General features: G+C 50.8%; 2 protein-coding genes and 1 long non-coding RNA gene across 5 annotated transcripts; 1 reads left to right on the top strand and 2 right to left on the bottom strand.

Annotated features, from left to right (window-relative positions):
- Window positions 1-4,910: 4,910 nt before the first annotated feature.
- On the bottom strand, window positions 4,911-18,080 carry Foxn1 (forkhead box N1). Of its 3 annotated transcripts, none has more exons than XM_021177920.2 (8): window positions 17,958-18,080; window positions 17,128-17,589; window positions 14,861-14,974; window positions 13,009-13,139; window positions 12,088-12,184; window positions 7,603-7,810; window positions 6,954-7,445; window positions 4,911-5,230 (listed from the first exon to the last, which is right to left on the bottom strand). In XM_021177920.2, exons 1-8 carry the CDS (start codon window positions 18,078-18,080, stop codon window positions 4,911-4,913), a joined length of 1,947 nt encoding a protein of 648 aa, XP_021033579.1. The 3 variants fall into 3 exon arrangements, with proteins under 3 accessions (XP_021033579.1, XP_021033581.1, XP_021033580.1); XM_021177922.2 differs by having other exon boundaries at window positions 14,861-14,971; XM_021177921.2 differs by having other exon boundaries at window positions 17,128-17,586.
- A 23,487-nt stretch (window positions 18,081-41,567) lies between these two features.
- LOC115032523 (uncharacterized) lies at window positions 41,568-46,967 on the top strand. The gene is made up of 4 exons (XR_003838179.2): window positions 41,568-42,981; window positions 43,172-43,250; window positions 45,837-46,647; window positions 46,884-46,967. It is a non-coding gene; the product is annotated as an uncharacterized LOC115032523 (long non-coding RNA).
- Slc13a2 (solute carrier family 13 member 2) lies at window positions 43,445-69,165 on the bottom strand. The gene is made up of 12 exons (XM_021177767.2): window positions 69,020-69,165; window positions 53,749-53,877; window positions 51,463-51,599; window positions 51,170-51,369; window positions 50,151-50,322; window positions 49,909-50,031; window positions 46,924-47,142; window positions 46,656-46,744; window positions 46,263-46,384; window positions 45,210-45,371; window positions 44,469-44,606; window positions 43,445-44,052 (listed from the first exon to the last, which is right to left on the bottom strand). The coding sequence occupies exons 1-12, from the start codon at window positions 69,119-69,121 to the stop codon at window positions 43,885-43,887; spliced, it is 1,761 nt and encodes a 586-aa protein (XP_021033426.1). The 5' UTR covers window positions 69,122-69,165; the 3' UTR covers window positions 43,445-43,884.
- Between the last annotated feature and the right edge of the window lie 682 nt (window positions 69,166-69,847).

Genomic DNA, 69,847 nt, shown 5'->3' with positions numbered 1-69,847 from the left:
TGACAGTAGGCAAGGATCAAACTTGTCCCAAGGAACTGGCCGAATCATTAGGAAGTGGTCTAGCAATGACATGGCCCCTTTCCAGCCCCTGACTGTACTCAGGGGTCTCTTTTCTCTCCATCCCTTTTCCCTCTCTTATCTAGTGTTGAGGGATTGAAAGCATGGAAGTAAAGGGGTGGAGAAGGGGAGAAGAAAGAAGAACCCACAGAGTAGCAAAGATCAGCAACAGGGAAGGGGATAGATACCGAAGCCACTGTCCCTTGTCCCCTAACTGAGGTCTCTAAATGAAAGTGAGACCCTGGGTATCTTGGTCCTGGCTAGATTTATGTCAGCCTGACACAAGCTAGAACCATGTGAAAAGAGGGAAGCTCAATTGAGAAAATGCCTCCGTAAGATCCAGCTGTAGGCATTTTCTTAATTAGTGATGGGTTGGGGAAGGGCCCAGCCCATTGTGAGTAGTGCAATACCTGAACTGGTGGTCCTGGGTTCTATGAGGAAGAAAACTGAGCAAGCCATGGGGAATAAGCCTGTAAGCAGCATTCCTCCATGGCCTCTGCATCAGCTCCTGTCTCCAGGTTCCTGCCCTGTTTGAGTTCCTGTTCGGTGTGGAAGTGTAAGACTCAGATAAAAAAGAAAAGAAAAGGAAGAGAGGAAGGAAGGAAGAAAGGGGGAGGGAGGGCAGTTAGGCAGGCCTTGGCTGCTTTTTCCTGTAGTCTTCATACTGTAGACTCTCACATTGGTTTGGGCTGCCAGTGATGGGACCTGCTGCGTTTGTCTCGTGGCCCCACCCCCTGGAAAGAGGAAGGAAGTGAGGTGTTTAGAGCTCTCCTCTGTTCTAAGAGACAGCATCTCATTATGGCAGCCAGGCTGGCTTTGAAATCCTAGCTCAAGTCACCATCCTCCTTCAGCCTCTGAGTGTCGGGGTGAGCCTGCAGTAGCTCATCTGGCATGGCTTCTTTGGTAAAGTCTAAGCTTACAATTTGTCATCAGCTTTGCTAAGTTTCAAGTAAAAATCAAAACGATGAAATTTTGTGTCTGTATGAGTGTGAATGCGGTGTGCTGTGTGTAGTTGCTTATGTGTGAATGGATGTGCCTACACACACACACACACACACACACACACACACACACACACACACACACATGCCAGAGGGCCCTGCTTTTTGTCTTACTCCTTTGAGACTGATCAGAGCCATTGGGCAGTAAGCCCACGATCCTCTGTCTCTGTCCCTCATCTCCCATTGCTAGACGGTCAGGCACGTGTGGCTTTTTGTGTGGGTGCTGGGATCTGAAGTCATCTCCAATGCTCTTCCCCACTGGCTCATCTTTCCAGCCCTTGATGATGTATATTTTTTTCTTCCAAACTTATGGGCCTTTGAATTATTTTCTTGAACTGGCTATGTAGAAACTTGACCTCATGGGGCTGGAGAGATGGCTCAGTGGTTCACTGACTATTCTTCCAGAGGTCCTGAGTTCAATTCCCAGCAACCACATGGTGGATCACAACCATCTGTAATGGGATCCAATGCCCTCTTCTGGAATGTCTGAAGACAGCTACAGTGTACTCACAGACATACATACATAAAATAAATACATCTTAAAAAAAAAAAAAGAAAAGAAAAGAAACTTGACCTCATGCTCCCAGTTCTCCTGCATCCACACTCCAAGAGCCTAGATTACATATGTGCACTTCTATGACCTGGTAGTTTGAGAATTTTTGTGGAATCCCTAAACAAAAGGGCTAATTCCTCCCCAAAAGTAGAGGATTTACAAATGCTCTGGCCAGTCCCATCTTAACCAGGGTCTGGCCAGCAGGGGGCAGCATAGGAGCAAGAGTGTGGGCTTTGTTTTCAAAATGGAGTTGGGTCCAGTTTTAAAATCTGATGTGCAATCTAGGGACAAAGGACCGGAACAATTACACCCAAAATCCGATCTGTTTGCCACCCACTGTCCTTGCTCAGGCAGCCAGCTCACACATGACGTGCCCATAGGGACAGATTTGATGGAAGGCCTCCTGGAGATACCTTGTTGTCTCCTAGTTTAAGGTATATTGGGGTAGGGGGAGGCTTGTCTGCGCCTCTAGGTCCCAAGTGTCAAGAACAAAGGAGGTGGGTCCAAGAACAGTTTTAGGAATCACTTGTCCTGTGCCTGAGGGCCTGAGTGTCAAGATGTATGCCAGCCCTGGCCAAAGCTGGCACCACACACTCTGGGATTTGCCAGACAACTGTATCCCTCTCCCAGTGAGGCAAACAGTTTGTTTTCTTGGGTGTGCCAGCTGGCCATGCCTCTCCCATGTCCTACCCTACCCCACCCCAGCTCCTTCCTAGAGCCTTAGGAGGGAGGAAGGCACTAATGTGGGGTGAGCTTTTGCTCTGGGATTCTTTGTAGAGCCCTGTAGGTGTTGGCTGGGCTCCAGGCCTGACCCCTAGACTAACTTAAGTCAAAGACCCACATGTGACTGATCTAGACTCATGTGTGTGCTTCTGGAGGGGGAGCTATAGAGCTGCTCCTTCCTGGGACAGTCACCTCTACCTATGGGGTGGGCTGGAAGGACGCCTGACCTTCCTGAGCTCATCTTCCACCAGCAGCAGCACAGGCAGCACCAGGTTATGCCCCATCTTGTCACCCACGGAACCCATAGCCCCAAATAGACTTAGCATCTCTCCCAGGTAGTGACAGGAAGATACACCCTGGAAAGGGAAGTGACCCTTTCTTTAAAAGAAAGAAAGAAAGAGAGAGAGAGAGAGAGAAAGGAAGGAAGGAAGGAAGGAAGGAAGGAAGGAAGGAAGAAAGAAAGAAAGAAAGAAAGAAAGAAAGAAAGAAAGAAAGAAAGAAAGAGAGAAAGAGAGAAAGAGAGAAAGAAATGTATGCCTACATGAGAGTGCAGAGCCCTTAGAGGCCAGAGGGCAGAAGCATCAAATCCCCTGGACCTGGAATTACAGAGGTTATAAGGTGCTGGGAATGGAACTCAGGACCTCTGGAAGAGCAGCGAGTGCTCTTAATCACTGAGTCATCTCTCCAGCCACAACAGTGACCCTGTCTTGTGCGATTTGGGTCAGTCATGGCAGCATCGGACAGGTGTCAGAAGAAGAGGCATTGAAAGAAGTCAGCTCCTTTCTCTGGACAGCCAAGCCCAGATCCCCATTTTTCAAGTTCCTCTGAGAAGAGGCCTTGCCTGGCTGCTCACTCTGCTTGGTCTAGAGCAGTGGTTCTCAACCTTCCTAATGCTGTGACTACCCCGCCTCTAGCTCCTCGTGCTGTGGTGACCCCAACTGTAAAATTACTTCATTGCTATTTCATAATGGTAATTTTACTACTGTTATGAACCGAAATATAAATATCATCTGCTATGGAGTCTATGATATATGACTCCTGTGAAAGGGCCATTTGATTTGGCCCAAAGGGGCTTCAACCCACAAGTTGAGGACCACTGGTCTAGATGCCTTACTAAGGTAGGAGAGATGCTCAGACAGTTAAGAGTGCTTGCTGCTCTGTTAGAGATCCTAAGTTTGGTTCCCAGCATCCACCCAGAGGCTCACAACTGCTTGTAACTCCAGCTCCAGGGAATCTGATGCCTTTGGGGGGGGGGCAGCACACATATGCACAAACATACACAGCACATGTTTTCCAATGCACACACACCTGCTCCATATATATGATCTATCTACATCTACATCTACATCTATATCTTTAGAGTCCTTGTAGACACCCTGCTTGGGGACTGAAGGTCCCAAAAAAACGAAGGCTCAGTAGTTGCAACCATCAGGAGCTTACTTTATTGTTCCAGGATAGGGGACAATGGTAGATGACTGAGGGATCCGCCCACTCTCATGTGAGCTTGGGGACAACCTATGGAGGTTCTGGTTGGCCCTGGGAAGGCTGGGGATCCCACTTGGTGGGCCATGGTGGGCATCTGAGTCACAGCTCAGCTCCACGGACATTCTGCCGGCTCCCTGGGAGCCCCAAGTCTGCTATGCAGGTGTGTGTGTGTGTATCACACACACCATCCTGTAGCGGGTTGTAAACCCTAGTTACCCAGGATGCTTGAGACAGTTGACAGCATCCAATAGGCTGGGGCTTGAACTATATGAGCCTCTCTTTGAGAAAGAGTGAGACTTGGCAACCTGAGGGGGGCCTTTCCTGTGGCTGAGACTAAGAGAGGGGGGATTCAAGTTTCTGAGGACAAGGTTTTTTTTTTTTTTTTTTTTTTTTTTTCCAAACACGTTGTGTTGGATTTGGGCTCAGTTTGGTCCCAGGGTAGATGCTGCCCCTTCTGTGTGTCACCTTGGAGGTGGCCAGCCAGAGTATATACTGAAGAGGGATAGATAAATTCTATGAAGTAGTTGTCTCCGTAAGGGGTTCACAGGTCATATGGGAGGAGCCCCTGTAGGCTTTAAGGGTGTAAGATGGGAGAATAAATAGAGATTTCTGGGAGAGAACATGACTGGAGAGGGCCAAGGGTCTGTAGAGCACATGGGGATTGGGATGAGGTTTGGAAGGGTGAGCTTTGACCTGTCACACTGGCCCTGAGCTTTGCTAACTAAAGCTTTTAGCTCTCAGCTGTCCCAGAAATCAAATCGGACTCTGTGACCTAAGGCTTCCTCTGAGTGTAAGGCACATGATGAGCAGGTGTGTAGAGCTTGAGTTCACGCTCGAGAGCTGAAGTTCGAGTGAGCTGGCGCTAGGGAGCGCGCTGTAGCTTCTTTTTCGACACTTTCCTTGCTGGGGGCCCCGTGTGAGATGCGGGCCCACCAGGTAGCATCCTGGATGGATGCCCCCAACTTCTGGCTAACAAATAAGTTGGCTGAGTGGCATAGGAGACAGGTAGTGTTTTCCTTCTTTGACCTTTAAGGTGAGCCCAATATGGGGCAGCCAGCTAGGCAAAGGCTGCAGCTGATGTTGGGCATAGCTCAAGCCAGAGCCAATGGCTTTGAGCCGGGACTGAGGTACACGGCAGGGCCGGCAGCTGCTGAGGAGGGCGTGGACTCCAGTTCCACAAAGGCGGAGTAGAGAGTGCTGAGGTGCATGTCTCCCAGAGCACCGGAGCCGCCGCTGCCTGGAGGTGCCAGTTCACCTGCCTCATTGCCTGTTTCTGCCAGACAAGGGCCTGGGGGGAAGCAATGGGCTGCTGGTGGGGGTGGCAACATGGAGGATGACGTCGGCGACGAGGTCACCAATACGAGGGGGTCCAGGGCCAAGCTGTCATCCTTCAGCTGCTCCCACAGATTTCCTAGACGGGGAGAGGGAAGAAGCCTCATCATTGGCAGCCATAGAGAGCTAAACCCAGTCTGACTCCCACCCAAGTTCCTCAGAAGCCTCAGAGAACAGGAGTCTGGTGATGCGGACTGGAAGCCTATCCTGGCATCCACTCTGGGACCTCAAGTAATCACTGATTTTTTTTTTTTTTTTTTTTTTCTGGGCCTCAGAGTCTAGCTCCGAGCTCCGAGGTGGCACAGTGTAAAAGTCATAGATGCAGGCGACCGCTATGAAAGGGTCATCAGACTTTCCATCGGGGTCGCAACCCACAGGTTGAGAACCACTGCCATAGTTGCAGGTAACCTCTGGGCCTCTCCGAGAAGAAAGGGGTACTAGATTAAGGTTAAGGATTTGCCCGTCTGAAGGTTGTTGCAAAGCTCTACTTGGGGGCGGCCTAGAGGCCCCCTGAAACTCTTCACTCAGGCTTCTGCTTTGGTTCCCAAAGGTTGATTTGCTGCCTACAGTCCTCCCACAGTGCACCACCGAACCTGATGAGGTACACAGGTCTGGCTCCCTAGGCCCTCCTCCCCGCCCCCTCACAGGACCCAAGGTACAGGGATAGAACCAGAAAGGACACTGGACTCTGAGGAACAAACAGTGCTGTCACTGAGTTCCTCCTAGGGTCATGTGACCTGCTGCGTGGCAGGCCAGTGACTGGAGTCACTGCCTGGAACATCATCACCGCAGGGTGGAGAAAGAGACCTGACAAGGCCACCTCTTGGCCACCAAAGAGACCTCTTGGCCACCTGGGTTCAACTCCTTCTTTCTGGCCCAGTGACCTTGAGTGGATGTATCTCTGTATAGTATTGTTTGCTAGGTCCAGATGGGAAGAACATATGTAAAGCTGTTTGCAAGATGCCTGCTACTCAGTAGGAGCTTGAGTGGGTATTCATTAAGGGTTTTGTGATGCTGGGGTATTGACCCTAACTAAGGATTGGTGCATGCTAGGCAAACGCTTTACCCCCTACCCACATCTCCAGCCTTCTGATAGAATTTATAGTATCCCACGTCCATATAGCCTCCTCTGCAGCCGCCTGTTCTCTGCAGCCGCAGCAGGTCTGGAATGAAGATCTATGTGAAGTTTATTTCTAACACTCTAAGGTATAGATCAACAGCCTCCTTCAAAAAGGCTCGCTCGGCACACTACAGTTCAAACGGGAAGGGGCGGGGCTTAGAAGGGTAGAGGGTGGGGCTTGGCTGCCTGTTGGATGGAGCGGGCAAGATGGAGGAGAGTGTAAAGATTCACCTCTCTGGGCTTGTACCCTCAAATCTCTCTAGGGCATGCTTAGCTCTGAGGTCTTCCATTCCATAGAAAGTCTATCTCCTGCAGTGAAAGCTAAGTTCTGATAAAACGCAAATGATTTTGGAACGTTTAGCCTCCCAGTCCCTCACAGTCAAGTACACCATGGAACTTCCGGCTTTCCCCAGCTTTGTCAGATGAGCGGTTTGATGATGAAGCCATCTGGGACATGATCAGAGTACCAGGAGGGGGGAGATGGGGAAAAGAGCCTTTTAGCTCATGATCTGGAGGGCAGGGAGCAAATGCGAATTTAACATTCCTAGTCGTCCGCCTCAGGTGACCAGAAACTCAGGAGCCAGCAGGTGGCAGCCTAGAGACATGAAGAGGCTAGGCCACTTGGCCAAGAGCACCTCTCTAGTCCTGTTCCACCCTTCCCAGCTCCCAGCTCCCAGCTCACCCTGGAAGTCGAAGTCAGTGAGAGAAGGGTTGATAGCATCCAGGTCAGTCCCAAGGTCTCCATCTGGCAGTAGAGTATCGTGCATGGTCCTGGCTGAGGAAGGCTCAGCCATCAGCTTGGCACCATGGCTGGGTGGTGTGTGGGCAGGTAGAGGTGAGTCCTGGGGGGTGCCTGGCTGGGCCTGCAGCTCAAGATGCCCATCTGGCGGTGGGAACAATGGCTGCTGGTGTCCAGAAGGGGCCAGGCTGGGAGAAAGGTGTGGGTAGGTCTGCCCATAGCAGGAGGGAGCATGGCCACCCAGTAGGTCCTGCAGGGGGTTCTTGCCAGGCATGGGGCCTGGAGCTGGATGCATTGGGTGCAGAGGCTGGGAAAGACCAGCTGATGGTGCCATGGGCCGGATGGGACCTGGGCCTGCCAGCCCAGGGGGTGGACAGCCCAGCAGCGGAGAGCCCAGTTTCTCTCTTTTGTCTCCAATGAGGCTGTCCAGCTCTTCTGCAAAGGCCCAAAAGAAAACGTCATGAGGCCTCCCTCCTTTGTAGCCTCCCAGCCTGGACCCCCCTCCCTGTACCCCTCTCTCCCCAGGCTCTGCTCTTCTTCATTCTGGTACCCAGGTCCCTTGGCCTTTCTCACACAGGCCTGAGAGCCTCACCTGGTTTGGCCATGCTTTTGCGCACAGCAATGGGGTCTTTCCTCTTCCACTTCTGCAGTTCTTCCTGCATCTTGTCGATTTTGGAAGGATTGAGGGCCCACAGACAGCCCTTTCGAGAGGAACTTCCGGATTTATTCTCCACCTTCTCAAAGCACTTGTTGAGGGACAGGTTATGGCGAACAGAATTCTTCCAGCCATCAGGAGCAGTCTGCCAGAGAAGAACAAGAATCCAGGTTAGGTTCAGGCAGCAAGAAATGGCTCTAGGTCTAGGGGTTCTAGAACATTCCTTCGCCAATTCTATACATAGGGTCTCTACACACTCTGGTTTGATGTATTCAGCTCCAAAAGCATTCGTAGAACCCTTTAATGCGCAGAATCCTTGATCCTAAGTTAGTTTTTTGTTTGTTTGTTTGTTTTGTTTTGTTTTGTTTTGTTTTTTGAAACAGGGTTTCTCTGTGTAGCCTTGGCTGTCCTGGAACTCACTCTGTAGACCAGGCTGGCCTCGAACTCAGAAATCCGCCTGCCTCTGCCTCCCAAATGCTGGGATTAAAGGCGTGTGCCACCACCGCCCGGCCCAAGTTAGTTTTTTTAGCTAAAATCTAAAAGCTGCTGTTACTCTACCTAGCTCTTAGTCTAGACCCTTCAGAGGATATGACCCTTTGTATATTTATTATGTACCTTATGTGTACACGTGGGTGCCTGTATGTCTAAGCACCACATGCATACCGGAGTCTGTCAAAGAGAGCACTGAATCTCCTGGAACTGGAGTTACAGATTGTTTGTAAACCACCATGTGGGGCTGGGAACAGAATTCAAGTCCTCTGCAAGAGCAGCCAGTGTTCTTAACCACCACCTCAAGGCTTTTATTGGTGTTTGTTTTTGTTTGCTTGTTTGTTTGTTTGTTGTTTTGGGGGTTCTTTTTTGAGACAAGGTTTCTTTGTGTAGTCCTGGCTGTCCTGGAACTCACTTTGTGGACCAGACTGACCTCAAATTCAGGGATCCCCCTGCCCTCTGCCTCCTGAGTGCTGGGATTAAAGGTGTGCACCACCCCCCAGCTCTCTCCGATATTTGTTAACCACCACTCCTTTTAGAGATGGGACCTCACTTGTAGTCCAGGCTCACAGTAAGATGCTCAGAGTCTCTTGGGTGCTGAGATTGCAGCAGGCATAAGTCACAATGTCCAACTTGTGATCTTTCTTTAAGGGACAACTGGTAAATGCCATTGAGGCCCCTGGTCTATGTCCCCACTGAAGCAGGATATGCTCACTGGGCCTTCTGGCCTGTGCATCCCCTTGTAGAAAGGGGAAGCTCGCCATTTTAAAGTCTTTGCGGACAGCTTTAAAGGGAGAACAGCATAATGCCCTTCCTCTGGGTCCACCTCATCCCTCCAGAGCAAGCTGGGCAGAAAAGGGTTGGTGAACAGGTGGGAGTTAGCACACCTGCTGCCTCTATGTTTGATGGCAGATGTGGTGTTGGTAGAGGCTGGGGTAGTCGTATGTGACTGAATATTCACCAGATCCTTCGACATCTCTCGGTGGGAGTGGCGTCTCCTACCATAGGCCTCTGAACTCCTGAGTGAGGATGGCTATGTGTGAGAAAGTATCTCAGAGTACGTGTGTACCCATGATTGAGTGTGTGGGTGTGAGTTCGCATGAGTGTGCCCTGGAGGTGTGCCCTGGTGGGGAGGCCAGCCCTCAGGCAGGGGGTGCTCGTGCCAACAGAATAAACACCCATTAGGAGGCCCGGTCATGCCACCAGTGCAGTAATTGTGCCCAAGGAGGGTTGTAAAAACCATTAAGCTGACTCAGTTGGGTGAGAGGCGGTGGCAGGGATGGTGGTGGAGGGGCATGGGCCTCCTGTCCCCCACGTCTGGCTCAGTTGACCACCCTGAGCCCGACGAGGGCTGGCGGTGGGTAGAGCTACCTCTCCAGTTGATGATACTTCCTGAATGAAGCCCTTACACCCTGGCTCCTCTCTCTTTCAAGCCCCTCTTTCTGGTTAATGAGAGATGGCCACGCCCTCCTCCCTAGCTCCCTTGCCCCAGGGTGCAGCCAAGCTGACTCACGCCCAGCAGAACCGGGCCCTGGGTCCTGATGCCAGTCTCAGTAGAGTTGCTGGCAGCAGCTGCCAGAGCCTTTCTTGGGGACAGCTAACCCATCATGGGACTGGACCTGATGACCCCAAGGTCCATCAGGGGTTACCAGCGAGCATCTTGAGCTGCTGGACCTTCTTAAACTCCCACAGCTGTCTCTACTAAGAACCAAAGCTTCATCACCCCAGAGCAGACTTAATGGGTACTGGGAACTTTTATGGTCCCATTAAATGTGTGACTTCGGATGCCAGGGCAGCCCCCACCGCAGCCACTTCCTGTTTGGAAGAGGGGTGGTCAGCATTAACAATTATGCACGGTGGCTGGACACTTCCTTGGCCCCTGACTCATGGGACTATGGGACGCCCACAGCAGCTGCCTTGGGTGTGAGTACTGACCACTTCAGAGTCCACTCTGTCTTTGCCCTGAAAAATGACCTCCAAATAAGGACTGAGAGGTTTAGAGCCTTGGAACTCTCTCTTTGGGGAGGTTCGGAGAGAACCTGTTGGCTTAGAAGGAATCTAGGTACCAACTCGTCCAAACTGACATGTTACAGAGGGGGAAACTGAGGGCCAGAGAAGAAAACAGCTGGCCTTGAATCACATGAGGATAACCGGGTATGGACTTCAGCCCTGTTCCTTAGCTGAGGGCCCTGCCCAGGTCATTCCCGTGGGGGCCTGCCTTGCCAATGGGGCTGGTCAGATCCTCACACAGTATCTCTGAAGTCAAATGTAAACTCTGGCATGCAGGGGTGATGCAACCGGCTAAGAAAAACAACCGAACCGAAAAAGCTGTCAGACCTCTTCACTCTTCAGCCCCATAAAACAGGGATTACACGGCTCCCGGGAAAAATAATTAAGCCAGGAAGATGAGATGCAGGGAGGGGCTGGGGGTAAGGCCAGGAGTGGGCAGGGAAGAAGGCCCAGAGGAGAGGGAGGGGCCTCGCCTCCCTTTCTCTGTTCAGTTTTTGGAGGACTTTGCTGCCACCTTAGGAGGAGGGGAGCGCCTATCTCTACCTGGAGATTCTGGGATTCAGGAACACTATGGTGTTTCTCCCTCCCAGAACCTCAAGTCTGTGGACATTTCCACTCCAGCCAAAGCCATGCTGAAAGATGTTTTTGCCCACTCCCTGTCTGCTGGGAGCACAGCAGGTGCAAAGCTGTCTGCACATTAGCAACCTGTCCCCGGGCCAGACTATGGTACAGATAGTTGGGGGCAGGAATCCCCCCTGCCCACAGAGCTGGCTCTGGATCACCTGCGCCTCAGCTCCTGTCTTGCCTGGTTAGTAGGTGAGACAGTGTTGACAAGGGTGTAAGTCCTGGGGACTGGATTCCCCAACAAAAGATCTTGTCTCTCCTGCACCTACCTCAGGAGAAGGTGTCTGTGCAAGAGGGTCTCAGGGGACATGTATCAAGGGATAAGGCTGTGTTTTTCTTGACCCAACAATTGATCCATCTGCTGTGTGATCTTAGAAGGATAAACCGCCCTCTGACAAATTTGCTCACCTGGATAGAAGGGTATCTGTCATGTCCCCAGGAGGTTGGACTTCAGCAGGCTCACCCAGAGACAGACATGACTCCTCAGGGTTAGATCAAGGGTCAGGGATGATCGATTCTTACCCCCAACCCCTGTGTAGAAATCTTGTAGGGACATTTGAAAATCTACTGGGTGGGACCTCCACTTCATGCAACTGTAACTGTTACATATTGATGAATCTCATGCCTCAGTTTCCCCAGGGTCCCTCTCAGTCTTCCTGTCCCAGGGGCTACTGGGAAGAAACTGCTGGGAGTTGCCTGAAGTCTCTTCTGTGGAGACTAGGAACTAATTAATGTTGCTCATGGGTTTGGGGGAGAACCCGCTGAATCCTTGGGACACCCCAAGACTGTGAGCCCCACTTTTAGGTCCAAGTGAAGCTCACCATGCCACCTCTAGAGGCAGATGTTAATCTCACTCTGGAAGGCAATCAATCGTCCGTCACCTTAGTGATCAGCCCTGACTTGGAATCCCTCCAGCCCCATAGATAGCACCCTGACTGAGGCCGGAAAAGACTTCCATCACTTGTTCTCCTCTCTAATTTGGGGATAAGTAGCTGAGCTCCGAAGCCTGTCAGGACTCCCCCCAACCCCTTCTCCAGCTCCTCCCAATTGCTGTGTATCCCAGAGCAAGCAGCTAGAGCTCTCTATTCACAGTCCCCGCCCCCCTTTTGCTATGGAGGATGGAGCCTTGGGCCTGGTAGATGTGAGGTGATTCTCTCTCTTTAAGTCATGTGCAGTCCTGAAAATCCAGCCCCCTTGGGAGCTTTGCATTTCACCACGGACACAGAGAGAAAGCATCTTAGGGCCAAACCCCTACTGCTTTCATGCTGGGCTGGGGGCAAGGGTGGGTTTTAGACTCACCTTGAAATAAGGGAAGTGCTCCGTCATGAAATTGTAGATTTCACTGACTGGAAGGCTTCCGGTCTTACTGTTCTTAAGGGCCATGAAGATGAGGATGCTGCAAAAGAGAGATCCTGAGAGCCCAGCCCTCCTGACCAGGCCTCCATCTTCAGCTCTCCTGGGCCGACACGTTCTGTGAGGCTGAGACTGAAATCTACGAGCATTTTGTGGAATCTGGAAAACCAGATTGCCGTCTGGCTTAGCCCCTAGATGTGTGAGCTTGTCTGAACCTCTCTTTTGAGTCCGTTTCCTTAGTTTTGAAATGACAAAAATACAGTAGCTGGCATCCTCAGAGCCGTGGGGATGGAGGCTTTGCATCCATCATTGCACAGAAATGACCCTGACCACTCAGCCCGCAGCTCCCCGTGCTTCTGTGAGACAGTAGGAAGGGAACAAGGCTTCCTGCTGGGTGCCACACACTGTTCTGCCCACATTCTCTTACATAAAACTTCAAATAGCCTGGCTTGTCTCCCCATTTGCCTTCCAGACAACCAGTTTCTCAGTTAGTAAGTAGCAGGGCTGTTAGAGGGTTTTGCTTTAATGTTGGAAGAGGGGAGAGGCAATGAGCAGCTCTCTTAATCTCCCACCTAAACTCTATGACCAGGGCCCCAGCATGGGACCTCACAGGCCCACCTGCCCAAGTCAGCAGCATCTACTGAGTCCAACCTGAGTTAAGACTCCTCAGGGTCTGACAAAAGGTCAAAGGTTATGTAGTTACTATCTACCCACCCACGGGCATCGTTTCTCCAGCATCCTTGGAAGTTACTGGGCGTGATTTCTATCCCCTGCAATAACCCTTACATGATGAGGATCACCGTACCTTAGCTTTCCCAGGGCCCCTCCTTGCTCCTAGTTCTGCCCCAGTTGTGCTAGGATATGTACCTGTAAGAGTAGATGGGCTTTGGGAAGAGTGGCTGGTGACCGTCAGCGTTGGCCTGGGGTGCAATCCTCTGATAGGGATAGTGAGGTGAGCCCAGGTAGGGCACAGGGTAGCTGCCTCCACCCGGGGAGTACTGTAGGGGCCAAAAGGGACAGAGTGGTCACCACGATGCCTTCCCAAGTGGGGAACCCCTCCTCATGCAGACACGTCCAGAGAGGAAGCTGAAGCCAGATTCTCCTTCCATTGGCCATGGACCCGACACCATTCCCAATGCTATGGAGCAATGGAACGAACATTTTGGGCTTGGCTAGCCATCTACACTCTAGAACTCAGACTCTCAAAAGGTCTCGAAGCTGTCTTCCTCCAGCTCTTGCCTCTCAGGCTTTGAGGTACCCTGGTCGCCATGGTGATAGGATGGGGAAAAAGCCCACCGTTCTGCACTTGCCAGGCAGGCACCCCAAGCCCCCTCTCCTGTGCCTCTTTTGGAGCAATGGGCCGGAAGTGGGATGTCCAGCCTGGGTGTGTTCTAGGCACGGCCACCTTTATGAGTTTCAGTGGCTCTTTGAAAGAGCAGGTCATGATGGTGGGCAGGTGGGGGTAGGAGGTAGTTTTACACGGCAGAGGGAGTGGCTGCGGTGCCAGGAATGGTGTTTTATGGGGGCTGGGGGTTGGAGACTCTGACTCCCCCAGCTGCTCCAGGCTGAAGTGTTCTTTCCAGGTCACCGAAAGACACTTAGTGCCTGAGTCACCCTCTCTCTGGGCTCCATAAAGCCCTGGGCGCGGCCATCTTGTTCAAGGACGTTGACTGCAGAGGGCTTCAAAGCAGGGCTGGGCAGAGCAAGGGCACTTAGCGTCCGATCACCTTTATGCTGTGGTGACTTGGTCCCTGATGTGGCAGACTGCCTTAGGGACACATGCTGCCCTGAATCAGGCCAGAAACCTCAGAAAAGTTTAGGCCTTTGCAGCCCTTTCTAAAAAACAAGGATACAAGGATGCCTCCTCATGTGATATGTCTCTTTGTCCCTCTCTCTCACTTGTACCCACTACAGGCAACCTGACACATACACCACCCCCCCGCCCCCCCCCCCCCCCAGCCTGCCTCCTGGCTTGGCCAGGATCAGGGCCAATGCCAGAGCGGGAGTAGAACCTGCTCCACAGGCAGGGCCTGTCTGAGTGCCAGGCTGCAGGTGGATGGAGCTGGGCGCTGGGCAGCCACTTGCTCTGTCTTGCCCGGTGACTCCAAGGGAGCTGCCTGGCTGCTCTGGGGCTCTCTTCTGTCTCTTTTCAAAAATCCTCCATCCCTTGCCAGTGTGGGGCAATGATTGAGAATCTCATCCATCCTGGAGAGGCTAAACTGGGCAGTGAAGTGGGGAAGGGCAAGGATGGTAAAGACTAGGGAGGACCCCAGCCTCGTGCTTGTGTCCACCACTCTCTGCCTAAGGGAAGTGTAAGGGACAAGGTCACACAGCAAGGTGTGACCTAGATGGGAGCCTTTGTTTCCTTCCCTGCTCAGCCAGTGTGTCATACCACACACCCCTCTTTGCTCCTGTCTGTCTAGGATGCTTCTCGCTTCTCCTCCCCTCCCTCTTTGGTTCACACCATGGCTCTGCCTCAGTCTCGGCTGCACTTTCTGTTTGAGACTCCCTAGCCAGGGGTTCAGAAAAGTCTGTAAGCCCCTAGGAAAGGGAAATGGTTTCTCTTCCCACTAGCCACTGTTCTATATCTGGGATAGCCCAGCCTGAGGTTCGGGACTCTGATATCTTCACCTGCCTGTCCTCACATACACTGCCCACAGCGACACCCACAGAGCCTCCTGAGAGCTCCAGGGAGTATAACCACTTGCCTCAGACTTACCTGATGGAAGGCAGGCTGAGAAGAACAGTACATATGTTGCAAGGGAGGCTGGTAGCAGTACATCCCAGGACCACTGTCCAGAGCTTGGGGCTTGACCTTGACCTCTGACCCCTGCTGGAAAAGTGGAAAAGAAAAATTTTCCCCCTTCTTCTTCTTCTTTTTTTTTTTTTTTTTTTTTTTTTTTTTTTTAAATTTTTTTGGGACAGGGTTTCTCTGTGTAGCCCTGGCTGTCCTGGAACTCACTCTGTAGACCAGGCTGAACTCAAACTCAGAAATCTGCCTGCCTCTGCCTCCCAAGTGCTGGGATTAAAGGCGTGCACCACCAATGATGGGCCCCCACTTCTTTTTCTTGTCTTGAACTTCACACTGGAAGAATCCTTTCTCTGACCCTCTCAAGGCTAACTCTTAGGAAAGGAACAGAGAACAGAGATGGATAGGGGTTTTCCTGAGGGAAATCAGCAAGTCAGTAGAGGGGCTAGGCTAGAAAGGACAGTGTTCCTCACATTCCACCTCACTGCAGGCGGCAGGCTAGTCTGGGCCACCAGAGAAATGGAGGGGACTTGTCACATAGACTTGAATGGGACCAGAGAGTTCTGAGAGACCCATGTGAAGTCCTCGGGGCCTAACCCAGAGCTGAGCCCTGCATAGAGTTAGCAAGGGCGTGCGGCTTGGACCTACCTGGCAGATAGACAAGCCAGGATCAGGCTCCTGTCACTAGGATTCCCACAGGCCTTTGGGAAGGCAGCATTTGGGCCCAGAGGGGTGAAAGCTAGCTGTGACCACTTTCTGGGTGTGCCTCAGGGCAGCTGATGCAGAGATTGCCATAATCGTAGGATCTTGAGCCTGCAAGGGCCACAAGCACTGAGTCCAACCCCTTCATTTCACAGATGATACAGCTGCTCCCAAAGACGGGAAACTACATGGCACCTGTCACCCATAGGGTGGACCAGGCAGCTGGGTACAGCTTGTGGCCATGGGGCCAGGTGGACTTCTGTTTATAGGTTGTAGATGTCCTGGTAAGTCATAAGGCCTCAACCAGAGAGGGCCGGGTCCTGATTCTCAAGATGGAGATAGTGAGAACTCTATTGATGCAACCCTGGAAGGAAATCTCCTGGCTGAGTGACAAGGAGCTACAACGAGTGGACAATGGGGGACAACTGCTGGCTTTCTGGGTGCCAAGCTGTGGCTCCCACCACATTCTAAAGGCTTGAGAAAAAGCAGTCATGGCTCCAGAAACAGCAGAAGATCCTGTCTTGGCCACACCTGACCCACCTGGGTGTTCATCTGTTTTCCCCCTCTTCCTTCCTGATAGGAGTGGCTAAGGACTGGAATGGGCCTATTTGGAAGTAGGAGGTAAAGAAGGCTGGTGGACCCCTGGAGGAGCAGAGTCCAGGCTGAATTATTACATTGGGGTGCCTTGGGAATCAGAGATCGGGAGCAGGGGGCAAGCCTGAGACAGGAAACCCTTAGCAGGACTTTTCCCACGAGGCTCAGAGAGATTAAGTGACTTGCCCGAGGTCACAGGGCCTGCAGTTCTGGCTGCGGAAGTGCTAGTCAACTTTCTGAGGTGTTCCCAAGGCACTTATCCATAGAAGCCTGCTCTGGCCTTAGAATAGGTCCAGAACCCCACCAGTAATTCCAGCACCAGGAGGATGTCTAGTTCATGGATGGCCTTAGGCAACATAGCTGTTTTCTGTCTCACCCATGAAAAGAAATAAAAAGCAGGGTCTGGAAGGGCCTGGAGCTAGCAGTGAAGTCCCCAGTCCTTATTTGGTGGGGTTTTTGTTCTGATGCTCTGTCCAGAACCTTCTCTCTCTGGAATGCGTCTTTTCCTCCTCACATTTGCATAGGGGTGTGTTGGTCTGGCTTGGCATTCTTTGACACTTAAATAAACAGAGAAGTCACCCTCTGGAATCTTGACTCAGCAGCCTCTGGGAAGCTGCCAGCTCCCTTCCCTCATGTGTTTCCCTCACCTGCCCCCTCCACCTGCCCCCTCCACGCCTGCCAGGCTAGCATCCCCCTCCCCAGGGGACCAGCATGGAACCAGGAGGCCCCCACCCTCTTTGCTTGCTGCCTCCTTTGGAGCTCTGATTTGGAGACAGTGTCTCCATATATAGGCAGAGGCTGGCCTCTGCCTCAAGAAGTCCTCCTGCCTCAGCCTCCTGAGTAGTAGGATTACAGGCGTATGCCACCAGGCCTGGCTTTGAGGAGTCTTTCTAGGCAGCCAGGAGAGAGGAGGTGGAAGGCCCTCGGCCATTGGCACTCACCAGAACTTGGTTGTGTTCCTGGTTGGGGTAAGGGAGTTTATTGCACCAAGCCTCTGCTGGGAAGCTAGGCAGGAAGGCCTCAGCGTCGCCCACGTCCACAGGGATCTCCTCAAAGGCTTCCAGTGTCCCCTGAGTCTTAAAGGAGTGTCCATCAAGTGCCATGGCCGTCTGGGCTTCAGAGAAGATGTCCTCGTGGAAGTGCCTCTTGTAGGGGTGGAAAGGCATGTGGTTGCCCTTGAGGAAGCGCCCTGGGCTGCCTGCTGGGCCCTCCTCAAAGCCAAAGCCAGGATACTTTTCTGAAGGAGAAAGGCGGAAGGAGCCCAGGCCGGGTCCGGTTGTGCAGTGGCCCTGGATCTGCTCTGGGTCTGGAGATGCGATGCTGGGGCTGTGTGGAGGCAGTGAGGGCGCCCTCTCTGGAGGGCCGTCAGGCACAAACGACGAGCAGCTGAAGTTAGCATGCTTCTGGGCAGACAGAATAGAGAATCTGTAAATGGGGGTTGGACCAGGGTATCTGCCAGGACCCTGTGCTGTACTGAGATAAGAGAGTATGGCTGAGCTCCCAACGTGATGGGGAAGGCAACCTGCTCTTGGGATTCCAATCTGATTCAAGCATACTTCTTCTAAACCTGGGCCCCCTAAGGCTGATGGGTTCCATATCTGGGGAAACACCAAACCAAGGATGGACAGAGATCTGTGACTTGGCCCTTCTGGGTCTAGAGTCATCATCATTTTTGTTCTGTGTAAGGGACAAAGTAGATCCCGAAGGTCTACTCAATGCTCTTAGAGCTACCAGGCTTGCCCTATTCCAGGCCTAGGTTCCAGGTACTTACGTTCTGTGGGGCAGGGGAGTCTGGGAGACCCGGAGCCTGCATGAGGTCCCCTTGGGGTTCGCCCTCCAGTCGGGTGGAGCCTGGAAGTGTGACGTCAGACTGCGGAGGGAGTAGCGACACCATCACCCAGTCCTGGCCTCGAAGAAAGCCAGCTACAATGAGAATAAGGACCAATGTCTAGGCATGGCCAACCCCAGGCCCACCACCTCCATTCGTACCCTTTCCCTGGACTGGGACCCTGGCTGGAGCTAGCCATCAGATTAGGGAGATAGGGAGAGAAGGGAAGAGATGATAGACAGACAGTCAGACAGACAGATGATAGATAGATAACCAAGGTGGGAAATTGTTACATGCTGGTAGGCAAATGCTGAAGAGGATGAGGAAAGAGCTATCATGAGAGAGAAATTGAGCCAGATTGGATACTCGGAGGAGAGCTCCTCTCTCGACTCAAGCTTTGCTGGTCAGCGAGTGACCTGGTCAGTCAGTGAGTCAGTGAGCCCTTGCTTCCCAGGGAGCCTGACTGCTAGGTTTCCTATGTCTATGCAAGGTGACCTTATCAGTTTCTGGGTAGGCCCTAAGAGGAGGAGCCAGGAGATGTATCATGCCTAGGCTTCATGTGACAGCAATCCCAATGACACAGAGGGTAGCCCTGTGGGATGATGACCAAGGGTCCTTGCTGGTAGGGCCCGTGGGATATCTGGGAAGTGCTGTTTTTTTTTTTTTTTTTACCTCTATCAAGTTTTATCCGTGACTTTGTGCCAAGCATGTCTCATTTCCTTAGCCCCTCTCTTCTCCCCTCCTTCCCTGTTCTGTGTGGGATCGAGCCCACTGCCTCCCAGGATGCTCCCTGGCTCCCATCCCTGCCCTCTTTTTGAACTCTTCAGCTTGCCTATGACAAGCTAAGGCTTGGACTAGATCTGAGCGCTGACCCCTTCTGAACTGTTGTTGCAGAACCCTGACCCAGCACCACAGAGCAGCTGGGAGGCCTTGGGGCTCAGCTCCAGGCAAGGCTGTCCATCCCAGGCTGTGTCAGCAGAGCTCTCTGCACTTCCACAGCAGCATCTGCAAACAAGATGAGTGACAGGGCCTCGCACAGGGCGCTGAGAGTGAAATGAAATCATGCAGAGAAAGCTCGGAGCACAGCACAAGCACACGGGGCTTGTTCCACACGCCAGGTCTCATTATTAATGGTGTTATCCCTGGGGCTCTTCCATTATCAGCAACAGTCTTTGAACTCACGCCCCTGAGTTCATCCCTGATAGCAGCCATTGTTTACCGAGGGACTGCTCTGTACTGACTCCTGGGTAGCACTTTGGAAGGTTTTCTATTTGCTGAAGATGACCTCAGGTTCCTGCTTTTCTCCACCTCCCATGTGCTGGGATTATGGACACGCACCTTTGTGCTCAGTTTGTGCTCAGACCTAGGGCTTCCTGCATGATAGACAGTTGCTTTACTGAGTGAAAATCTGTAGCCCTTATTGCTTTTTTAAAAAGATATTTATTTATTACATGTAAGTAGCTGTCTTCAGACACACCAGAAAAGGGCGTCCGATGTCATTACCGATGGTTGTGAGCCACCATGTGGTTGCTGGGAATTGAACTCAGGATCTCTGGAAGAGCAGTCAGTGCTCTTAACCGCTGAGCCATCTCTCCAGCCTACCCCTATTGTTTTGTTTTGGTTTGGTTTGGTTTTTTGGTTTTTTTTGTTTTTTGTTTTTCGAGACAGGGTTTCTCTGTATAGCCCTGGCTGTCCTGGAACTCACTTTGTAGACCAGGCTGGCCTCGAACTCAGAAATCCACCTGCCTCTGCCTCCCAAATGCTGGGATTAAAGGCGTGCCACAGGCTCTCGCCATATAGTCTATGCTGACCTGAAACTCACTACGTAGGCCAGGAACTATTGGCAGTCCTCTGCCTCTATCGACAAGCTATTGACCTCAGCCTCCCAAGGGCTGGCATTACAAGCAGGCCCAAGCTCATTGCTTTACTTCAAGGATGCCATATTATTAATCCAGTCTTTCAAATAAGAGAACTGAGGCCCTGAGGGATTCTGTGACTTTCCCAGTCTCACATACAACCCTTGACTGTCAGAACCTGAACTAAGCTTTGGCTACCTTCTTTCCCCACTACTGTATTTGATGGGAGTCGGAGCTGAGTGGAATGTTCTGGGAGCCAAACAGAAATAAAAACCAGAGCTTTACACTTATGCCATCTACCCAAGACCCCTCAAGTCACAGCAGGGCAGTGGTGCAGTTCTGGGAAATCTGGGAGAGAGGGCAGGCCTCATCTTTCTAAGTTTGGCCTAGTCAGCAGTTGACACATCTTTGATGAATTAGCCATCTTCAGAGAGGCCAATGGTGTCGAAGAGGGAAGGGAACCTGTCCAGAGTCCCACAAAGGATTAGGCTGGGAGGCGGCTGGTGGCTGAAGTAAGTGTAGAAGGGTTTGAAGGTGGGGGGGGTTCTCTCCCACCCCTCAAAGAGTCCCTACCACCCCTTCTCTATATCCCTGCGCAGGCTCACTCTCAGCAATGCTAAATGTGGCGTGACCGGGAAGCGTGGAGCTGGCTGTAACTGGACACTTCAAGGGAGCAGGTAGGGGTGAGGACACCCCATCTCTGGCTTTGCATGACTGCCTGCCCTGGCCCCTGTTCCCTGGACAGCTCAGGCCTGCTTGCCATGCCTCACCCTGGCTCAGAGCTGCCTTTCCCAGAGGAGGTGGTGTCGTGTGAACTTGACGCCATCCAAATACAATCCCATCTCCCTCCAGGTGTGAGGCCGGGGGCTTTTTCTCTCCATTTCAGGCTCTGCAGCCCCAGGAGGGAGAACAGTAATGGTTGGGCTTGAGGCAAATCTGACTTTGGTTCCAAGCCTTGTCACGTTCTGCCTCTGTGATTTTTGAACACACTATGTAAGTCTATATTTCACTTTCTCCGTCTGAGAAATGGGGTGTGTAGAGCTATCTCACTAGGACCTCTTGAAGATTAAGTGGTATGGTGCTGATAACCAGAAAATGGCCGGGGACACACCTCATACCTCTGGCTTCAGTTGGCTAAATGTAGCTGTCCCCAAAGGCCTCTAATCCCAGGCTCTACAGTTTCCATGACAGTCTTGTTGCTTCAGGCCTCATAGTCTAGGAGAGAGGTGCAGATGACGCTGTCCCCAGGTAGCAGCTGCCCTTGCTGGCCTTTCCTGCCTACCTGGTCTTCATTTATCATGACCTCGGAAGACTCTGACACCAGCCCTGCTTTACTGACTCGAACCTGAGCTCTAGCTGGGCCTTCCCCTCTCAGAGTTCTGTCTTGTTTAGTAGCACCTTTGCCTCACTCTGCAATCCCTCATCCTTAGATGGAGCTATTTGTATAAGCCCCAGGCAGAGCGCCTGTACATCAAAGGCCTTCTGTTCCTAGCCAGGACTCTGGCTCTGAAAACCCCCACCCTTTTTTCCAGGACCTAAGCTTGTCTTTGCAGGGTTCATAGACTCTCCTTGATTTGCATTGGGGATACAGATGTCCCAGAGTGGCCCCAGGTTTTCTTCTGGGTGGGTTCTGTAAGTACTGACGTCTAGCTCAGTGACCGTGAGTCCCTTCAAGAAATGAACTGAGTTTTCTAAAGCCACACTGTCTAGGAAATGTGAGCCCTCAATCAACTTTATCCTAAAGGGTCACTAGCTTCAGGGGCTGGACAAAGGGTCCCTAGTTAGTGTTTGGGGAGGATCCTTTCAGCACAGAGAGGGGAGAGAGAGAGGTGTAGAGTTCTTAAAGCTGCCAACTTGGTAGTCAGGTTTGGGTCTGAATCATGATCAGGGTGAGAATTTGGTTGGACACATTACTTAACTTCCTTCCCTGGGCCTCAGTTTCCTCCTCTGTAAAATGGAGCTGATAATACATACCTCTTTGGAGGATTGGATGAAATATTGCTTGTAAATAGCTTACCTCACAGTACATACTCAATAAATGATAGCTATTATTAATAATTAGCAGTGGGGCAGAGTTAATTTAAGGCATGGGCTCTGGTGTGGGGGAGGGAACCACCTTTTCTTGCCCTTTCCTGTCTTCTCCCCACCCCCACCCATCTCCCTGACATAAGCTTCCTCCACGGACACAGACTGAACTTCCTCTTGACTCGGGCCTCTGAGGCCATTTTGTTCATTCCCCTGCAGTAGAGCCAGTGGCTGCAGAAACTTCAATGTCCTGAAATGGAATGGATAGGGTGTCCCTACTGCTTTGGATCCCCCAGGAAGCAGCATCCATGCTGGCTCCAGTGTCCTGATAGTGGCCTATGAACTTAGAAGGAACCTTTTGTTGTCAAACCTTGAGGCCACCTCCGCCACTTAGAACTCACACCTGCCCACCGTATGTCTCCTTCCTGGACAGGAGACTATGGAGGAATATGTGGGTCAAGTTCCCTTTTACCGTAAGATCATAATCACCATAGACCCGCATCATTGGAGCACTCAGAAGCCCAAGTTGCATGTTTTTTATCTTCGCTATCTCTTCTCGCCTCTGTCCCTGTGGACAGTGAACATAGCATACTGGAGCCAGGTCTTTAGGGAGCAAACTGAATCCATCACTTCCAGTTCTACATTCAGCAAAATAAAGGCAAATTGGCCATAGCTACATAGCTGCCCATGCAAAAATATCACACATTATCAACCAGAATGCTGCCTAACGTGTTGGCACACACCTTTAATCCCAGTGCAGGGGAGGCAGAAGCAGGTAGATCTCTATGAATTCAAGGCCAGCCTGGTCTACATAGTGAGTTCCACGATAGCTAAGGCTGAATAGTGAGACCCTGCCCTAAAAAAACAAAAACCAAACCAACATAAAACTAAATCAGAATTTCCCCTCCCCCCTTTTGATAGCTGATATTTGATGACAATTTACCAACACACTGAAGGTAGAGAAGCAATGGTATTCACTCCGTTTCTCACAGGGGGTTGGGGGAGGAGGCCAAGAGAGAAGAAGCATGCCTAGGACTACACAGAGAGAATGAAAAACCCTCTCTTGTACCTCAAGAGCTCCAGACACTCTTATCCAGAGCGACAACTTTAGCAAGACGTGTTGAAGACCCTCTCAAGGTCTGGGCGAACTTTCCTTCCATGATTCTTGGAGAGGGGAAGGAAAGTTTGGGGACCAAGAAACAGACCCAATCGGCCCTGAAGCAAAGGGAGAGAGAAAGGGCCCACTGGCCTGAGGAGGGAGGTTGGGAGGAAGCCCCTCCAGACAGTGAGAACTGGAGGGGTGATGAATCCATGGTAGGCATTGCTGGGTGGCTGCCCCATGTCCCCAGACACTGGCATCCTCACCTTGTACCCTTCCTGCAACAGTCAGCCCTACACTGCCTTCAGCCATTGCTACCTCTGCCTCTGAGAGACTGTCTTCTCAGCACTCAGGCAGAAGGGGCTGTTTAAGGGTGGGTCCTGGGGTGGGGGTGGGGGACACCTGGCCAAACACAACATTCACCTAATTTGCTGGATTTGTGGTCATGGATAAGTTATTTCCTCGTCTGCATTTCAGTTCTTCTATAGGCAAAACGAAACCCAGGGATCATTTGATCTCAAGATGCTGATGTTGGTCCTATGGACGTGTGTGCAGTCTACAGAGTGGCCCATCAGGCTTGCACCAGGGATTCTGGTTATGTCCCAGGAGGGAGGCACTGCACTGTCACCCCTTTTTATGGATCAGGAAACTGAGGCTCAGAGAGATTAACCTGACTCGCCCAAGTCCCCCAGCTAGTAAACTGTGCTCCTCATTCAGGCCCAGGCTTCAAAGCTAATCTCTCCTTAACCACTATACCACACAGCCCCGCCTCAGCAAGGTGGAAATTTCCCTGGGAGGGTCTGTCCTTGGAGCCCCTACTGACAGCTGAGTCACAGAGGCCAGTCACACACTTCTGCCTGGCCAAGGACACTCAGAAGCAGTTCTGCACACACACACACACACACACACACACACACACACACACACACACACACACACACTCCCCCCCAACCCCCCTCCCCCCCCCCCCGCCCCACACCTGTCGGCGCCCTCCTGCCCGTTCTTTATGAGCAGGCGGAGCCGGCTCAGTTCCACCTTAATGGTTTCTGTTGCCGGCTGTGGCAGCTTGTTTTACGAGGGGTGGGGCTGTGCCCAGTGTTCGCCTGCAGCCCCACCCGAGGCTCCACCTGCCTGGCTGCTGGGAGGGGTTCCCTGGAGCAGGTCCCTAATTACCCTTGTTGGGGGTGGCAGCGAAAGACCTGGGGACTATGCCTGAGGCTTACACCCCTCAGGATTCTGGGAGTCTAGGGGTGTCAAGAAGATGGGGTTTCTAACAGGTTTCTTCTTACCAATCTGGGGTCCTGAAGGCAGCCCTCTAGACTCTCTGGCTCTGGATGCTGCCTGGGTTTGTAAAGAATGATGGATGAAAAGTAGCCAGAGGCAGGTGTGATGGCTTAACAGGACAAGGTACCCATCTTCAACCCTGACAACCTGAGTTTGATTCCTAGGACCCACATGGTGGCCAGAGAGGACCAACTACAGCATTTTCTCCCCTGGCCTCCACACTCTTGCTGTGGCATGCATGCACATGTGTACACACACACACACACACACACACACACACACACGTAAGAAAAGCAGTCATATCCCTCTTACAACGTCCTGTGAGCCATTCACACCTGCAGTCAGGTCGTTCCAATCTCCGTCGGATCTTTTATAAAGATACCTGTCATTCCCCCAGCCTCTTCAAGCAGTCTGCTCAGAAAGCATCCTTCCAGAAAAAAAAAAAAAAAAAAAAAAAAAAAAAAAAAACCACTTGAGCTACCTTCTCTGCCCGGGGTGACCTGGAAATTTTCCTAGATATTTGTTCTTAATTCTTATAATCTCGTCCACTTGCCTCATGTGCCAATGACCACTCCCCACTAGCTAAGGGAAATAGGCTCATTCTGTCTCCAAGGAAGGTCCCAGCTTTGCTGAGAATGTCTGATGCTGGCAGCCTCCTCTTTTCTCACAAACATCTGCCTAGCATGCCTCTCTTTCCATAGTCTTTACCACCTCTGGGCAGCACACCCCAGCCCCTCCCCCTCTTCTTCCACCCCGTCCTGACCCCCAACGCAGCCATGTCTAAACACTTACAGTGGGCTCTGGGTCGTGGACACCATCCCGGCTTTGGGGAGTCATGCAGCTTTCAGCTTCAGGGGAGCCTCCATCCAGGTATAAATACGCCCACATGCCAGGACCGGCCCCCTGCCCCAGGGCAGGGGTGGGACTGCCTCCCCAGGCCAAGCAGGTAAGTCACATGCCCCATAAATGCCACAGGACCACAGGCCCTTCCCAGTAGCCCTGACCTCTCTAGACAGGTAGATGGATAGATGGTTGGATGGAAGATGGATGGATGAAGAGATAGATGGGTGACTTTGAACAGATAGATGGGCCATGGATAGACAGGTGGATGGACGGATGTCTTTGACATACCTATGGGTGCCTGTCTTGTAAATGGTCAGAAAGAGATTTTAAAGAAACAAGAAATGCTGGTCCTCAAAGCTACCATCTACTCCTAGGATTGTTTTAGGTCTTCCCCTCCCTCTTCCTTACCATGGCCACCTAATTTAAGAGATTGGTCCTTCTGGACTCTCCCTCCTTAGAGACCTCTTTCTAGAGACCTCTCATGTCTACTCCACTGCCCTCACCCACAGTAACGTTTGAATTTCTTCTTGGGAGCCATTTATGACCTGCCTTTTCCTCCCTTCTGCCTACCTGCCTCTGCTGGTCCCCCTGCTACCCTGAGATCTTGTGTCTAGGAGCAAGGTGGCTTCCCCTTTAAGGTTAGTAGGCATTCTCATATTCACGAACATGACACCTTTGGATAGCCAGAGAGGGAAAAGCCCCCAGCTCCACCTTTCCAGGGGAATTTTGAAGCCCTGAGCAGTGGGGACAGACTGACAAAGAATTTGGAGACAGAACTATTTCCTAGTTGGGTTGACAGTGTGTAATCTTAGTACTCAGGAGGTGGAGAGAGGAGAATCACAAATGTAAGGTCAGCCTGGGCTGCATTTGTGAGACCCCATCTCTCTCTCTCTCTCTCTCTCTCTCTCTCTCTCTCTCTCTCTCTCTCTCTCTCTCTCTCACACACACACACACACACACACACACACACACACACACACACACACTCAAGGAAAACAGGAAAAAGGACAGGCAGTGGTTGGTGGCCTTTAATCCCAGTACTCAGGAGGATCCCTGAGTTTGAGGCCAGCCTGGTCTACAGAGTGAGTTCCAGTACAGCCAGGGCTACACAGAGAAACCCTGTCTCAGAAAAACAACAGTGACAACCATCATAATCTAAAAGGAAACATTAGGATATCAGTGAAGAGCTGGGGGGTGGGGGCAATGTGTAACCCTCTGGATGCACGGTACAGAGAACAGGGATCTGGGGCCTTAGACACTGGTCTCCAGAGTGGAATTTTCCCTCAAACCCTCAGACTGCTTAGCCATGATCAGAGACAGGAGAAGTAGGTGAGGGAAGGACTGAAGGGCCAGGAGGGTTTATCACCTTCATCCTTCCTGAGGCGAGCCACATCTGCTGAAGAGATGCGAAGGAGGACAGGCTGAGGGGCAGAAGAAGCCGCTGGCTTCTGAGAGCCCATTAGAGGCCAAGAAACCCCACCCCACAATGACATCATTTGGAACTGATCCTCCTCTCACAACCCCTAAAATCAGGTGCCGGGCCAATTGGCTATGCCAGTAGCTGGCAGCTGAGGATTTGCTCTGTAAATCCATCAGGCATGATGGGAACTTCTGTCATCTCCTCCCCTAACCTGGGTTCTCTCCTGAAGGCTTCATCAAGCTCGGAGTCTCCTGCTTCCTACAGAATCTCTCTTTCCCTCTTGGGCACTATGGGAGGACCGTGTCCTGGCTCTGTCATCAGCATGGGCTAGTGACTAGGATGAAGCTTTCTTCCTCCTCTGTGAAATAGTGACTTCATTCTGCCCTTGCACTCATCCCCTGCTGTCCTGTCCCTAGGAGCAGGTGAGAACCATTCTAAGGAGGGAGCCAACATTCTGCCTCCTCCCCCAGGACCCTAGGGAGCCATGGCACTGCATGAGAACCTCCTATGTTCCCTATAGAAGTGTGGGTGTATCAGTCGCCCTTTGCCTGCTCACCTTGATAGGGGCCTCAGGTGGCTGCGGATGCCACTGTCCCTTGGTCAGAGGCTTCTCTCTGTACATATTATTACCAGCACTGCTCATTACCACCAATCTATTATTAGGGGTATTAATTCTGCCACCACTGCTAATAACCCTGATTCAGCACAAGATGGATGCAAGCTGGCGCACTTCCTGCCCTACGTCCAAGCAAAGGGCCGGCAGGGCAGCCATTGGCTCCAAGCATGGACCAAGGAGGAGGAAGCACATCGGGAGATGCTCCCATCCAAAGCCTGTCTGTGTGACAGAGAGGAGAACTGAAGCCAACCAAGGAGACAGATGGCTTTGTTTGTTTTTGTGGGGCTAGGACTGAACATGGGTCTTGCCTGTGCCTGGCAAGTGCTTTACCAATGAGCTTTAGACCCAATGAGCTTTTAAAAAAATATTGAAACAAGGTCGCATCACTAAATTGCTTCAGCTGGCTTTGAACATTCAGGCAGGCCTTGAACATCTTATCTGCCTGCCTCAGCCTCCTGAGTAGCTGGGATTAGAGACCTACGCTGCCATGCCAGGCTAGGGATGATTTCCTAGGCAGGTGTGCTGTACACACCGCTCCTTCTCCCGGACGCTGGTCATGGTGAGCTGGCTCTGAGATCCCAGCATGCCTTTGGAGAAGTGAGAGATTTGGAGGGACTTCCTGAGTTGCTCTGCTACTTGGTTCCAGCTTCCTTCCTTGACTCTACATCCTTCTAGCTTTTCTGTCACCCTAAATTTCCTCTCCCAACCCCTCCCATTCTAAGTGTGTTGCATATAGGCATGGAAAGACCCATCAACATTCAGATTCTCTTTCCTTTCTCTTCTCTATCTTTTTCTTTTTTATTATTGGTGGGGTTTTTTGTTTGTTTGTTTTTGTTTTTGTTTTTTTGAGACAGGGTTTCTCTGTGTATTCTTGTTTGTCCTGGAACTCACTCTATCTATAGCTTAGCCTGGCCTTGAACTCACAGAGATCCACCTGCCTCTGCTTCCTGAGTTCTGGGACTAAAGGCGCGCACCACCACTACCTGACTGTTCTTTTTATTTGTTTGTTTGTTTTTCTTATTTTCTTTTACACAGAGTCTCATCATGGATTCCAGGTTGACTTCAAACTCGCTATGTAGCTTGAACTACCCACGGTGGCTTCAGACTCAGCAATCCTCCTGCCTCAGTCTGCTCACTGCTGGGATTACAAGAGACACCTCTCTAAGTTACTTGATCTGTAGGTGCCCAGGGTAGACTCTAGGACCCCTTCTACAGAGGGTCAGGATACAGACTACCATTGACTGAACATTGATGTAGTTCTTCTGGCTCTGTGCAGAGCAAGAGTTGACAAGTGTGATAACTGGTCTTCACCTCACAGTGGTGTGTGTGTGTGTGTGTGTGTGTGTGTGTGTGTGTGTGTTCGTCCTTGTTCACATCCTATGGTGCTGAACCTGATAGGCTGCTACAGCCTGGGACGTGATTGTGGAATTTACAAGTGTAGGTGGGACTTCCATCTGTCTGCAGGCAATCCGGTTCCAGGGCCACGCCCTGTTCTGCTGTCTGTGTGTATACTGACTGTGTGATGGTGCCAAGTAAGCTGACTATGTGTTGGTGCTAGACTGGCTGCAGTTTGTCACAAATAGTGGTTTCAGGATGCAAGAGTGCCGAGGGTCCTTGGAGGGTTTTGGGGGGGCATGTTGGTAGCTGGTTAATCACATTATCATTCTGCAAATTTGGGGTAGAGAGCCAGAGCTGTGCCTCCCAGCAAGCAGGCTCTAGGTAGCATCTCAGAGAAGTCTTGGGGAATAGCCCCCTCCCCTCCCCCACACACCCAGGGAGCCTCCAGAATCTCCCTGAGAGCTCAGGTTCCCTTCCCTGTGACTCACTGCAGGCTCTAGTTCCCTGAGAGAGAGCACGATTCAGCTAATTCTTTCCCCAGTCCCATTAATCTGAGCTGACTAAGCAAGAGCCACAGGCGGGGTAGAGACTGGGGGATACTCATGACAGTGGCAGTCATTCCTAAAGAACCCAGCGGGCTTTGCTTCAGCTGCTGTCCATCTTCCTGCCTTGGCCTAGCCATGTCTGACGGGATCTGTCAGTCATCCCTCCAGCCCTCCCCCCCCCCCTTGCTTGCCAAACTGCTGTAGTATCAGTTACTCGACTTGTATCTGAACTCACCTAGATGGTTTCATTTTTATTTGGGGGCTGAGGCTGGCATCCAGGACCTCAGACGTATAAAGCACAGGATTTCCCACCAAACTATGCTCCAGCCGGACTCCATTGTACTGTCTGCTAACAGCCAGCTTTTTAGGGCCCAATTGGTATCAGGAAGCTGAGAGCTTCTCTAGGGATGATCCCATACAACCCACCTGTCCTTGGGACATGGCTCTGGGCCTCTCAGTTCAGAGACTAAATTAGGGAACACTGCGGGAGGTTCTGGATTCTCTGACTGTGCACAGGGGTGCCCATCCATCCTGTGGAGGTGCTGATGGGCTCATAGGGCTGGGAGGGATGGTGGGAGGAGTGGGGAAGCCAAGTAAGAAATAAGGATAGGAAGTGTGTGTGTGTGTGTGTGTGTGTGTGTGTGTGTGTGTATGAGATGGGATTGTACAGACTTTGGTAAAGTTGAGGATAGGGAGAAAAGGTGGAAAGCAGGCCTGAGCTGGGGCTGCGAGTGAGATAAGGGAGGACCTGGTGTCACAGCTGCACCTGTAATCTCAGGACACAGGAGACCCACACAACAGAAGCTCCAGCTCAGGTCAAATCTGAGATACATACAGAGGGCTGGTAAAGGGAAATGGGTTTGGGGCTGGGGATGCAAAAGGAGGCAGGGACCAAGGCAGGCTGGAAGGGATAGGAGTGCATCTCACTGGAGGGTCACTGGGTGGGTGCTTTGGGGACGAAGTCTCTCAGAGCACAGCAAGTCTTTCCCTTGCACTGAGTATGTTGCCCGACAATACATCACAGATCAGTGCTGGCCTGCCCTCCCCAGGAAATTGCCTTCTGGGGTTACATGGGCTGCATGCAAGAAGTAAATTTAAAATGCTGAACTATATTCCCGAAGTCACCATCTCCCACTGTGGAAGTCTGGCGGGCTGCAACAGGGATGATGGCCTCTGTCCCTATGGTATGAGGAACCAGAAGTGGCCCATAAGGTGAGTGGGGGTATTGCACACCTTTAATTTCAGCACCCAGAAGGCTGAGGGTTCCAGGGTAGCTCGGGCTACATAGGGAGATCATGTCTCAAAAAATAGACAGAGAGGTGGCCCCAATCTTGTCAGAATATGGTGCTGGAGAGAATAATGGGGCAGCAGGCTGAGAAGTCCTCAGGACTTTTATGTGCTGAGGAACAGGCTCAAGCTATGTGTGCAGACTCAGGGCAGGTAGTATGTGTGTGGGGGGTGGTGGTGGTGCGGGTTCTGCTGGTCCGTGAAGACCAGGCTCAACGTAAGCTAGACGAGGAAAGGTTATTAGTCAAGACTCCCTGGCTGGGAGTTGTTGGGTCCAACTGGGATGATGCCCTGCCATTTTCTTAGAGGGCAGAAGGGACTTTCCATGGGGGCCAAATGATGGCATGTGGCAGAAAGCATGCGCCATGAGGGGCTTTTTCTTTTGTCTTTAACTGTCCCAAGGCTCCATTCTCACGAAGAGCAATAAAAGCTGTCAGCTAGAAGTGTGGGATCTGTGTGTGGATAGACACAGATGAAGAGGGCGATGGGCCCTTGTGACCCCCCTCTGCCCCGCAGTCTTTCCATTTTCTTGCTTTTCCATGGCTCACTCACTGGTCCAGAGGATTTCTGGGCTCCCTAAACCCCTGGGAACTAAAGTCCTCTGAGAACTCCCCAGCATTCCCGGGAGAACAGGTTCCTGGCCTGGAGTGAGGTGAGAGGCCTGGGGGTGCAGCGTGCCTCGGCAGGCCTTGCAGCCCGGAGCTGAGCTCGGCATAGGCTGCCCGGGCGGGGCCGGGTGGAGAGCTGGGAGGGCAAGTGCCACCCCCCACGGCATCCTCACCCCAGAGGATCCTCAACCCAGGGCAGCACTTGGACCCTCTGTTCTTCCCCTGGTCCCAGCTCGGCTCTGTCTTAGCCCCTCACAGAGCCACAAGAGAGAAGAGCCAGGCACCGTGGGCCATCCTGCCTCGTCAGCTGGGATGCCATTCTGCTACCAGCATCTTGTCCTGGTCTGTAGGTCAGGATGGGAAGAAAGCTCTTGCCAAAGCCCAGTGGGGATAGGGCTGGAGTTCACTGCCACCCTTTCTACCCTGTGCTCATCCGTCTATGCAGGGGAACTGGGCTTCATCAGTAGAAGAAAGAGAAAGAAGTGGAGAAGCTAGAAGTAGACGCTACAGAAGTTACGATTTCAAAAAAAAGCTATGAAGGAACTCACTGAATCTCTCACTGAATCTCCTACCGAACGGTTTAGAACACAGAGAGGACTACGCTCTGTCTCTGTTGTGGGAGCTATCCGGCACAGGGGTAGGGGACACAGGGGATGAGATGGTGTCCCTAGGGGAGGCATCTTCTCCATCTGGTCCTTTCTTGCTGAGCAGCTGTACCCTGTCACTGCATATACCCAGACATGTCCCCTGTACTTGTAGGTACAGAGCAAAGAGGCAAACACGCCCACTTATAACTCTAGTTCTAACCCAACATGCTTTGGATGCTGAAAGTGGGTTGGGGGACTCTATAGCAAATTCCAGGATTTTGCCTGGTCAGGTATGGGGCAAAGGGTAAGTAGTCTCAGTAGATAAAGGTTTCTGGCAGCTAGATTTCCCAATTCTAAGTTGGGGGGGGGGGGTGTCTGTGAACTCTCTGCCTGTCTCAGGTCTGCTGGCCACTCCTCTCTACTGTAGCGATCTTAAAGAAGAGAAACATCTCAAGCGATCAGAGAGGTGTGCCTCCAGCTCGGCATCGGCTCCTAGCCGCAGCACCTGTTGCCGCCTGTCTGCTTCTGCACAAGGTGCACCATTCTCCTTTCTGCATGCCAAGCCTCCCCCATGGAATCTGGGTCGTGCAGACCCCAGACCGGGTATTCCAGAGAGATGGGACAAGTTGCCAGAGCTGGGGGGGTACCCAACTTTCCACCCAGCCAGCCACTCAGTCCTTGGCAGGGAATTTGCCTGTCTGTCTATCTTTAAACTCTAGCTGTCCATCTGGAGTCATAATTGCCTCCTAATGCAAGGTGGGTGCCACCACACAGACCTACCACACAGAGCCACCATGTACAGCAAAATATAGTTCTACATTACAGCAAGAAGGATCAAAGTCAGAAGGCCTGGGCCAGGAAAGAGAGAGGAGTGTGGAGGAGGGGTCCCCTCAGCCTCCAGGTACTCACCCTGATCCTGAGTCTCCCTGGAGAGACAATGAGACTCTGAGAAGCACCCAGTGCCTCCTGGGGCCCATTAAAAAACCAAGCCCCCTCCCCTGTTGGCCTCCACGGCTGACTTGGGCCAGGTCTCCTCTTACCTGCTCAGTGAAGCAGGTCGGCGTGGGGGCCTGGGTCCGGGGGGCCAGGAGCTCCGACCGTCTGTCAGTCCGTCAGCCTGATTGTCCTGGGTCTGGGCTGACATCAGGTGAGGGGAGGCAGCTGCTGGGTGAGCCAATAATTATGATATCAGCTTCCCCTTGCCCCGAGGGGTTGCTGCCAAAAACGGGGAGAAGAGAAAGGTGACTAAGAAGCGAGTTTGCTCCTTGGCTCTTGTTTGACAGGTACAGGCTCCTGTGCCCGCCCTGGCCGCGCCCGGCCCCCCCCCGACCTCCCCTCCTGTGCCAGCCTGGGCCCCCAGTCCCTGCCAGTGGGCATGGCCTGTGGCTTGCGGGGGAAGGGGTGGCTCTGCGGCCCCCACCTGCACCCCAGAACAGAGATGTCAGCCCCCATGGGTGGGGCCCAGGCCTGTTGGGACATGCACCTGTGTGTCAGGAGAGCCCAGCCGCCACATGTGTGTTCACAGAGCTAGTAAGGGGGTTCTGGGAAGCAGCACATGGTTGCAGCACTGAGCCCTCTCAGGTATAGTGTGGACCAGCTGAGACCCCCCCTCCCCAAGGATCCAGTGATTTCTGGGAGATGTCCACAGGGTTGGCTCATCTCATGTCATATTATCTGACCTTATGTGTGGCAGTGTGTAGCTCCGAATCCATGTGACTTCCCTCCCGTGTCTGTGGGCATGCCTGCTTCTCCACAGGTCCTCGCAGGGGTTTGTCTGTTTGCGTCTATGTCTTCTCTAATGTCTGTGCATCTGTGGCTCTTGTCCCTGTACTCAGGCTTGTGTCTCCATGCTACGGTGTCATTGAGTTTCTAGCCATGTGTCTCTGCTCTGGGTCATCCTGCCCCGTGTATGGGTGTGGGTGGAGATGGAGGATGCTTAGTTCTATGGCATCATCCCCTCAGTCACTCTTCATGATCTCCAGAATGGAAATATCTGAGTGGCTGTTGGTCCCCAGCCCCTCAGGGTCCACAGTTGGGGTGCAGTGCGCAGCAGGTCTAGGAAGTGGCTACCGTGAGTCTTACCTGAATAGGCCTGGGGCCTGTCCTTGCTCCTCCACAGACTTTTGGTCCCATTGCTGTTTCATGTCCCCATCCTCTCCCTCCCTCCTTCCCTCCCCCACTCTCCTCCTCTTCTTCCTCCTCCTCCTCCTCTTCCTTCTCTTCCTCCTCCCTCTCCTCCTCTCTGCCTATCTGTACCTCTTCCTGGAGCTAAGGACTGGTATGATAAAACTCCTGTCTAGTGGGGTGCAGGACACAGCCTCCAGCCCAGGGTGCAGCAGACCTCCTTTCCCCATCCATACACAGCATGTCCCTCTAAGGACACAGTAGGGTTATGGCTGGAGGCTGGGTCAGGTCTTACAGAACAAGCATGGAATGGGCTGGAAACACTTGAAGACATCTTGGGCCAGGGAGATGGCTCAGTGGGTGAGGTAGAGGCAGGAAGACCTGAGCTTGGGTCCCCAGCATCCATGTAAGAGCCAGGCCTGGCAGGACACACCCATTACCTGGGGAAGATGGAGGATCCACAGGCTATGGGTTAGCCAAAATGGAAAGTTCTAGGTTCAGTGAGGTGCCCTTCCTCAAAAAGTAAGGTGAAGACTGAATGAGGAAGACCGATAGCATTGACCTTTGGACCTTACATACAAATGCACAGGTGAGTACACCCATGAACAAGAGTGAACACCTCCCCTTCCCTCATAGAGGGGGCGGGGGAACAACATTTGGAGATGTGTTGGTCTTAAGGCAGAATCCGGGCCTGAGAGATGGCTCAGTGATTAAGAGCACCGACTGCTCTTCTAGAGGTCCTGAGTTCAATTCCCAGCAACCACATGGTGGATCACGACCATCTGTAATGAGATCTGATGCCCTCTTCTGGTGTGTCTGAAGAGAACAATGGTGTATTCATATTCATAAAATAAATAAATAAATCTTAAAAAAAAAAAAGACAGAATCCTCCTGCCTCAGCTTCCTGACCTGTGGAGTTACAGCACAGGCTCTACCACATGGGCTCAGTGGACCTATCTGTACACAATGGTTAGCTGTGTGATCCTCTATACTTGGCCTTGGTCTCCGGCTCAGGAAATCATCTACAGCATTGTTGGAAGGGTTAAAAACGCTCATGTTTGTAGTTCCCAGCACAACCCTTGGTGGGAACTGATGGTCAATAAACATTTATCACCCTTCCCTATACGAAGCCGTGGGGTGGGGGTTGGGGACAACGCAGGCATGTGTGCACAGCTTGGCAAAAGGATTTGTTTTCTGAGGTCAGGCCAGAGAATCTGAGTCAATTCACCGTTCTCTAGGACTGATGAGTGTGGCCTTTCTGTAGGGGAAACGTTTTCAGGGAAGTCTATTACCATACAACTAATACTGAGTGGGCTTTCACACACAGCATAGTCTAGACTGCCTTGTATGTTTGGGAATTGTTGCTCTGACTAATGTATCCAAGGCTGATTGTCATTTCTAGACTTACAAGTATTTCTGTATGGATATTTTAGGCACAGAGAACCAGGAACCCTCCCCACCCCACCTCCCACCCCCCAAAAAAGCCAGTAAAGGCCCCTGCAGCCAAGAGCAAATTACTTGCACTCAGTCCCTGGAACCTGCATTGTGAAAGGAGCTACCTAGTCCTGCAGTTGTCTTCTGACCTGTACACACATGTCGTTACATGTATGTACACGGATGTCGTGACATGTATGTACACGAATGTCGTGACATGAGGCTCCTTCCCTCCCCCAAATAAATAACTAAATATAATGAGTTTTTTTTTTAAATGGGGGGGGGGAGCCAGGTGATGGTGGCACGCCCTTTGATCTCAGCACTTGGGAGTCAGAGGCAGGTGGATGTCTGTGAGGCCAGCATGGTACAGAGAGAGGACAGCCAGTCTCAGGGGGGAAATAAGGAAAGGAGGGATATAGGGGAAAGGTATTGTTTGGTTTTGGACCTGGGACAAGAAACTGAGGTGCATATTTTACATATCAAAGCAGGCCTGGCCACCAGATTCTCCCAGCATCCCTCAGTCCCTACCTGGCACACCCACTCCAACCCTGAACTCTCGAGCCCAGCAGCTGGCTGCCCCTCCCCAAGAGGCTCCTCCCTGCATAATCCAGACATTTTGGTTTCCCTGCTCTGTCCCCCTCTCTTCTCTTCTTCTCTCTCTACATGTGCACCCGTTCTCTTTTTCTCTCCTCCCTCCCACCCCTGCCCATGGTGACTTCCCTGCCCTCAGTCCTTGGGGCTAGTGAATTCACCCAAAAGCAATGTGTCAATAAACTTGCATTTAATATAATCTGATCTGTCTTGAATTGGCTCATTTCACCAGTGACAGAGAAATTATTTATCAGGTATAAGTAAAAGAAGGAAGGATATACATTTTGCAAATGATGCAGATGTTTAAGAAATTGAAGAGAGTTAGGTGGTGGTGGCCTTCAACCCCAGTACTCAGGAGGCAGAGGCAGGGAGATCTCTGAGAATTTGAGGCCAGCCGGGTCTACAGAGTGAGTCCCAGGACAGCCGTGGCTACAGAGAGAAACCATGCCTTGAAAAACAAAAATAAAAACAAACAAAACAACAACAACACACAAAAACAAAACAAAACAAAAGAAGGAAAGAGAAAAAGAAATCAAAGAGAATCAAAGGAAAGACTAGAAGAGGTGACGAGTGAATTTCATTGGGTAGCTGAATAGCAGTTAGGTCAGTAAGAGTCAAAATAATTTCCATGTAATTGAAAACAAACTAAGAAACACTGGTCCTGTGGAGTGACACACCTGAAACCCCAGTCTGGGAACTGGAGGATTGGATTCAAAACCAGTCCTGGTGACATAGCCACACCTCGTATTAGGAACTGAGAACAGACACAGAAGACCCACATCTCCACAGTAACGACATTGCAGTACACCAGTGAGTTTACTAAGAATCCACATCAGAAAAACAGTAGGCTTTTACTGACCAACATAAAAATAAGGCCTAGCCGGGTGTGGTGGCACACGCCTTTAATCCCAGCACTCGGGAGGCAGAGGCAGGCGGATTTCTGAGTTCGAGGCCAGCCTGGTCTACAAAGTGAGTTCCAGGACAGCCAGGGCTACACAGAGAAACCCTGTCTCGAAAAACCAAAAAAAAAAAAAAAAAAAAAAAAAAAAAGGCCTATGGATAATACAAAGAGAACGAGAAAACTAAAAACAAGATGTTGCATGGAAGTAGGTTCTTGTTCAAATAATCTCCAAACAGAATGTCCATCAAATTCCAAACCTAACGTCCTTGGCCCTTAGAACTTTACAGGTTGAGCCTGGAGTCCAGGGAAGAGGGGATCTATGCTAATGGCTTAGCGCATTTAAAACTTGCCTGGACAATCTTCAGAACTCACAGAGAGGCCTCACAGGCGAGACCAGGTGAGCTTTGGAGCCAGGCACTCAGGGGCAGCTTCAGTTTGAGGCAAGACTTTGTCTCAAAAGTAAATAAAAACACTCCTGGCCTGATGAGACGGCTTATGGGATAAATGTGCTTGCTTTCTGAGTTCGATCTCCAGAACCCACATATAGTTAGATAGATAAAACTGATCCCATATAGTTGTCTTCTGAGTTCCACATGTGTGTCACGGCACACATCTCCCCGCCCGAGTAGTAAATACATAAATAAAATAAATAAAAATTATAAAAAAAAACCTATCCCCAATAAAAAAAAAACTAAAAGTGATTTTGACATCAAAATAAATAAGTGAATTCATTAATGGAAAAGAGTCCACGATAAAGTCGAATATTTTTGAGGGTTGAACACTGACAGTAAGTTCACAAAGAAGCGGGGCAAACACAAAAAGAATAACAAGTGGATTTGAGATAATAGATGTGGAATAAAGAAGAAAGTGAAATTCTACTTCACGCTCTCTGTTAACAGTGACAGGATGTGGAGGCAGGAATGCCAAGAGCTCACAAATGCATGAGCTGCTGTCTCAAGAACACAGAAACAAAACAAAAACTGATGGAAGGCAGGTGTGTGGCACACACCTGGAATCCTAGCACTCAGGAGGCTGAGGCAGGAGCATTGCCATGAGTTCAAGGCCGGACTGAATTACATAGTGAGTTCCAGGTCAGCCTGGGCTACAGAGTGAGATTCAAAGAAAACTAACAAACAAATTAATTGCATACCTCCCAAACCCATAATAGACAGAAAAGTGGAAAACCACACAAATCAATACAAAATACAGAAAATATTTTATAAAAGTGTGAAGTAGGGAAGATACCTTGAAGCATGACATCAAATCAGGAAGGCATACAGGAATATATTGACAGATTTTACTCAGTAAAAATTCAAAATTTATTTAGAACAAAATATAATATAAACAAGTTAAAATATAAAAGTTGCAGCTAGAAGGAACTGTTGCAACATGTATGGTGAAGGATTAGAATCCATAATATATAAAGAGCTCAGGAAAAAAAATAGACAATAAACATGAATTTACAAACAAAATACCAATGACCAGAGCACAAATGAAAGACTTTCAACTTCATTAAAAATTGAGAGAATGGAAGTTAATTCAACAGTCAGGGACTCTGGGAAGGCTCTGGTGGGATCCCAGGAAATTGGCCAGTGCCACAGCGAGAATCTTTCTTTCTTTCTTTCTTTCTTTCTTTCTTTCTTTCTTTCTTTCTTTCTTTCTTTTTTTTTTTTTTTTTTTTTTTGGTTTTTCGAGACAGGGTTTCTCTGTGTAGCCCTGGCTGTCCTGGCACTCACTTTGTAGACCAGGCTGGCCTCGAACTCAGAAATCTGCCTGCCTCTGCCTCCCGAGTGCTGGGATTAAAGGCGTGCGCCACCACGCCCGGCTCTTTCTTTCTTTCAAGACTTTAAAAGTACACACTCACATTTGTATGATACAAATTTTGTGTCATACTCTGGTTTCTCTTCAGATCGTATCATATTTGTATATATACATTTGTATGTGTGCATGCCTGTGTGTGCCTTAGTGTCTATATTAAGGTCAGAGGATAACTTGTGGGAGTCAGTTCTCCCCTTCTACTATCTGGGTCCTAGGTAAGACGTAGGTTTTCAGGTCTGATAACAAGCTCCTTAACCGGCTGAGCCTTTTCTCTGGACCTGATTCTGCTTCTTTCAGTTATTTTTTTTGTCTAGACTAAAGTCTTTGTTAAAGACAAGGCATCCATATGCAGTCTAGATTGGGCTGGGGATCACTATATACTCCAGACTGCCTTCAAACCTACAATCTCCTGTCTCAGCTTCCCAAGAGCTGGGATGTACAGGTGCGCATCACCACTCCTTCCAATAGTCTTCTGTTGGACGTGCCAAGCCCCTTCCTCTTGATCGCAGTCTCTGCCTCTGCTTCCTCTGTCCATCCGATGGCCCCTTCGTCACTGTAGCCTGGGAGACGGAGCAGGAGTTGGGAATGCAAGCAGAGTTTGAATCTAGAGGCTGAGTGAGATCTTCCTCTTGATAACAGACAGGACTGTTAACTCCTCTCACCAAACCAGGCCCTCGGTGTTCTCTCCTAGGTCCAGAGCCCCATTCTAAAACTCACCTGGATTCTAGCATCTGCAGTGTTGACTCAGAAAGCACTCCTACCCTCCTGCAGACAGAGCTGTGCTGGCGTTGGTCCCGCTGGCCACAGCTACTGTTTGAACAGGCCTGGGAAGCTGAGGAGTTAGAACTGTGACCTGCCTGCCAAAGCTCTGCCCTTTGCTGGCCAGGTGTGGGAACCCTTGCAACAGGGTCTGCCAGATTCCGGGCTAGAGAAAGACTATGGAGACCCAGGCAGGAGGAGCAGTTTCCATGCTTGGAGTCCCTCACCTTAAATCAGAATGCACCATCTTCGGTCAAGTTATACATGTGTGTGGGAGGGGCTGGGGCCAGGTAAGGTGTATGCTTGTGTTTGTGTGGGTGTGTTTTGAGCGTGTGAATGGAGGCCAGAGGTCAGCGTATGATGTCTTCCTCACTCTTTCCTCTCCTCATTTTTGGAGACAGTTTCTTGCTGAATCTAAAGCTGACTTAACTGTAGTGATTGGCTGGGAAGGCCTACCTGTGCCCAGGTTCAGGCTGCAAGATGCTGCATGTGGGCTTTTATGTAGATTGGGAGGCTCCAACCCAGGTCCTTATGTTTGTGTGATAAGCACTTTACTGACTGATCCTTCTTTCCACCCTTGGTCCCTGAAACTGGCTGGTTTTGTGGGTCAACTTGATACAAGCTAGAGTTATCACAGAGAAAGGGGCCTCCCTGGAGGAAATAATGCCTCCATGAGATCCAGCTGTAAGGAATTTTTTCAATTAGTGATGGGGGTGGGGGGGAGCGGAGGGGGGGAAGGGCCCAGGCCATTGTGGGTAGTGCCATCCCTGGGCTGGAAGTCCTGAGTTCTATAATAAACCAAGCTGAGCAAGCCAGAGGAAGCAATCCAGTAAGCAGCATCCCTCTATGGCCTCTGCATCAGCTCCTGCCACCAAGTTCCTGCCCTGTGTGAGTCCCTGTCCTGACTTCCTTTGGTGATGAACAGCAATGTGAAGTGTGAGCTGAATAAAACCCTTTCCTCCCCAACCAACTTCTTGGTCATGATGTTTTGAGCAGGAATAGAAACTCTAAGATAGTCCCCTCCCCTCTCTCTCTTTCAGTTTAGACAGGTGTTACTTTGTAGCCCCGGTTGGCTGGGCAACTGTGTAGACCAAACCCCAAACCTTGAATTTGCAGCAATTCCTCTATATTTCCCAGGATTACAGGCACAATTCGCCATGCCTGATATGTCTGTCCAACTCTGCTCCTGTAGGCTGGGCTCTGCTTTTCAAAGTGAGTTCCTAAGACTGAGCCTGCCTTTGCAGACACTCTTGTCTGCAGAGGAGTCCTGGGGTGGGGCTCCTCAGCACACTGCCCTCTACAGTCTACCCCAGCATAAAATGCTGAGGGCTAGGCCTCACCACAGAGGCTGGCTGCAGGGACCTCGAGGGTTCTGGTCATAGGTTGAGCATCCTGGGGGGTAGTGGCTCCTTGGCTAGGTGATAGAACAACTGGAACAGAGCCTCAGGGGAGCTGGCCAGGGAGGTCCGCCCCTGTTCTGGTTGGCTGACCCTTGGGAAGTGTAGGGAGTTTCCAAGCTTGGTGGGGAGGGTCTGTGGGGGCTAGGGGGCGGGGAGGAACTGGGTGGAGTCCTCAGGTCTTAGATGGGTGCTGAACTCAAGTCCTCATCCCTCCCCACCAGGATCAGAGGAGGTGAGACATGTCTCTAAGAACAGTGAGATTTTCTGCTGCAGAATGCCAAGGTACTCTCTCCCTCCTCAGGCTTACCCAAGGCTATGGCAGGGTGTGGCACTACTATGTGTGCTGGCCAGAGCTGTGTGAGCCTCTGCACACTTGTAAGGACTCCTGGGTCTGAGCACGCTGTACAGATGCACGTGATGGTGGCTTTCTGTGACTGTGGGTGTGAAGGGGCTGTGCACACAGGAATGTGGGTGAGTGCGATCCAGGGCTCTGTGAACAGGGCTCACCACCCTTTAGGGGTCCCCCACCCTCAAGGGGCCACAGTCCTGCCTTCCCCCCCACCTTGTTCCTTTGCAACACATCTGTGGTTGTGGTGGAGGCTGGCTCCTTCTAAGCCTCCTGCTTATAGCCAGCTGAGGCTGCAGGCTACCCCTTCAGCAGCTGCCCTGCTGGAGGACCTGACTCTCTCCATCCTCTACCAGCCCTTCCCTTCCTCGGAGACTGGGAGACAGAAATCCCCCCGCAGGAGGTCTAATCTGAGGGGCTGACCTTGAACCCTGGGGTGCTTCAGGTGACAATGGGGTGACCTGGCTTTGTTCTATCTACCTAATAAGCTCTTTTCTGTCTTGCAGGTGTCTTGGACAAGTTTGGGAGCCTCTGTGGTCTGGCTGCCCATGTAGACTGTTGCTAGTTGGTGGGGGTGGGCATGGGGGTGGGGAGGGAGTAGACAACAGAGACTTTCTCCACCCAGGGTCTCAGGGCACAGGAATGGGGAAATATTTAAACTTGGCTCAGAAATGTGGGCCTATTTGCTGAGACTAAAGTCAGGTTAGGCCAAGGCACTACTTCATGGTCACAAAGCATGGCCCATAGGCCAACTGAGGACCTGATGACCTCCAGGGGAAAAAGGAACTTGTGTGCTTCTGGTACACTCATTGTTCTATAGGACATTCTCTGTACAAGGGACACAGCTCCATCTGGTAGACTGTGGTGAAGTGTTCCAGTCTGTTGGTTCTCCACAGCACTGGGGAGTTCATGTCTTGAGTTCTTGAGTTCCTACCAGGAGACACCCAAAACCTCTTGCTTCCCTGCCCCTGAAGGCAGTAGTGCTGGGGCTTGCATGCCTGCAGGGTGGTCCAGCATCCTGGGCTATCAGGCCTGACCTACCTGCTGCAGGCTGGAGTGGTTAGGCTGTTGTTATGGCCCTGACCCAGGCTGACAGGCCCTTCCCTCAAAGGCCAGCCAGGTCCTTGTGCTTTATTACCAGGCTAATGATGGTGATTAGGCCAACAAGGGCTGCCTGCAGCCTGGCCCTCTTCAACCCATCTTGCTGAGGAGGGCAGTGCTGAGCAATTGGGGGAGACAACACCTGTATGGCCCAACTATGGCCCTAATCTGGTTGCTGTCCACCTGCCCTAAAAAGAAAGGGCAGAGTCAGTAAGACTGCCAGCTGCAGGACAGGCAGTGTGACCTCAGTCTGCACCTGCCCCTCTGAGCAGGGATAACAAGGTACAGAGTTGAGTGAATACCAGCTGGATTTGGTGTCACTCAAGAGGCTGAGACAGGAGGATTATCGTGAGCTCAAAGCCAACCTAGTCTACATAGTGAGTTCCAGGCTAACCTCAGCTACCTTGCAGAAACCATTTCTCAAAAACTCAAATAAATGAGCAGGTAGTTTCTTATGTCCTGTGAAGCCTTCCTCAGTGCTGGGCTTCAGGTAACCATAGTAGCAGATTCTTCCTGTTGCCCTCTGGGAATCCACTGAATTATGGGGGACTATCCCTCCAGGCTTTGGGGGGGGGACTTTTGTGGTTTATGGCTGGCTGGCTGTACTTCATGTGTAAGGAATGCCAGGGGGGGGGCAGTGTGGGGGCAGAGCCACTCTCCTGACACACCTCACCCCCCCTGGATGCCTGGCATGTCCTGTCAGGATCCATGTCCCCTGGAGACAGCCATGTTCTTCCCAGATGCTCTCTTCTGGGATACCCAGCTCTGTAAGGATGCTGAATCCCAGCTGGGAGACAAGAATGAAGTATTTTCTGTCTTCATAGATAGGTACTCCTTTTCATTTGAACACAAAGCTGAGATATATTCCCTTTCCCCCTCTGCTGCAGAACAGAGCTGGGTCAGACTCTAGGAAACTCTTCAGATGAATCCCAGGTTTACACGGCACTATCCACACTGAGAGAATCAGGACTTCAGCCAAGGAGAGGTATTGATGCTCAAATGGATGGTGTCGTCGTCTCACCACGCCCCCTTTGCCAGATATATGCGTATCTGGGGGTCTATGAGAGAGTGGGGTGGGATGGGTAAGTGGGGAGATTGCTATATATCGTCCGGCTCTGGACTCTGAAGGCCATGACAGGTTTGAGCCTTTTCTTATGTGTCTAACCCTCATCCAGCTTCCTGCGGGCTGCCATTTTGAATGAGGGTCCATCTTTCTGAGCACCTGGCATGGGTCAGCCTGTCTCCTCTGATCTGGTGAGACCGGTTTTTCCAGCTGGAGGAAGGGTCGGTGAGGAATTGGCAGGGGCAGAGGGTTTTATGTAAATGTCCAGGGAGTGCTCTGGGAACGGGGAGGCCGGTTTTCCCAAAGGCACGCAGGGACTGGCAGCTCCCAATTAGCCGCTGGTGAAGTCACTGCAACATTGCTGGGTGGCTGCGCCCACTCCAAACGGTCTGGCAGGGGTGCGCGACCTCTGCTTGCAGGCCCTGAACACCGGGAAACACACCCGGACTCTACTGAAAAAGCCTTTAATGAACCTTGGAGTTCCTGCTCCCAGGGGCCTCCAGCCCAGAGTTTCAATAAATACAGGGCAAAGAGATCTGGAGGCCTAGCTGGGAGTCAGAGGGCGGGCGCTGTTGCCATGCATACAACTACTGAGGATCCCTCAGGCCACACCACACGCAAGCGTCCACGCACACCACACGGAGACACGAGCATCTTCCTCTTCACCGGAGAGCACACATAGGCAAACACACGAATACACGATTGCGCATGCGCTAGCCGATTCTGCACCTCTGTCCCGGGACTTGGAGTTTGGAGCGCCCTCTCCTGGCTCCGAGGAGTGGCACCGGCGGCTTTTCTCCTAGCAGAGCTAGGTTGTACCATAGTCTAGTGGCCTGGTACAGTGGAATTAGGCGGGCTGAGAAGGCACTGGCTTGTGTTGGAGTAGGCCCAGGTGGGAAATGTGTCCAGCTTGAAGATGGGGATACTCCAGCTGTTTATGGATAATGTAATAGTCAGCACTCCGATGATATTGAGCAGGAATCCCGCACGGGCCTAGGATGAGGCAAGCCAATGTGAATCAGAGACACATTCCTCAATTGTCAGGGCTACTCAGAACCCCTCCCATCAGCAAAGCCCTCCTTGGGAAGTCCTGCCTTCAGTCTAACCTGCAGTTTTAGGCAATGTCTTTGTCTCTTATTTGACTGATCCTAACAGGGAAAGTGGGGGTTCCTTATACATTCCTGGGGTTCTGGGCCTTGTTTTCTCTTAGGTCATTTCATTAAGTGGGGATGCTGCTCCCCCCACCTTCCAAATGTTCCCCTCCCCTTATTTGTGGCTTGGTACTGTAGAACATAAAGATGTCAGAGCTGCCCCCCACCCCCACGCACCAGGGCCAGCTCTTTTCTGGGAACCTCAGTGACCCTCAGGCAGGTGGAAGGCCGAGACGTTCCGACTTCCCCGCCACTCACCATATCAGACACTTTGAGGCCTCCAAAGGAGAAGACAATGGCGTTGGGTGGAGTGGCCACAGGTAACATGAAAGCCAGGGAGGCCGCCAGGGTGCAGGGGAGCATGACATAGAGGGGGTGAAGGCAGATGGCCTGTGCCTGGAGAGTGACAGTGGACATAACTGATCCCAATTCAGGCTCAGTGGGAAGGCTAGACCCCAGTTCTTCTGCCTCTCCCTTTTGGGGGCCTGCCCCACCCCTTTTCTCTCTTGTCATGAACCCAGTCCCTGGGCAGAGTGCTCTGGGTGACCTGGAGAGGGCCCCTTGACCTCTCAGAAGAGATGACTGTGCTGCCCTGCCCTGTGGGGTGCAGTGATGGGAGGGGCTCATAAAACTGATCTCAAAGGGGCTCAGGAGGTGTCATCAAAGGCTGTGGGAACACGCCTGAGGAGGAAGGGGCTGGGGACGCTCCAGGGAGCAATTTCACCCCCATCACTTCTGGAATGACCAGAACAGGGGATTGGGTGGGGAGGTGGGTGAGGCCTCCAGTCAGCCCCACTGGGATACTCAAAGAGTGATGTCACCTGAAACAGGTGACTCAGGGGCCAGAAAGCCTTAGGACCTAAGAGTTCAACATCCGGAGTAAAGGGGGGACACTTAGGAGGTTCTCTTCATGGAGAGGTTTAGACCAGCCACTGTGACCAGTGGGGGACAGAGAGAAAACAGAAGGGCTGCCGGGGGGAAGCTTCAGTGTCAGCTCACCATGGAGGCCAGGATGGGCAGAAATAGTGTAGTGGTGGCCACGTTGCTGGTGCACTCAGTGAAGATGGCCACCAATAGAGAGAGGATGAGCACGGTGGCTGATGGCGGTATGTACTGCAGCGGGGTCAGTTTGTCTCCCAGCCACTTAGACAAACCTGATTCCTGAAGCCAGAAGGAAGTGATATATATGAGACAGAACTGTCTGGGGTCCTCAGGTTCTCAGCTGGAACTCTGGGAAACCCTATCCCTACCCACATCTCTGTGGCCTTTAAGTCAAACAGCTGTGAAGGAAGTTGGTACCCAGCTGGAACCAAGGGAACTCCCTCCTGCTCCTTGAGACCAGTGGGATGAGAAGGGGGAGGTCCTACTGGGCAACCTGGCTATTTGTGGGTGTAATCACCTTACTTTCTTGACTCCTTGGAGTCCCCGGATCACCTGAGTCCTCTCCCTGCTGAGTATTAGGGCTTAGGGGGCCGTGCTCCTGACAGGGAGGGGGAGCAGGGCCGTGAAGAGGCTGGGAAGAGGCTATCGGGAAAATGGGCAAATCCCAGGGTAGGAAGAGCTCCTGGTCTGGCCCTGCCCATTGTCATGCCGGGCTGTGGGACCTGCTGCTAATGCTGTTTCCAGGCACTGTGTTCCTGTCTCCTCCACACCAAACAAAGTGCCTGGCCCAGACTGTCGATACACCAAGCACAGACCCAGGAATCTCCTATATCAACTCTTGGCTCAGCTCTGCTAGGACCTGGAGGTCCGGGGCTACAGTATCTGGAATTTCAGCTCTTTTTTTGGATGGAAAGTCAAGAGAAAGATGCTTCGGTCCCTGGAAGACTGTTATCTGGCGTCCTCTGGAGGCTTCCTCTGGAACTGCATCAAACTGACGCTAGCTTTGGTGCTTAGGCTCATTGCACTGACTTCAGGAGTACGTGGGTAGCGTGGGGGTGAGGCTCATTGCTGAGAGGACTACTCTCCTTTGAGCTTCAAGAACCCATCTCAGGAAAGGTGCTTAAGCCTAGGGTGGGACTATCCCAGGATCTCCCTCAGACAGGCTCTCACCTCACTGCCTTTGGCCAGGGCAAAGCCCCCACCCAGCAAGATCAGGATATTCCAGGGCATCTTATCGTTCACTGTCTTCCAGGTGAGGATGGCAGGAGGAGCCTTCAGCTTCCCTGGTTTTTCTACTCCCCAAGCAGACAAGGATGATCACCAAAAGTCAATAGGCCTCCCCTCCCCTCCTTCCTAAGTGGGTTCCTATCAGAGCTTAAGGCAGGTAGAAGGGAGCCCTCAGTCTCCCATCTCTGTAGGATTCCAAGTCTGTCCTTGAGTCCCTGTGTCTTTGGCAGGTCACCCAAAGGAGCTTTGCTGGCTCCTGCCAAATGTGGTCAAAGGCTATATACCTGCAGACAGGGGCTGCCGGAGACCCTTCCCAGCCCCAGGCCAGGTGCTTACTTGGGTCCTGGGTTAGTCCTGGAATCTTGGAGGGTATGATGAACATAATCAGGCTGATAAGGATGGCCACTGTCCCATCTGATGCCATGCTGTGGAAAGGGTGGGAAGGAAAGCTGAGTAGGGGACAGAGGAGGGTCCCTCCCATCAGCCTGCCCCTGAGAGAGACACCCTGTCCCTTCCCTAACTCCCTTCCCACCTTCTTCCTTCCTTTTCCTGCTCTCCGTGCAGATCTTCAGGCCTCCCCCTCTCCTGCTTTGGAAGGTCTCACCTTTGCCCTTTTTCATTGGCGAAAGCTGTGTCACCCCAGCCTGGGAAGAAGCCCGGCTCTCTCGTGAACCAGAGCACCACTAGCAGGACAAACAGGAAAGTGACAGCCTTCTCTGCAAAACTCATGGGGCCCAGCAGCCTGTGCTGGGTCTTGATGACCTGGAAGGCAGCCTGCTTCCGTTCCTCTTCCCCTTCCCCAAAGCCAAAGTTCTTCCGGAAGCTGTGGGCAGAGGCAGGGACAGTGTATAAAGGATCTGCACCAGGCATGGGCAAGCCCTAATGTCCTGGCTCTAGAAAAGAGTCCAAGACCCAGAAGGGCATCATGGCCTGGCTCCCCCACTCCAGACAGAGTCTCATATAACCCAGGCTGACCTTGAATCCCAGGCATCCATTATCATGCACAGATTATGTAGGACCAAACCCAGGGTTTCTTGCATTCTGGGTAAGCTCTCCACTAAGCCGTTGTTTTGTTTTGTTTTGTTTTTAGCCTAAGCTGTTCTCCATCTTTTGATCCTCCTGCCTCAGATTCCTGAGTACCTGGGTTATAGGTGTGTACCACCATGCCTGGCTTGGGATTGTGGCTTTCCTTCCTCTCTTCCTCACCGGGACCCTTCCTCTGAAGAGTCTCTTGTGTCGAGCCCTTCCTGTCCAGGATGAGAAGGATGAGCGGTCCAGACCCCAAGTGACTTCAGGTCCTGATGCTGAGTCCTCTTTTCATCAGTACTCCAGGAACTCCTACCAGTCTCAGATGTACCTTCCTAGTCCTAGCCATTTAGAAGGCTTTGGCTGCCTCCTCATGCTGTTTCTTAACATTGGCATTTAACTTTACACTTGAGTAAATCTTATCTCTTGCTGGTCTGTGAGTTTCTTGGGGTTAAAGAGCATGTTTCACACATCTGTGACTCATAGTATCCAACAGCCTGCTGATTTCATCAGCTACTCCCTTGCCCTGTAGCAGCTTCCAACCCTAACCCAGCCTCCTGTACCTTCCCAAGTGATTTGTTCAAAGTACAGCTAAACAGCTTGCTATGGCTCTTCTCTGCTTAAAAAGGATGGATGAATAACCACGATTCACACCCCAGTAACACTCAGACCACCATTCCAATCTATGTGCCCAGGAGACATCAATAATAGATTACAGACTCCAGTTCAAGTGAGCCTTAGCAGGGCACATGACTACTTTACTCCGTTTTAGGTTTGTAAGATAGAGTCTTGTTATGTAACTGAGATTGGCCTTGAACTTGTGATCCTCCTGCCTCAGCTCCCCAGGTATAGAGATGACAGGTATGTACCGCCACATCTGGCTACATAGATCTCAACATAGATCTCCAAACTTTAATAAGGAGTAACTCGGGGTTGAAATTTACCTCCTCATCCTGGCCTCAAGGACAAGGGACTCTATGTGACACACAAAGTTCCCTGTGACTGTTCCCCAACGGCTTCTTTGTACTATAGCTCTCGAGAAGCAGGCTGCCAAGACACACCCAGGTCATTCTGGCCTCTATGCTCTGTGCCTGTCCTGCCTGGATGCCTACCTGCACTTCTGTACCTGGCTATCAGCCCTGCAAGACTGATACCATGTCCAGGAACATTCTGAAATGGCCACTTCCTGTGCTTGCTTTTCTCACAGCTCCCACCATATCATCATCACCCGTCAGATGAAGTACAGCAAGGATGGGGATTTGCCTAAGGTCTGGGAGTCCGAGTGTCTAGGGCATGCATGCATGCATAGGCAAGCAGAAGAATCACCTCAAACACTTCTCTAACAAACTGTGCTCCTTGAGGAATCCCCAACAGCTCATCCAAGGACCATGGAGCACTATGGGAAGGTGCCTGGCTGGGGTCTTCAGGGCTGGAGAGATGGTTTAGTTGGTAAGATACTTGCCATGTGAACATCCAGATCTGAATTCAGTCCCAGCACTCATATAAAAATGGCTGTAGGGATGCAGAGACTAAAGGACCCCTAGGGTTCACTGGCTAGCCAGAGCAATCCAGATGACTTCCAGATTTATTGAGAGACCTTGTCTCAGAAAATAAGGGGATCCCCCCCACACACATATGCAGCAGATATGCAGCTCTGTCTTCATGTGGGCTCTCTAACAGTTGGAGCAGGCTGTGTCTAAAGCCTGTCTATATGTTTCCCTAACTGGGCTGCCTTGTCTGGCCTCAGTGGAAGAGGATGTGCCTAGCCCTGCAGAGACTTGAGGTACCAGGATCAGGGGATACCCAGGGGGACATCCACCTTCTCAGAGGAGAAGAGGAGGGGGATGGGGAAGAGACTTGTGAGGAGGAGACGGGGAAAGGGGGCAGTGATTGGGATGTAAAGTGACTAAATAAAAAAATAATAAAATAAGGGGGAAAATGAGACTCAATGCACATACACACACTCACACATACACATACTCAACACACATACACACTCATAGACTCACACACATACACACTCACACACATACTCTTACACACACATACATACACTCCACACACACTCATACACACACATAACACACACACATGTACACACACTCACACAGTACTCTCACACACATATTCACACACATACTCACAGTCACACACACTCAACATAAATGCATACTCACATACATACTCATACACACAAACTACATACACACACATAATTTCAGACTCACACTTACACATACTCTCACACACACTCAACATGCACACATATTCACACACATATTCTCTCTCTCTCTCTTACACACACACACACACACACACACACACACACACACACAGAGGGCATGGTTTTCCATCCCAGAATTCACCATTCCATCAGACTCATCTTGCCTGTCTGCTAACAGGGGCAGTATTCTGCACCCAGTAATTCTCTCATGTGGGAGGCCAAGAACCTAAAGAGAGGGAAGGTTTCTTGCAGCATGGTCCCCCACCACGTTGGATGAAACAGAGGCTCCCAGGGGTATGGGCAGGAAACTGGGCTTCTCTTACCTAAGGCACCACTTACTTGACACCCAGGAAGAGGACCTGTAGCCATAGCCAAGCCAGTAGCAGCAAGATCACCATGGTGGGGAAGGCAAAACCAAACCACGAAGCAAAGTTCACCACGTTACTATTTTCGGGGAAGATCCTGATGAAGAAGACATGGGCTGTTGTGTAACAGTGATCCTAAAACTGCCTTTTCCCATTTGTCACTCAGTGAGAGCGCAAGTCCCCTTTTGCCATGCTGCCCCCACCACCGGCACTCACGAGTTGACCTGGCCTTGGAGCACCAGGTTGGGCGTGGTACCCGTCAGGGTGGCAATGCCCCCAATGCTGGCTGAGTAGCAGATGCAGAGACTCAGGCCCTGGCTGAAGCGTTGGTGCTCTTTGGTCTTCTGAGCTCTTGGCTCCGAAGAAGCAGATACAGCCTGACCGTTATCTGTGAACGAGGAAAAGCATGTGGGGACAGGGACAAGAGTAACTGCAGGAGTCCTGGCTTCGTCCTGAGGCCTCCAGGGACCGTGGGCAGAGGCTGTCTCCAGATTCCAGCATTCTCTGGAGCTGTGGCCTTCTCAGACACGTTCTGGTTCAACATGTCTTGGGAAACTGAAGCACAGAGATGTGAAGAGGGTTACCTAGACCAAGCAGGAGCAATAAAGCCCAGAACACTTCCCATGTCCCGGACTTTAGCTCGCTTCTCACCAAACTCTTGGATGGCTGGGAATGAAGGGTCCTAGCACAGGGTGCTTCGCTCTTTGGTGTTTACTATTGTTATCGTTGTTACATTACCAGGGCTCCACACATGCTGGGCAACTGCCCTACCATTTTTAGTCCCATGGATCTTGGCATTTAATATTTTTGAAACAAAATTATTATGGTGTTATTATTGTTGTTAGTAATAACAATAATAACAACTATTTATTATTATTATTATTATTGTTATTACACACATGCATGCATATGCACACACACACGCACGCGCACGCCTCAGTACACATATGGAAGTCAGAAGACAACTTGCAGGAGTCAGTTCCCTCTTTCTATCATGTGGATCCCAGGGATCGAACTCAGGTCTTCGGGCTTGCTGGCAGGCACCTTTACCTCCTGAAATATCTCATCAACCTCCACTGGCATTTTAAATCTAGGAAAGCCTCAAAAAGACCTGGACAGGTTGGCCACTCATCTCTCTCTCCCCCATGGGCTCCAAGATGGAATACTCTTGTAGTCATGTTAGATTTTTCCAAGCATGGAGGGGTTGAGGACAGGGTCTGTTTCATGTCTCTTACCAAGCTTGGTCTCCTCCTTCTGGGGACTTGCTTCCTGGAGCTCAAAGGAAGGGTTACTAGTGCCTTCCTCCACATCCTTTTGTGAGCCCTGCAGCTGCTCCAGGACTGCATACCCGATGGGCAGCATCATGGCTGTGGTGGCTGTGTTGCTGATCCACATGGAGAGGAAGGCTGTGACCAACATGAAGCCCAGAAGCAGCCTAGAACCAAACAGACAGACACACTGCCACTCCAGCTGTCTTCCAGACATAGGATGCCTGTTTGTTCCTCCCACCTGGCTAGCACGGACTCACAGGGCGGGCCGCACTCCTATGATAAGGAGCACTCCAAGGGCAATGCGCTTGTGCAGGTTCCAGTGCTCCACGGCGATGGCCACCATCAGACCCCCGACGAACAATATGTTGGTGTCCTTGAAGTACTCTAAGCAGACCTGGGGGAGAGCAGGGATGTGTCTGAGACTCTGGGGTCTCCTCCTGATACCACCGAGCTTGTGGGGAACAGTCGTGACATCGTTACAAATTGGCATTCCCTTGGGACCTCAGAACCAAATGGAAATGGCCTTTGGGCCACCGACCGTTGACAGGAGTCAAGTTGCCTGTTCCTCCTAAACTCACTCCCTTCTCCTCTCAAAGACTAGCCTGAGTCCAGTTGTGGTTCAAGCTGAGAACTGGGAGATAACTAATTCTCTGCTCTTTCGAGAACGTATGTGTCGTCCCTGGGCCAGTATCAACACCATTCCCTGAGACTGGTTACAAGCCAAATGTTCAGCGGAGCTTGGTAGCTCTGCTGAAGTCCCCGGAGCAGGGATGCTGTGAATTCTAGGCCAGCCTGGGCTACACAGAAAGAAGCTGTGTTAGAATGAAGGAGAAGGAAGAGGACTAAGAGAAGGAAGAAGGGAGGGAGGAGGAAGAGAGAGAAGGAGGAAGAAGAGGAAAGAGGAAGGGAAGAGAAAGAGGAAAATCCTTTAGATCTAGGTGAGCTCAGGCGCAGGCCCATCTCTCTGGTTTGCTTCTCAGTTCTGGTGTGATTCAAACTCAAGAGCCATTACATTAGAAGTATAGCTGGGGGGCCGGAGAGATGGTTCATCAGTTCAGAGCACTTTCTGCTCTTCCAGAGGGCCTGGGTTCAGTTCCCAGTGTCCCCGGATGGTTCACAACCATCTTTTTTTTTTTTTTTTTTTTTTTTGGTTTTTTGAGACAGGGTTTCTCTGTATAGCCCTGGCTGTCCTGGAACTCACTTTGTAGACCAGGCTGGCCTCGAACTCAGAAATCCGCCTGCCTCTGCCTCCCAAGTGCTGAGATTAAAGGCATGCGCCACCACCGCCCGGCCACAACCATCTTTAACACCAGGGCATTCATGCCCTCTTGTGATCTCTGAGGGTACCAGGCACAAATGTGATACACATACATGTGCACATCAAATACAAACATCTTTTTAATAGAATGTGCAGTCAGTCCTCTGTTAGATTTTTGTATGTGGCGTCTGCATTCATGGATGAAGTAACCTCGTGTAGAAAATAGGCACTGGGCGGTGGTGGTGCACACCTTTAATCCTAGCCCTTGGGAGGCAGAGGCAGGCAGATTTCTGAGTTCGAGGTCAGCCTGGTCTACAGAGTGAGTTCCAGGACAGCCAGGGCTACACAGAGAAACCCTGTCTCAAAAAAATAAAACAAAACAAACAAAAAAAGGAAATAGGAAGAAATTGCATTTATTCTGAAGGGTACAGACTCTCCTGTGCATCATTATTTAAAGTCTTACACTTATTTGCATGCATGTTTTGAGTGTGTGCATGTGGTGTGTGTCTCTGTGTGTGTGTGTGTGTGTACATGTATTATGGCTCAAGTGTGGAGGTCCGAAGATGACTTGCAGGGTTGTTTTCTTCTTCTCCTGTGTGGATCCCAGGGACTGAACTCAGGATGCCTAGCTTGACAGCAAGTGCCTTTATCTCCTGAGCCATCTCCCAGCCCTATTTCCAATACATTATAGAAACTATTTATTCATATTAGGTATCACAAGGAAGATGTGCCCTTACACTACAAAACCTCTATACATCTTATGTAAGAGAATTGAGCATCCTGGGATCTTGGAATCCAAAAGGCGTTTTAGAACACACTTTGGCTTTGTGGAGACCAAGAGATAGATAGATAGATAGATAGATAGATAGATAGATAGATAGATAGATAGATAGAACAGTTGATCTTTTTGTTTGTTTTTGACAGGGTCTACCTACGTAGCCCAGGTTGGCCTTGAACTTAAGATCTTCCCATCTCAGCCTCTTGGGGCCAGCCTTACAATAATGTGCTACCAGGACCAGGTGTTGGGTGAGATCCTTAGTTGGCTGTCATAGGCCTCCTCTAGTTGCAGGCCTTGCACCTCTCTGGCAGGGCTCATCCCTCCTACTGTGAATGAACTCTCACAACAGCCACACGTTTCTAGGATACTCTCTGTCTCCTGACTGATCCTCTCTCATGACCTCTGCCTTCTTCCATGACCTTGTGATGAGGCTTCTTTGGTTCCAAGGCTCTAGGGAGGATTTTCCTTTTCCCTGTAGTCTTTCCTTCTGTGGATGGGGGTACTTACCTTGGAGGCTTCCATGATACCCATCAAAGGGAAGAGGATGATGGGGAAGAGGGCGGTGACAGCCAAGGGCAGGGCCTCTGTACACCACAGCAGTGCCATGAGGATGATGGAGTAAGCACAGTAGGCTTCCTGTGGGCAGGAGGAGGGAAGCAGAGCAGTTGGACAGCGCAGCTACAATCCCTTCTGCCCCCCAGAGAAACAGACACAGCCATTTGTACCAGCATGAAGAGAGCTTGTGAGCACTTGATGCAAGTCCAAGGTCCCATCTCAAGGTGGAAATGAACAATGAAGAGCTGGGGCGATGGCTCAGTTGGTAGAGTGTTCCTAGCATGCGTAGTGCCTCATATACAATCCCAAGCACCATGCAGCCTGTAAGCTCAGCCTTTGGGAGGTAGACACAGGCTAGTCAGGAGTCCAGCGTCATCCTTGACTACATAGAGTGCTTGAAGACAGCCTGGGCTATGCATGAAACATTATCTTAAGTTCTGCTTTCTGATGGTTTATGTGGCCAATAAAACCCTGTCCCAAACTTAAAAAAAGGTGTTCTCCTCTTGTTTTTGACCTTAGGGCCAAGACTGTTTTTGTTTTGTTTCGTTTTTCGAGACAGGGTTTCTCTGTGTAGCTCTGGCTGTCCTGGAATTCACTTTGTAGACCAGGCTGGCCTCCAACTCAGAAATCCCCCTGCCTCTTCCTCCCAAGTGCTGGAATTAAAGGCGTGTGCCACTGGCAAGACTATTTTTTTTTTTAATTTGTTTTATTTGAGACAGGGTTTCTTTTTGTAACAACCCTAGCCGTCCTGGAACTCTGGAGACCAGACTGGCCTTGAAGTCACAGAGATCTGCCTTTCTTTGCCTTCTGAGTCCTGAGATTAAAGACATGTGCCACCACTGCTCAATGGAGCTAAGACATTGTAACAAGTCTCATTTAGCTTAAGACTTATCAGGCCCTGCTCAGGACTCTGATCCTTCTCATATGTTGCTTTAGTTGGTGGTTCTGGGGTGAGGGTGGAACTTAGGGCCTTAGGCATGCTGGGAAAGGCTTCTGCCACTAAGTCCTAACCCAGGACAGAGTCAGCTTGGTGGCATCTGGATCCCTGGAGCCCAGGATCTATGGGTCTCAGTTTTGAAGCTAATCTTGTCCGAGGGAAGGAATCCCCAGGAGTTCTTTGAGACAGATCTCCTGTCACCTGCTTGGGCCACTCAGCATACAAACGAAGGCACAGTTCACTTTTACAGACTACGTGGGAGCCTCTTCCAGCCTTGCATTATGTAAGAGATTTGGGCCTACTCTGAGGCACAGATTTGAGGTACCAGAAATTCTCTATTTCCATCTTCTGGCCCACAGTTCCTGACCTTAAGCCTAGAATAGTCAGAAGCCAGACATAGGCTCAAGACATCAGGGGCCCAGCCTCCCTGGCAGGGCCTCTCCCAGGGCCAGGGAATGATTAGACAGAGGGAGGCCTAATTAGACAGTAGGGACGCCTGCCCAGACTGTTTGCTGAAAAAGGAACAGCGGGCAGGGGTTTTGCAGGCTGTGGGCTGGGACCCTTATCCGTTTAATTGTTTGCTTTCTCCTTATACCCAACAGCCTTAGTACTCTGATGAGGAGAGTTTCTTGGAGAGTGAGGAGGAGAGGCTCCAGGGAAGAGGAAACTGTTATTGAGCAACTAGGACTTCTGGGTTGAAAACGTAAGCACCATTAAGGTGGGTGTGGTGGTCTCCCTTTATGGATGTGCCCGAGAAGCGAGTGGCTTGCTCAAGGTCTTGAGAACTAGGGAGTGGTTGAGTTAGGACGGACAGGCACTCGGTTGAGAGACAGGATTGTGTAAGGTCATGTGCTCCAGAGGACACGCCCTTGGAAATGGATAGGAAGGTGCTCCTGGAGCTGCAGAGTCTTGGCTGTCTCTGGGCAAGTTCTCATTTCATTCAGTGATGTCAAGAATTGATTGAACACACTCAACCTCTACCCTTTCCAGTCCTGGGCCTGAACTCATCAACTCAGGGGTAGGGCCCCATGACCCTTGACCAGAGATCCTCCTGCTTCCACAACCAGCTGGTTTCTGCTGATGCCAGTTTTTTTCTTGTTCCTCTGTACTTGCCCTGGCTGGACAGACAACTCCTTACCCACCCCTAGGACTAAGGGCAGGTCACCCCCTCTGGACCCTTGTGCCCCAAACCCTAGAACTGCACATTCAAAGACAGGAGGTTGGAGGTCAACACTGTTGCTTCCAGAAGGCCCTGTGTCCTGTGGGTTTTGAATGCTCTTCAGTCACATTCAGTTGTTCCTTGAGGTCCCAACTGCCCTGGTTCGCCCATCCCCTCCCCATCCCCTAGTTCACAGAAAAAAGGAAAAAGGTGTAGATTGATTGGGTCAACCTATCAAAGTCCCACCAATAGTAAGTGGCAAACCAGGCCATCTGGCTCCTCAGCTCTGCATTTACCTTCCTCTGCTCAAGTCTTCCCTTCAGCAAGGGGCTCAGGCTCCCTGGGACTGGACAAGGAGAGAATTGGAGTTCTGAAGCCAAACAACCACCTTCCCAGGGCCTGGCACTGCCTACTGCCCAGATTCATCAAGGGGCTTTGCTTTATTTTGTGTGTGTGTGTGTGAATATCAGGTGTTGTTCCGCAGGAGCAGTCAGCCAGATTTCTCTCTGTCCTACAGCTTACCTGTTAGGTGAGGCTGGCTGCCCAGTGAGACTCAGGGGTCTTCCTGTGTCTACTTCCTGTGTCCACTTCCCCAGCACTGAGTTTACTAGCATGTACCATGAGACTCAGGTTTTTATGTGGGTCCTGGGGATTTGTGTCCTCGTGCTGTACCATAAGAGCTTCACCAGTCGGACTATTCTGAGTGCACACACAGTGTGGTGGCTCATGCCTGTGATTAGCATCTGGGAGGCTGAGGCAAACTCTGGGGATCATGCCACTCTCCTGCCTAAGTCTTCTGGCGTGTGCCACCCACACCCAGGCAAGGTGCTTCATCTTTGAGACCCCATTATCACAGTCAATGCAGCTGCCTGGAGAGATTACAGGTCCTGTATGTCTAGCATGGGGCCCCTATCCTCACCCACATGATAGCTATGCCTAGCTCCTCCAATGTGTCTCAACGTCCCATCTAGCCACCTTGACCCTGATGGATTTGGTCCTGTGTCCCCATTCCATCTCCCTAGCATAGTGACTGTTGCTCATTTGTCTTTACTGGACTATGGATTTTCAGCTGGGACATGAAATCCTGGGACCTGTGAACTTCGATGAAAGAACTAAACTGTTCCTTTAGATGTGTCTAGTGATGGCTATGAGCACAGCCAAGGAAGAAGTCAGCACAGACTGCCCTGGCTCACAGAAGGCTCACTACGAGCCTGGCACATCATGTTTACACAGAGAAGCATTCACCAGAAGCCATACCTTACTACGCATTATCATAGCTTACCATTCCTTGGCAACCATATGTTACCACACCTTACTATACCTTATCACACCTTAACATATTTGCCATACCTTGCCACATCTTACCATACCTTACTCCATCTTACTTACCACACCTTACCCTACCTTCCACATCTTACCATACTTTGCCATACTTGGCCACACCTTCCACAGCTTTCCGTATCTTGCCATACTTTGTCTGTCTTTCACTTTGGAGTCAGTGACTAAAAAGCGATGTTCAACACTTGATTATAAAGTAGGCTTTGTGCAGTATCGTGATGTATGTGTAAGCCTAGGACTTGGGTGGGAGGCAGAAGGGTCAGGATTTCAAGGCCATACTCAGCAACATAGGGTGTTTCAGGCCAACCTGGGCTACATGAGACCTTTACTCACAGCAAAAACTGAAACCAACCAAAGAAGCAGGGCCAGACAGATGAGATGGCCCCGTGGATAAAGGCACTGCCATCAAGGCTGCAATGCGAGTGCAAAACCTAGACTCTGGAGAAAACCAACTCTCACAAGTTGTCCTCCACATATACCATGACACACATGCACATACACACAATAAATAAACAAACATACCCATAGTTATAAAATAGCTCAAAGTCCAACAATAAAAATGTAGGCTTTGTTTTGGACAAGTTTGCCCATGTAGGAAAATGACATGTTTTGCGCATGTTTGAGGTAGGTAAGGCAAAGGTGTCTGTTTTAACATAGAAATAAAACCTTAAAAACAGGATTATGGAGCTGAGACTCATCTGTGTTATTGTCACTGTGTGTGTGTGTGTGTGTGTGTGTGTGTGTGTGTGTAATGTGTGTGTGCATGTGTATGTGTACAAGGGTTCATGTGCATGAAACTCAGACACTGGGAATCTAACCCACCATTACACAACAATCCTTTTAGCCACTGAGCTGTCTTCTCAGCTCCCCATTGTTGTTATTGGTTGGTGACTTTGTTATAGATATTTTGTTTTTGAGACAAGGTTTCACTAAGTTGTCCATGCTGACCTCAAACTCTGGGACTCAAATGACCCTCTCACTTCAGCCTCAGGAGTAGCTAGGACAATAGGCATATGCCACCTGGCCTGGTTCTGTTACAAACATTGGATTGTAGCTATACTGGCCACCTGCCCACATGGCTTCTGCCCGTCACCTCTAGATCCCTCTCAGCATAGTGTTTGAAAATGGCACCAGCAAGGAAAGACGTTATTTCTAAACCTCAGCGGGGTTTTCCTGGAAACCATGATTCATAACTGCTTTCCTCTGCCAGTCTTTGTTGTTTGTTTTACACATTTTCAAGTAATATTCTGGGCAATGCCTGTGGCCTGGCAATGCCTTGAACCACTTTTTGAAAGTAGGAAAGTTCAGCTTGGAGCTAGTGTGCTGCCAGGGTTCTGTGAGTTCTGTGGTTAGGTGCCACCGTCCGGGCACTGCCAAGGGGCAGGGCACTGGGGCGACTTTCTCTCCTGTGCCACGCTATGTCTGACTCCAGGTCGGCACCCCAGGCTCTAGGGATGGGGACTTCAGGAAGGCCTCACTAAGACTCATTGTCTGACATCCAAGAACTGCGGACGTGGGTTGGCAGCCCTGACATGCAGCCCTGCTGGCTTATATGCTGGCCTCTGGCAGCTCCCCAGGGCCACTGAGTGGCACAGATCTCAGGGGCACAGTTTCCTTTTGGGGGGAGGGCAGAGCCTGTACCAGGACCTAGAGTCCATGCAATAGAAGAGTTTTGTACTGAGCTCTTTCTGCCTCCTCCCTCTTCAGACCTGGAGGGGAGCTGCTCCCAGCTCTCGGTCTGGATTGTAACACTGAAGCAACTTATTCTTGGCTTGGTAACTAATTCTTTGTTGTTTGGTAGCTCAGTGCCGGCAGGCATGCCCTGCCCAAGTTCTCTGAGTTCCATACTGAGTCTGGGTGCCCTGTATCATATACTTTTCACTTTTGCAGGCACTGTTCCAGTTTGGCCAGACATTCTCTCCCGTGATTCCCTCAAGCCCTCTGTCCTCACTCATGGTCACAGAGACCTTTGCACGGAAGTCCTTCTTTTTGGACCTTGTCTTCCTCCCCATTTTGCCCAGCAGATGCCCACTCATTCCTAGATCTTCAACCAGGTATTCTTTTGTCAGGGGAGCCCCTCCTACATCTTTTCTTTTTGAGACTGAGGCTGGCTCTATGGATCATGATGGAATCTCTGCCTTCCAAGGGCTGGGATTACATGTGTGCGCCACCAGGCCTGGCAGCATTCAGTTTTATGAAATATATGAGTATCAGTCTTTGTCATTGGACCATAGACTGTCCAAGTCTGCTTCTGCTAAAAAAACGAACAGACAAAAACAGTGAGCAGATGCACTGCCTTGTAAGATGTGATTCATGCCCAGCTCCACCTTCAGGGAGTCCCAGAGTCTCTGCATGCTGGCTACGTGGGCTGGCCTGAAAAGCCAGAAGTAAACAGGGAGGGTAATGCCTTACAGGAGCCTCCACGTCCAAGGCTGGGGGCTCATTTATTTCACTGTGGAAAGAACTCATCTGCTCAAAACCTGAGTTCCCAGACCCAGCATGGTTGGTGAATCCTTGGACAAACCACTTATTGCTACATCCTCAGACAATCCCCTTAACCTCGCTTGGGTTTTTTTATGCCCTAAAACATATGAAAGGTTGTTTGTTTTTTTTCCAGCTGTACACAGATGTGTCTCCTTCATGGGAAAAAAAAGAAACATCTATCCTGGTGAGGATAGGATAGGGAGGAAGTGGGCTTAACAGGTATGGCTGAGTGGAAATGGGCCCCACCTGGTGAATGGTGGGTGGGGTTTGTCAGAGAGTAAAGTAAGTGTTGGCCTTCAAGAGAATCAGGCAGATATACGAGGCACACGTGGAAATGACGGTGCCAGAGAAGCCAGGGCAGACAACGGCTATGGACAGCATAGCCTTTAACCACAGGCACAGCACAGCACAGTTCTGAGGTGATAGCAAACGCCCACAGTCTCAAAGGTGCCCTAGGTCATTCCTCCTGGTAATTGAAGGTTAACCTGGGGTGGAGATGACAGGCTCACAGCAGGCTACTCCCACTGCCCTTGAGCCCCAGAAAATGGGAATGCTGCTACCAGGGTACAGGGACATTCTCAGGGTTTCAAGCAAGCTAGGACATTTAGGTGGCAACTTGTTAAGCACCTCTGCAAAGGAAAGCCCAGAAGAGTGAGGCTGCCAAGAGGAGATGCCCTTTGCTGAGCCCCCTACGGCTGGAGCGAGGAAGACTTCCAGGGAGGAGATGCTGAGTGGGAGCTGAGGGGAGTGTAGGAGTTCAGCTGGGGCAACAAAGGACGGGTGGAGAGTAGATACAGAGGGGTGGGAAATGAGGCAGAAAGGTCAGGCAGGGGCCTGAAGAGATGTATACTTGACAAGAATCTAGAGAGATCTAGAACCTTATCTAGAAGATAGGCCAGTGAAAATGGAAGGCTTTTGAAGGATTGAAGCAGAGAGAGATACAGAGAGGATGGAGTTTTAATTAAGCAATTACTTGAAGGCTGGGGTGATGTTGGACAGTGGAGTCTGTGCTTAGCATACAAGAGGCGCTGGGTTCCATCGCAGCCCAAGAAAGAAAGAAAGATGATGAAGCACAGAAGGAAGGCCATGTAGGTGATATGGTGGCACGTGAGAGCATTTGTATACATTTGTAGGGGGGCCTCTGATAGGGGTTTCTTACCCAGGGTTGGGAACCAGGAACCCCTTCACTGTCTGAAGAAGGCTTGCATTTTTTTCAGACTAAGCCTTTAAAACATACAAAATAAAACGGCACAGGACTGTGAAGAAGGAAATCAACCATACTGAAATGAAGAGAGAATATGTGTGTGTGTGTGTGTGAGAGAGAGAGAGAGAGAGAGCGCATGCATGAGTGTGTGCATGAGAGTGTGTGTGTGTGCATGCACTCGTGTGTATGTATGTGTGTCTGTGTATATGTATGTATGTGGTGTGTGTGTCTGTGTGATCTTTCCCAGGAATAACAAATAGATGATAATTGCCTGAGCCCCATCCCATCCCCAGCTCCTTTATCTTGCAGCAGGAGTGTGTTCTTTCCCATCTCCTACTTTCAACTGAGGACCAGCCAGGGAAAGCCAACTCTCGTCCCCACTGAGCAACGGTACAGAGTGGTCCTCTTCTAGAGACTTGCTAGGCTAACAGCCCCCAGTGAGGAACACTTGAAGTCACTGTCTACTTTAAAGCCTCAAGAGCCTCCACCTGCCTTTGAGGCTCTGCCAAACACAGTGATGGCGGCTGGTGCCTTGGTTTGTTCTCATTTGGGTGAATGCTGTGACCTGGTTCCTGTTGGGAATGGCTTCTGAACAAATACTATCTCTGAGAACAGAGGAAGAGTCGTTCCTAGCTCCCTTCTCATTCCCTTCCTTCCAAAACAAAGCGATCTCTCTCTCTCTCTCTCTCTCTCCCTCTCTCTCTCTCTCTCTCTCTCACACACACACACACACACACAATTTGATCCAAATGCAATTTGATCCAAATGTGAACACCTTTGGCCAGATGCAGTTTAGGAAAAGCTATGTGCACTTTTTAAAAAAGTGTTTCTCCATAAAGCTCTGGTTGTCTGTAGACAAGGATGGCCTCCGACTCTCAATGGCTGGGTCTAAAGGCATGTGCCGCCACCATCTGGTACAAGCACAGTTTTGATCACAGAATGGAAGAAAGTCAGAAACCAAAGCGTTTTCTGAATGCATTGCTAGGGACTGGCAATGTGAGGCTACAGCCAAACCTGAAGATCTCAACAATGGGTCTCACTTAGATGCTAACTGATAGCTTTCTCAATGCCAGGCATAGTAGAGGTACTAGGATTGCTAAGGTTAACAATACACCCCATCAACCTTTCCAACCCATCACAGAGATGTTAGGTCAGATACAAGCCGGGTACCACATGGCCATTAAGTGAACTAAAGATAATTCAATAATTCTTGATCTGCAACATTCCAACTCCTCACAATTAGAACATTTTAACCAATCCCTTGCAAAATCTTCAACACAGCTATGCCTTTGTCAGAGAACTTCCTCTCCCTCCCTCTCTCCTTGTCAAGGTCTCACTAAATTACCAAGATGCCCTTGACCTCTTAGGCTCAAATAATCCTCCTGCCTCAGTCCACCAAGTAGCTTTGAGGATGACTCCTAACTTCACAGTTTGTGCCTGGAGCCAGACCTGCTCCAGTTGCTGCAGAGTGGGCTCAATCAGGCTGAGTGACACGAACCGGCATTCCCACAGCCTGCTGGGCATTGGATTGTCCCAGTAGCCCAGGTCTCCATGCAGACCTGGTTTTACCATCAAAGAATCTACCTTCCTTTCCCACGATGCTCCTATGGGTGCCTATGAGCCAGGTCACGATTTAGTAATCAGCAAGTAAAATCAACATGAGAGTACTTTCTGTCTCTATTTCAAGGTATCTCCTGTATTTGGGGGAAGGCGGGGGTGACTCTTTCAAATCTTGCTTCTAGATGAAACCTATCTCTGTACATTCCAGCTTCCCTTCTCTGCTGGGGACCACCACTCACCATTTGGGGCTATTGACAAGATACACCTCTGTATTTCATAGAAGCATCCATGCATCAAAGGCTCTGGTGGGGCCGACAACTCATCTGAACAGCTGTGGGGAAGTGTGGTATCCACATAGGGCCCAGGGCCTTCTGTGCTCTGCAGGAGCCAGGGGCAGATGGGAAGGGTGTGGGGGTTTATGGAACCCTAGGATGGGAAACCCTGGTGCTGGGGTTGTATCTCCTTCTCACAAAGGCCCTTGGTGATCGGAAGGCCTGCAGATGTGTGACAACGGCCTGGAGTGGGTGAGAACCCTCTGTCACCTACCTGGCTCCAAAAGCCATGCCTTATTCTCTGTCTTCTCTTAGAGATGGGAAGCCTCAGTAGACAGAGAGTCTACATCCCTTGTATAGGTGCTCTCTGCTCTGGGGACAGGAGTAGCTTGTCTGAGGATGCACAGAACTGTGTGTCCTGTGGCCATGCTTAAAGAATTCTGCTCTTTTCTGTTCTTAACGGAGAACACGACGCCATGACTGAGTTTTGCAGAGGATCTTTTTAGGTTCCCGGAGGTTTTGCATTTTTGACTGACATTTATAGGGACCCGAATGTGCTCTTTATCCCTTCTTGCCTGAAGCATGAAGTCCCCACTTCTTCCCCAGCTTCACAGGGCTGCCATCGGCTGCCCTCTCCCCTTCTTTCTGAACTTCACTGACATGGAACCGTAGTCGCGCAGGCCCCCACCACAGCACTGGCGTTTGCCCTGTCAACTTGCCAAGCTCATCCTTGCGTTGGCACTTTGCACCTACTGCGGGTTCTGCCTGGACAGTTCTTCACCCAGAGCTGGGTCTAACTGGCTCTTACTGCCACTCTGGTCTTAGGGTAACTGTCCACTCCCTGGGAGGCCTGACTTGAGCTCTGTACTAAGGGCAGCTAGCTCCTCCCCAGTTCATATATGTCAACACTTGCCATAACTCTTCTACAGCGTGGGCAGTATACAATCTTTTGTATCTGTCCCTATGTCCCCCTCTGTCCCCTGGGGATGACAAGTCCCCCACTCATCTCTCCAGAACTCATAAATGGTGCCTGCCACACAGCACCGAGTGCGAGGTTCACCCATAAGGGTGACGAGTTTCTGCCATCGTGCCTGAAGGCTGGGCAAGTGCCACACTGTACTGTATCAGCTGACACCATCCAAAGGGACAACATTTCATGACATTGCCTGTCACTCGTTTCATACAATGGTTATTGCAGGTCGTCTGCTTTTCTGATGTCTGTCCTCTGTCGCCTCTCACAGCTGTGGTTCCACCTGGACACTCAGTCTATCTTGACTCCTTTGAGGTAGCCACTGCCTGTTCTGAGTGCTCCAGCCCTCTTGCTACATCTGTGTGGCGCAAACACCTGTCTCTTCCTCTAGACCCTAACTATGTTTCCCGCAAAACATCTGTATTTTGTCCTATGACTCTGGGAAAGAGCCAGGAGGTCACACGCATTGGTGAGAGAAAAGAGGAGGGCTTGGCTGGGTGGTCATGAAGGAGGAGGGTTTGAATTCAGGGATCGGTCATGGGGGACCTCCTTGCCTCTCTAGACAGCTTCAGACAGAGACTCTAATAGCAGATTAGTGTCTCAACTTCTTTTTCCAGATGGCATCGGAAGCAAGTTACATCACCCCTCTGGGCCTCAGTTTACATGTCTATGAAATGTAGGCAGCGGCAGTAACATCGTGGTCAAAAAGAGGTCTCTGGCTGGGCGTGGTGGCACGTGCCTTTAATCCCAGCACTTGGGAGGCAGAGGCAGATGGATTTCTGAGTTCAAGGCCAGCTTGGTCTACAGAGTGAGTTCCAGGATAGCCAAGGCTACACAGAGAAACCCTGTCTCAAAAAACCAAAAAAAAAAAAAAAGAAAGAAAAAAAAAGAGGTCTCTTGTGGAAAATAACTGAATTAAGTCTTCAAGGTGCTTGGCCCAATGCCAAGCACATAAAACACATTTAGTAAACGTTAACTGTTTTATTACGGAGGTCTGAACCTTGGCTTGGGCTCTCCTTCCCATGTTAGGGGGCAGAGAGTAAGTCAAACTCCCAGCCTCACAGATTAGGAAGAAAGTAAACAAATATACGCTTTTTTTTTTTTTTTTGAGACAGGACCTCATTTATACCAGGCTAACTTCAAACTCATTGTGTAACTAAGGATGACCCTGAACTTCTGAACTTCTGGTCCTCCTGTCTCCACATCCCAAATGCTGCGATTAGAGGACTGTGCCACCATGCTCAGCTTCTACAGTGCTAGAGACTAAATCCAGGGCCTCATGTATGTTAGGCAAACACTCTCTGCCCATGGATGACATCCTCAGCCTCAGACACATCCTTTCAAACAGGGACTGCTCTGTAAATAAAATGCCGGGAGTGACCAGTGTGACCTGACGGGGGGAGGGGGGGCGGCAGCCTCGGGGCTCGGGGGTCGGGGTGGAAGAGCTTCTGAAATAGATTGAAGTGGGACTGTAAAGGAGAATGTACCTGAGAGAAGACACCAAACAGAAGAGGGAAGGCTGCCAGCAGCAGCAGAGGTGGGATGCAGGGAATGGAATCTGAGCAACTGTCCTGCAGTCGGGAGCCTCGGGAGCCAGGGCATCGTAAGTTCATACTGGTTTCTAAGTCAAATAGGAGTATGGGGTTGGAAGGAGGTCTTGGGAAGGGGTCTGATAGCAGGGTGGATGTCAGGAAAGTAGGGACAGGTGAGGAAAGACAAGATAGAGAGGCTGCCCAGGTGGCACTGATGTCATCCAGAACACAAAGGTTCCCAAGTTCTGACAGCCCCGCCCCCCCCCCCCCCCATGATTGGCTGATTTTAGGATCGTTCCCCCAGACTGGTGACTTGTGCTAAGATCATCTCTGGTGATACTGGGCAGTGGTAAGGAGCCACAGTTCTTGAGCAGAGAAAGGAAGATCAACAAACCGGGCTTTGCCCTGAGCTGCATCGCCAGGCTGTGGTTAGTGGGTAGGCATTAGTGGATGCACGGTGTGTTTTCCATTTATAGGAGTCTCAACTTAGAATGAGTTTACTAGGATTGAGAGGCCAAATCTTTTAAGTGCAGACTCCATTTTTAAGAACCTGACCTAAGTTTGAATTCAGGTAAACTAACAGGTCAGTACCTAGCATTGGTTTCCAAGTTACCCCCCCACAACAAAACCTGAACCTAACTCCAGTCTCTAGACTCACCCCCAACAAGACCAGCGTCTCCAGGTTATTCCCCCTACAGGTTTACACCCCCTGGTTACAAGCCCACCTCCTGCCTAACGACCACCAGTGCAGAGGGAACTAGAGATTAAGTTTATGATTTGATTCCCAGCACCAGCCAATTATGCTAAAGGCCACAGCAGCTTTCCAATTAGATGTGCACTCACCCCACCCCCTTGCTTGCTGCTTTCTATAAAACCTTGCCTGATAGATATCCCGGGCTCCTCTTCTCACCATGAACCATCCTGTGTGACTGCCGGACGGTGTGCCTGGGAGCCCAAGCTAGCTCGAATAGAATAAAAAGACCCTGCGGTGACTTGCACCAGATCGGCTCCTGTCTGTTTTGGGCTAACACTTCCCTGGCACTACAGGATCATAATCCAGACACTTTGGGAGTGTGCTGGGAGGACTGCTGGTGTGTGAGTAGGTGGGGGAAAGTGGACTCTTCAGAATGGCCGGAGACATGGCTAGCATCAAAGGCACTGAGACATTTCTCAACGAGACGATGACGGAAAGTCTTCTGAGGTGCCAGGCTGAGCTTTGGTTTCGATCTGGATGCCAGGCTGATTATAGAGAAATATTTGTGTGGATCAAATACCCAAGACAGTTGGCTGATACAACTGTAGAGGTCTGGAGTAGGATCGGGGAGGTTCTTGTTTTGTTTTTGAGGCAAGTTCTGACCACTTAGCCCCGGCTGGCTTTGGTTTCATGATCTTGCTACTTCAGCCTTCCAAATGCTGAGATTAGAGATGAGTGATACCACACCCAGCTAGAGGGATGCTTTTCCAATTATGAGACAGTGTACAATTACCTGGCCAGGAATCGGGAGGGGTTGGAGTGGGTGTGTGTGTGTGGGAAGACAGGAAGGATGCTGGGAAACCTGCAGAGAAGGAGTCACTGTCTCTCAGACAGAGAAGGTGTCACTAAAGTCAAGTGAGGGCAAAGAGGGTGTGACCATCTGGGACAAATCTTGCTGCAGGATTGAGGGTGGGTCTTGGGTTAGGACCCTGGAAGCTAGTGGGACTCTGGATAGCAGTGTCAGGAGTGAGGAAAGAAAGCACATGTGTGTGTGTGTATGTGTGTGTGTGTGTATGTGTGTGTGCAGGCACACTCTGAGGCTTGCTACCAAGAATGGTTATAGAAAAGGAAGGCAGGCACAGAGAAAGAGTGACTGTGACCTGCAGGGTCTTGACAGTTTGCCATGAGAAGCATAAAATCTGGTTTATATGGCGATGGGCTCAGTCAAGCAGGGAAGGAGAAATTGACCACAAATTCTTGTGTGGGATAGGAACCCAAGGTCCAAATGAGGACCTGGCCTCTCAGGACAGTTGATTGAGTCAACAGAGGGCAAGCAGAAGCAGGTGGCAGGGCCAGGTACAGCAGAGCAAACCCCAGAGCTTCACACTCCCGCCACTGCACACCATCCTTTCACCCAAAGGCACAGCTTTCTCGAGACTCAGCTCCCCTCTGCCACGTGACCCCGGGGCAAAACAATGAATCTTTCTGAGCTACATGTGCCTCTCCCAGGATGGTGGTGGTGTCACACGTGTTCCAGCCTGTCTGAAATCTATCTGAGCAATCCCCCGCTTAGAGACGCCACTTGTCTGAGAAAGGTCATCTCCAAAATCAGTCTGGCCTTATCACTGGGCAAGTGTTGGGGGCCGCATCCCGAGCCTTCTCCCTCACAGATAACGCAAACCCAAGGCCTTCCTGGATTGATTTCCCTAATCTGTAGCAACAGATAGTAGCTCATTGGGAGTCCCAGGGGCATGGGATGCTCCAGGGCCAAGATTCAGTGTCAGTTTTGGAGACAGGGCCACACCACTAGCTCTGCCCCCACCCATCCATGTCCTTTGCAAAGGCAGCTAGACTTTGAGGCTGAGGTATGAAGCCCTCTTGGAGCTTCCTTTCCCAAAGCTCTAGGATACTTTCATTCAAATCTAGGGATTTTCCCCCCCCCTGAGACAAGGTTTCTCTATGTAGCCCTAACTGTCCTGGAATTCACTCTGTAGACCAGGCTGACCTAGAACTCACAGGGATCCACCTGCCTCTGCCTCCTAAATTTTGGGTTTAAAGTTGTGCACCACCACTACCTAGCTAAAATTTAGGGATTTTTTTTTTTTTTTTTTGGTCTATGTTTTTGTTAGTTTTGATGGTGCTAGGGATTATTAAACCCCAGGTCTCGCACAACACAGACAAAACCTTACCATTGGGCTGTATCCCCAGACCTCCAGGCTAATTTTAAATTTGTCATATAATGCCCCTCCTCCTCCAGACAAGGTCTCTCTACATAGCCAGGGCTGTCCTTGAACTCAAAGATCTGCCCGCCTCTGCTTCTGAGTGCTGGTATTTTAAAGGTGTGGCCACCACGCCTGGATTAATGTTAATTTTTTTACAGAGAAACCACAAAGGACATAGAAACCAAGCTCCAAGGCACCAAGTTCTGTCCTGGGACTTTGAATAACTGACTTACCTTCCTTTTCCCCATCTGCAAAATGGGACAGTGGGACCTGCCCCATAAGATGAAGCACAGAATCCCTCGATGCATGTCACAGGCACGGGTGGGGGGTGGGGTTTCAAATGAATAACCTCTTGAGATGGGAAGGAGGCAGGCACCTTGTGCTCTGGCTGTGCGCACTGAAAGGGGTCCCCCTCAGTGGGCCACCCGTGAGACTGCAGGTGAGTTATTTATCTTAGTTTTACCTGGAAGGGTACAGCTGCCTGAGGCCAGCTGTCTCCTACTTATCCTCTCAAAAGCTAGTTACCCACTTGGCTCTTCCTGTCCCTGGCTGGCACTGAGCTCAGCGCTAATGGGCACACAATAGTCAGATAAACTCATCTGTCGGCTCCTGCATTTCCTTTATGCAATTGGCTTTCTGACCACAAGCCAGCAGGCTCCAAAGTACTCGAGCAGCTGAGTGCCCTGCGGAAACCACCCTTGGCTCTCAGGAAAGACCAGGAGGTGGTGGCTTCACTTTCTGGGGAAGGGAGGTGAAAAGGAAAACCTAAGGATGCCCCACTTTGACCCCGACGATCTCTCCCTCGTCACCCCTCGAGTCACTTATACTGTTTGAGACCCACCAGTCCTTACCTTAGTTTGGACAATGAGTGGCAGAGGCAACAGGAAAATGGGCAGACATAGCACAATCAGGTAGGAGCGATAGGCCCATAGTGCCTGCCAGCAGGTGGCCATGGTGAGGACCAGCCTGTCCCAACAACTGCTTCCAAGAGCTACGAAAAAGACTGAAGGTGCAGCGCACAGCAGGTGGCCTGGGGCAGCTTATATAAAGCCAGAGGAGTGTTAACCATTGACCCACCCTGGCAATCAGAGTGTTTTTGGAATCAGGAGGTGGGAGTAAGGAGGAGGGACCGGCAGGAGGAGTAACAACCAGGAAGACTTAGCCGGAGCCAGGGAGGGTAAAGACAAGAAATAAAAGCTTCGGGTTACTGGAGGAAAGCAGCCCAGATTTCACTCCTTCTGGACACAGAGACTGCTGGGGGAACCGGACTTGGAGAGCCCTGAGTTGGGGCTGTGCAGAGCAGGAGCTAAGCTTTCTTTCCAGGCCAGCCCACCTCTCGCCTTTGATTTCCCCAAAGCCAAGTTCTCAGCTGAGCAGTTGACACATGACCCTTGGAGCTGGGCGTTACCCCTATCCTGACTACCCAGGCATCCCATCCTTGGGAATTTTAAAGCCCAAGATCCCTACTGGGAGGCCTGGGGGCAACTGGCCAGCCAACCACGAACTTGCCCCTTCCTGCTAGGTATCAGGGAATCTGTCACAAGTTCTTCATACCCTCAGCACAAGACTGACCCACTGACTTGACCTAGCCACTGGCCGCTTCCTCATTCTGCAGTAATCTTTTCCTGTATATGTTGACCATCGATGTGTGATAGGTAGACAATAAAGATTATTATTTT

Source organism: Mus caroli, unplaced genomic scaffold (assembly GCF_978045245.1).
Source record: "Mus caroli unplaced genomic scaffold, Mus_caroli_1 scaffold_13, whole genome shotgun sequence".
In the NCBI taxonomy this organism is placed as follows: Eukaryota; Metazoa; Chordata; class Mammalia; order Rodentia; family Muridae; genus Mus; species Mus caroli.
This window is presented reverse-complemented; position numbering and strand designations above follow the sequence as displayed.

Bases quoted from the DNA above. Each gene is read 5' to 3' on its own strand.
- Foxn1 (XM_021177920.2), bottom strand. From the start codon at position 18,080: ATGGTGTCGCTACTCCCTCCGCAGTCTGACGTCACACTTCCAGGCTCC. The intron at 17,590-17,957 runs GTAAGTACCTGG...CTGTCTGCCCAG, and splicing joins ACTCCCCTGCCCCACAGAAC to AAGCATGCTAACTTCAGCTG. The intron at 7,811-12,087 runs GTGAGTCTAAAA...CTTCTCTGGCAG, and splicing joins AGCACTTCCCTTATTTCAAG to ACTGCTCCTGATGGCTGGAA.
- Slc13a2 (XM_021177767.2), bottom strand. From the start codon at position 69,121: ATGGCCACCTGCTGGCAGGCACTATGGGCCTATCGCTCCTACCTGATT. The intron at 53,878-69,019 runs GTAAGGACTGGT...TCCTGCCCACAG, and splicing joins CACTCATTGTCCAAACTAAG to GAAGCCTACTGTGCTTACTC. The intron at 44,053-44,468 runs GTGAGTGGCGGG...GCCTCATCCTAG, and splicing joins GCCTCAAAGTGTCTGATATG to GCCCGTGCGGGATTCCTGCT.